At 37.6% G+C, this 62,218-nt stretch overlaps 4 protein-coding genes across 6 annotated transcripts; 1 reads left to right on the top strand and 3 right to left on the bottom strand.

Moving 5' to 3' along the window:
• The first annotated feature begins 4,494 nt into the window (after window positions 1-4,494).
• On the top strand, window positions 4,495-8,502 carry LOC104249076 (GRAS family protein RAM1). The gene is made up of 2 exons (XM_009805452.2): window positions 4,495-5,478; window positions 7,270-8,502. Exons 1-2 carry the CDS (start codon window positions 4,495-4,497, stop codon window positions 8,392-8,394), a joined length of 2,109 nt encoding a protein of 702 aa, XP_009803754.2. The 3' UTR covers window positions 8,395-8,502.
• Window positions 8,503-9,023: 521 nt separating this feature from the next.
• On the bottom strand, window positions 9,024-16,046 carry LOC104249077 (membrane-anchored ubiquitin-fold protein 4). Of its 3 annotated transcripts, none has more exons than XR_716623.2 (5): window positions 15,829-16,044; window positions 15,482-15,694; window positions 12,484-12,654; window positions 9,480-9,612; window positions 9,024-9,373 (listed from the first exon to the last, which is right to left on the bottom strand). XR_716623.2 is itself a non-coding variant. In XM_009805455.2 (4 exons), exons 2-4 carry the CDS (start codon window positions 15,609-15,611, stop codon window positions 9,557-9,559), a joined length of 357 nt encoding a protein of 118 aa, XP_009803757.1. In that variant the 5' UTR covers window positions 15,612-15,694; window positions 15,829-16,046; the 3' UTR covers window positions 9,375-9,556. The 3 variants fall into 3 exon arrangements, 1 of the variants encoding a protein (XP_009803757.1); XR_716624.2 differs by having other exon boundaries at window positions 9,131-9,345; XM_009805455.2 differs by lacking the exon at window positions 9,024-9,373 and having other exon boundaries at window positions 9,375-9,612; window positions 15,829-16,046.
• A 2,307-nt stretch (window positions 16,047-18,353) lies between these two features.
• Window positions 18,354-18,674, bottom strand: LOC104249078 (glutaredoxin-C5-like). The gene has a single exon (XM_009805456.2). The coding sequence runs from the start codon at window positions 18,672-18,674 to the stop codon at window positions 18,354-18,356; it is 321 nt and encodes a 106-aa protein (XP_009803758.2).
• Window positions 18,675-20,417: 1,743 nt separating this feature from the next.
• LOC104249079 (uncharacterized) lies at window positions 20,418-46,169 on the bottom strand. The gene is made up of 8 exons (XM_070167594.1): window positions 45,933-46,169; window positions 44,150-44,288; window positions 37,552-37,799; window positions 32,715-32,822; window positions 32,447-32,636; window positions 22,044-22,183; window positions 21,909-21,944; window positions 20,418-21,462 (listed from the first exon to the last, which is right to left on the bottom strand). Exons 2-8 carry the CDS (start codon window positions 44,223-44,225, stop codon window positions 20,674-20,676), a joined length of 1,587 nt encoding a protein of 528 aa, XP_070023695.1. The 5' UTR covers window positions 44,226-44,288; window positions 45,933-46,169; the 3' UTR covers window positions 20,418-20,673.
• Between the last annotated feature and the right edge of the window lie 16,049 nt (window positions 46,170-62,218).

Genomic DNA, 62,218 nt, shown 5'->3' with positions numbered 1-62,218 from the left:
CTATTGAATTCACACGTCCCTCAAACAAATATTAAATACCTATATTCATCGCTTTCCATTAAAATATGAACGGGATCGTAGTAAATATATAAAGACGAGGTCCAAACCTTGTTTTTGGGGGTGAGACCAAAGACCTTTTTTGTGGTTATATAAAGAATTATTACACGGGAGCCTAACCTTCTTTCCACTCTATATATTTGTAAACTAGTGTTTCTGGGATGGGAAAAGTTAATAAGTTAGTTGTAAAGATAATTATAAATAAGAAACTATCAAAATTCATTAATATGCGACAAATAAACTATGCCACCCTATATATTCGTCACTAGATTATCTAGGAAAAGTTAATAAGTTGGTAATATATATATATATATAGTAGTAATATATCTGGGAATGTTAATAATTTTTTTTTCAAAATTCAATAGTGGAAAAATAAGCTGAGGGACGTGATAAACATTATTATCCAGTTAGAAAGAAGGTGGGTTTAACTTTGTGGAGGTGGCAATAAATGAAGAGAAAAAATGCCGACTTTTCTGAGAGGAGAAAGACAAAGGGCAACCATCCTTAGGTAAATCCAAGGCATATATAAGGGCGCCATCGACGACACATGAGACATATTAATGTTGTCAATTTCTACTTTTTGTCACCACTCGCTACCCTTCTATAGTACTCTCTCCGGTTCACGATAAGTGACCAATTTTTATTTTTTTATTTTGGTTCAAAATAAGTGTTCAGTTATGTAATTAAGAAAGAATTCAATTTGTTTTTACAAAATAACCCCTATATACATATCCCTAAAAAAATTTCTTACTCCTCACATTAAATATTTAATTTGGGGTAGTTTAGTCATAGTAGGTATTTTTGTATAGAATTTAGTATTTTCTTAATGGGCGTACTAAAAGCAAATTGGACACTTATTGTGAACCGGAGGGAGTATTAACTGATCGGATTAATTCAGATTCGCATTATAAAAATACTAAATCATAATGAATTTTAGCTTTTTTTATACTCCCTCCAGTCCAAAATAGTGATTTTTGATTGTTTTCACACATATTAACAAATTTATCTTTTAACATTAATTAACAATGAAATTGACCATATTAACTTTTACTATTTCTTCACATAAACACTCCTAACACATACTCCAACATTAATTACTCCAAGGGTAATATAAGAAAAAAATAATTAATTCATTCTTAAAATCTGAAAAAAAAATCACTTATTTTGGACCACAAGAAAAAAGCCAAAAAATTACTTATTTTGGACCGAAGGGAGTATATATCAAAAATAATTTTATTCTCACGATTTGAATCTCATACTTTTGATTAAGGGAAAGAAACTTTTATCATTGTGATTTCTTTCATTACCTCTCTACTTCCTCTTTCGCACTTAGTTTCCCTCTTAAATATTTTTCTTGGATAATGACCTACCGCCCTTCTTTTGGCTAATCATTTGTTGTTTTTGAGATTAAGACGTCTAAACCTGAATATACATCTGAATATCAAGATGTGTATTAAGATTAAGACATTTGAATCTGGATATACATCTGAATATATTAAGATGTGTATTAAGTTCTGAATAGAAATAATTAAGACTATTTGATTTTTAACATCTAAATGTATAAAATTTATCTTTATTTGAAAATTAATAAACATAAAATTCAAATGAAATACTAACTAATCTAATATTCTATTAATAAAATATATAGTTTTTTAAAATACGATAGTTGTTGATGGTGATGGCTAACGGGTGAATGCCGACTAGAGACGGTAGTTGATGGTAGTTTTGGTTGATGATGGTGGTTCATGCTAGCTAGTAGTGATTGGTAGTGATGGCGATTATGATTGAGGTTGGTGGTGGTGGGTGGTGATAGTTAATAATGGCGGGTGGTGGTAGTAGTTGTGACTGAGGAAGGTGGTGAGTGGGTGGTGGTAGGTTATAATGATAGGCAGTGCCGGTTGTGGTTGTTGATGGTGATGTGGTGGTCAGTTGTGGTAGTTGAGGTGGATGACTGTTGATTGTGGGTCAGAATGATATATGGTGGTCGAAGTGGCGGGGATAGTGGGTGGTGATGGATGATAATGGTGGCGGCTATGATTGAGAATGATGGTGGCGTGGTGGTGATGGAGGTGGTGGTGGTTGAGTATGGTGGTGATGGTGACATGGTGGTAGTTGATAATGGTAGGCAATGACGGCAGTTAATAATGAATATGTGATAGCATCTTAAGTCTTTGTTATAAATATTAATCATACGGACTTATTCAGACCTAATAAGTGGTTGTGAAGTAAAAAAAACAAACACACTTAATGATTAAGATCTGAATAATTAAGATTCAAACTTTAAAAATAAACACACTTAATGTCTGAGATCTGAATGATGAAGATTCAGACCTCCGTTGAGTGCAAACAAATGAGCCATGTATTCTTCACTTTCTTCTTATTTTCTACCTACATTCGGCTACGGTAGTTTTGGCTTAACACCCGAAACTCTTCTCTTTCAATATTTTTTTTAAAGTTTACCCCTTCGTTTCCGAAGCAGCTTTATGCCACATGTTCTTTTACACAGGAGTAAAACCTAGGAGTTTGCCGATACAAGAGTGGCCTGTTTGCACAGTTTTCTGTATTTATTTACTATTTATTTTGAAAGTATGGTTATGCGCTATTTTGAGTCCATTAATAAGAAGAACAAATTTAAGTCATGTCCAGAAGATGATTGTCACTCACTGGATTTTAATTGAAGATCATGTATATACTCCCTCCGGTCCACAATAAGTGGTTTTTTGGCCCTTATTTTGTGGTCCAAAATATTTGATTTTTTTTAGATTTCAAGAATGAATTAATTATTGTTTTCCTATATTACCCTGTAGTAAATAGTGTTTGAGTGTTTATGTGAAGAGATAACCGCTATAATGTTTTATTCTCGCTAGACATAAGACACTAACGGTTCAATGACGCAAAATTAAAGAAACATGCAAAAAGAGAAAAAGGAAAATATTGGGAGTTACAACTTGAAAAATAGATACCGAATAATCTTCCATGTATGTGTCGTACAATAAGAGGAAACACAAAGCTAGGCAGTTAGCTGAAACACTATCTTGTAGGCAGTGTGTTAAGTTATTCCGTCAAACTAGGTATTTTATGTACATAAGTGCACAGACGAATTTGTACATAGGCATTGTCAAATAAATACAATGAATACAGCCTTAAGTGCAGAGGCGGATTTGTAGGCAGATTTGTAGGCATTTACATGGGGCACGTGAACTCATGGTTTTTCCGTCAAACTAGATATTTTATGTACATATTTTTTAGAATTGGTCTAGTATTATCTGCTAGCTCTCATGCTCCAAAGAGGCTAAATAGTGCACTTGATTAAATTATGAGTTATTTACCTAGAGGATTAGGGATCAAATCCCACTTAATACTTCTTCTTTTTTTCTTTTATTATAGTGGTGCACTCATGTCATTAAAATCCTAGATCCGCCTCTGCTTAAGTACACGCACGAATACAGAAAATACAAGCTACTAAGCGAAACCAGGGTGTTTAATATATGTTAAACAAAATCGCATTTATCTAATAATATCCCTTTCATTCCGCTTCGACCAATCCCTGCTTGCGGATTTCACTATACTCCCATTATTTTATGGAAACCAAAGGAATCATTCTTTATATTCAAAATTCCCAACTATGCTTGCCTTCTTTTGCTATCTTCAGCTGGGCCGGCCCACGGTGGGGCCCATACCACGAACTTCGTACAACTGGACCTCAAGGCCCCACTGTTTCTTGCTTTTTTGGGCACCAGAAGTATAAACACTGTAGTTTAAGAAGTATATTCTCACTTAGTGAGTTTGGGGAGGGTAGTGTGTACGCAGGCCTTACCCCTACCCTGGGTAGAAAGGCTATTTCCAAATAGACCCCGGGCATACTTCCCTCCAAGAACTTCCCACCTTGCTCTTGGGAGACTCGAACTCACAAACTCTTGGTTGGAAGTGAAGGAGCAACACCTCTTGTCGTTTAAGAAGAGAACAAGAGATGAAATAAAATAATGTAGAATCGACCAACCAGCTAACGGAAAATTCTACCGTTAATTGTTTAAGAGGTATAATTCCAAATCCTATTCGATTGATAGAAAGAAGTCGATAAAATTCACTAAGTTCCAAACACGCGAAATGAAGAAGTCACAGATTTTTCCAAGATTTTCTTCCCTCAGAACCTACAGTCTGGACAAGCTGACGAATGCCCTTAATTTTCCAATAAAAAAACGATTGAAAGATCACAAACTTTCACCATTTAAAAACTCTTTCCTTTTCCTTTTCGCCTGATTTTCAACATCAAACTTCCTCTTTCTGCACCTTCATATCATAATCATTTCTAATAATTTCCCTGTTAATTATATAGGACATCAAATCATAATAATAAAGGTTGATTCATCAGCATAGATAGATTGCAAAAAACAAGGGCAGTGAATGAGTGTTATGAACAATTCTTTGTCTGTGAGCATGGGAAGTTTAAAGAATGACATAAAGAGCGAAGTTGGCAGCTTAAAGAGTGAAATAGGAAGTTTCAAGAGTGAGAATTCATACAGTAAGCTGCCGCTAGATGAGTCTTCTCTTGCTTCTTCTGAATCAAAGAAAGTGACTCCTGTCACCTCCGATTTTGAACTCAATTGTGGCAGCTTAGCACCTACTAGTCTCAGTTTCCCTGCCCTGAAATTCGAAGTGGACGATGATGTTGAAATTCAATCACCTGATAATTCCATTTGGGAATCATTCTTTGCTGATCAGCTGGAGGGAGATTTCATGATCTCTTCCCCCGTCAGGAACCATCCCTCGCCTCAGCCTGCTTCCAGTTTCAGTACTACTACTCATAGTAACAACAACAACAATAATAATAACTATAATATATACGCGCATCATCAGGGGATTCATGGGCAGAGCATGATGATGTGCTCACCTCCTCGCTCTCCTTTGGGACCTAATTACCACTCGAGTAATAAAGGCAAGGGACTGAGCCCACTCCAAAAGGTATTCAACTCTCCCAATAACCAGTTCATGCAAATTGAGAGCTTTAAACTGCCAGCTCTTGAGAGTTTCTTGGATGATGATTATGACAAGGAGGAGGATTTGGCATCCTCGTATTTGGCCCTTAAAGTTTCAGGTAGTGGTGTGGCTGGATCTTCGTCCGAGTCGTTTGATGCACTGTCGGTAGTGCCCGATCTGTTGGAGTGCCTGGCTTTGCCAAATTCATCATCTAATGGACCAGGTAGCTTTATGGGATCCTTACTTGGCGACACAAGTGCCGTCCCAGACGATGAAATTTTCCAGACGGGGTCTATCGCTCCTTTGTCCCAACAGCTACAACAAGAACGGCAGCATGAAAAGCAACAAAAACAAAGACCAATAACACATGCACAACCACCAATGACACAACAACAACATACGCAAATTATCAATCACAACTTGGTTGTTGCTGCACCTGATCAGGTACTACTTTATCTGTATTAATTTTCTTTGTAAATTTACTTCGACATTTATAATTGAGGGTTCTTTACAAGGTTAGGGAAAGGAAACCATATCTAGCTAGTACTACTCATCTTGCACGTCTTGATTTCACCTCATGCAAATATGCCAAAATTTAGACTGTCTTTCCCTCAGCGTATTCGGAATTTTAAGAGTACGGGTGCACCACTATTTTTAAATAGATGTATGCTTTAACAATAGAGTATTTTTTTTTATGATGACACAACTTGACGAGCAAACTCTATAATATTATTAGTATTATTTATGTCCTCGACAAATTTTCATACTTTGAAAGCTATCAATAATAGAATCATTACTTGCAATAAATATCTTATGTTATATATATCAAGCTAATATAAAAAAAAATTCATGCCTCTTATACATAGATCTTTTTATGTACTTCTATTTCCCTATAGATACGTAATTTGCATTATTAGTTTATGATTATAGCGGGAGTTTAGATTAATTTTATTATCTTTTTTGGTACTGTTTCATGACAAAATGTAAGCCTTTTTTGAGAGATTAACCTTTTAATTTTAAAGTTTTTTTTTTCAACGAATACTTACAACCTACTATTATCAGTGATAATCTTCAAGAGAAAAAGATGGGATCAGAACATCACATTTCATGAAACATTTTAGTGAAAGCCTTCTTTTTAAAGAACAACTTAAGGCGGTGCACTCATCGACCACCGAGCCGAACACTTGAGTGCATGGGTGCTTATTTAAAAATAAAATCAAAAAAATACAAGTGCTATACATAGTCTAGGAAGGGGAGCATGAGTTCACGTGAACTCACCTCCTCCCTCCCGTATAAATCCGCCCCGGCAGTTTCCAATGCTATTTATTCAAATTAACTCTCTAATATACCTTGTTTACAACATTATTTTTCTTTTTCAATAGTAACGTACAGTGGCGGATGCACGTAGGGAGTTGCGGGGTGCTTAAGCACCCATTAACTTTGACCATATTAATAAATTTATATAGACACCTTACAAATATTTAGATAAATATTGAGCGAGCATCCATAAGTAAATTTATTTTTTCTTTTCTTTTGAAATTTTTATCTGCGAGCACCCATAACTTTAAAATCCTGGATCCGCAACCGGTAACGTAGGAATTAAACCAAGTCAGCTAAAAACGGCAACATATCTACAGCGAATTCTAACGACTTGCTTATTATGACCATGCAAACGTGTTTGTCCCTCTTTGTATATGGACAGAAGCTTATTAAGAAAAGAGCCTAATCCTTAGTCATCCCACAAAATTGGACTCTTTCAATCAGCTTCACTAGACAAATATAATCTATTGCTAATTTGAAGACGTTTCACTAGACAGCAATGTTCTAATTTATAGCCTGTTTGGCCAAGCTTTTTCAATCCTAAAACTATTTTTTTTTTCAAAGTTAAGGTGTTTGGCCGGAAGAAAAAAAGGTGCTTTTGAGGAAAAGCAGAAGCAGAAAAAAATAGTTTCTCTCCAAAAACACTTTTGAGAAAAATACGCTTAGAAGCAATTTTTAAAAGCTTAGCCAAACACTAATTGCTGCTCAGAAGTACTTTTCAAATTAATTAGCCAAGTACAAACTGTTTTTCACCAAAAGTACTTATGAGAAAAAAAATACTTCTAAAAATTAGCTGATTTTTGCAGTTTCACCCAACGGGCTATTAATTTCCTAAATTATATAGGTGGCACTATGCTAATTAAAGATAAATAAGTGTAAATAATCTAATTTGAACGCATGCATGTATATATGCAGGAACAGGACAGTGGCTTACAACTGGTGCACCTTCTCCTTGCCTGTGCAGAAGCAGTCTCAAAAGAGGACTACATGTTGGCCAGAAGATACCTCCACCACCTGAATCGAGTTGTCACCCCTATCGGCGACTCCATGCAACGTGTCGCTTCCTGCTTCACCGAAGCTCTTACTGCTAGACTCGCCGCAACCCTAGCCACTAAACCCAGCACTTCTTCTGCTCCAAAACCATTCAACCCTTTCCCTCCTAATTCCCTAGAAATCCTCAAAATCTATCAAATTCTTTACCAAGCTTGCCCTTACGTTAAATTTGCTCATTTCACAGCTAATCAAGCCATATTTGAAGCATTTGAAGCCGAAGAGCGGGTCCACGTCATCGATTTAGACATCCTTCAAGGTTATCAGTGGCCCGCTTTTATGCAAGCGTTAGCAGCCCGACCCGGTGGAGCTCCGTTCCTTCGTATAACAGGAGTCGGGCCGTCTCCTGAAGCCGTCAGGGAAACGGGCCGATGTTTAACAGAACTGGCTCACTCCCTTCATGTTCCGTTTGAATTTCACCCTGTAGGCGAGCAACTTGAGGATTTGAAACCGCACATGTTTAACAGAAGGATTGGTGAGGCTCTGGCTGTTAATTCGGTGAACCGACTCCATAGGGTCCCAGTCAATTGTATTGGAAACTTGTTAGCCATGATTAGAGACCAGGCTCCGAATATAGTAACCATTGTGGAGCAAGAAGCGAGCCATAACGGGCCCTACTTTTTAGGCCGGTTCTTAGAAGCGTTGCACTACTATTCAGCGATATTTGATTCTCTGGACGCAACTTTTCCGGCGGATTCTTCGCAGAGGGCAAAACTGGAACAGTATATATTTGCGCCGGAGATAATGAACATAGTGTCGTGTGAGGGAGCAGAGAGAGTGGTGCGGCACGAGAGGTTGGAAAAATGGAGGAGATTAATGGAAGGGAAGGGGTTTAAAGGGGTGCCACTGAGTGCCAACGCAGTGACGCAGTCCAAAATATTACTGGGACTTTACTCGTGTGATGGTTATAAATTGACAGAGGATAATGGTTGTTTGCTCTTGGGATGGCAAGATAGAGCCATTTTAGCTGCGTCTGCATGGCGATGCTGATGCTGGTTTCTCTATTTGCTTCCCTTCTTCTTCCTTAATGTTTACTTGTATCAATGTATGTCTCCCCTTTTCCTTTCTTTCATTTTCTCTATTTAATTTCTTACTCAGATTGAGATTGCTTTTATCTAAGCCCAAACAAAACAAAACAAAAAGACGCATCAATGCCAAAGAGGAAAAAGAAAATGAAACAGAATTATCAAAGTTCTAGATGCATGGAGTATTATTTTTTCTGTGTAAGTAGAATGGGACCTCTTAAGATGGATTAGGTCAACATTAATTTATGATTAAAAAAAAAAATTGTAAGCTTAACATGACAAATTGTTAACGAGTCCCCAAATCTGATTAGTGTTAGATTTCTCTAATGTATAAATAGGACGGTCCATTCTCAACTTGAATTGGAGAATGTGAGTCGCATCCCCTACCATGAAAGTTTTGCTGTTTAGTGATGTATAAAATCACCACTGGAAGTGGTTTTGTTTAAAGAAGAAAAAAAGAAAGAAGAAAAGTAGAGGAAACGAATTATGAGACCATAAAAGGATTTCAAGCTTCAGGAAAAAAAAAAGTTTTTTTTTTTTAGATCATATCTTTTTCGTTTTCTTATATATTTATGGTTATTCTAAAAGACAATAAAAGCTAAAGTCGCATGCTGCGTTACCTTGATATTGTAAGAATTACTCGGTTGTGTTATATACAAAAGTTGCTGAGACTTTTTTGGTAAGAATAAAGTTTACCCTGCATCACTCAATAAGGACAATTCCTCCTAAGACGACCACAAGTATTAAAAAAATAACCAGCATCCTACGTAAAGGTAGGTAGCTAGTACACTAATGTGTCAATTATTGACTAAAACGTGGAATCCATAAGTGAATTTAATTATGCGTCGGTTTGACAAGAAAATCCGAGTCCATTGACCATGATGAGAAATCACCTTCTGCGTGTCCCCATCCTTCCCTGTATTTTCCAAATGAGAAATCTGCGACTACAAATGTAAAGATGCCAACTTTATAGAACAAACGTGATAATAGGAACATGCAATAGTTACATAGAAATGCCTTTTAACAAACATGTAATAATGAGGTACATACAGATTATTAACTCAGTGACTAAAAGAGCAGGTAACCCCATGAATACCACAAGGTCAAACTGAATCACACTTGCAATCTCACAATATGGAGCACGAACAGATGCTTTTCTTTGGGGTCTCGTCAATCTTCTTTTCTGTTGCAGAAAGACAAGTCTCAGCAGCAATAAAGGTTAAGAATAAAACATCAATGGTTTAAGTTTAACAACATAACCCTGGACTGAGAATTGGCAACCGGGGGCTAGAGTAGGGGACAGCGTGTAGCAGGACCACCTCAGATCTTCAAATACAGAGCTCTCTCTCAAGGTTCAAGATACGCACATAGACGGTGAACAATTATACATGCGTCTACAAAAATACGACAGTTTGCAACTTAACAAGAAGTGGCAACGGAACTCCTTAGAACTTGGTAAGTCCACATTCATTAGATGCTCTACAAGTTGAGAGTCAGCAGTTCAGGTCACACTATAAAGAACAATTATATATGCGTCTACAAAAATACGACAGTTTGCAACTTAACAAGAAGTGACAACGGAACTCCTTAGAACTTAGTAAGTCCACGTTCATTAGATGCTTTACAAGTTGAGAGTCAGCAGTTCAGGTCACACTATAAAGAGGAAGATTATTCGGATTGTAGCAATCATCAAAAATTATGCACATCAATTGTAGACTAGCAAAATCCCTCAAAGTTGGATCTTCAGATAATTCAACAAAAACTAGCAGTGCTTGACGGTGAAGAAGTTAAGAGAATAACAATGCAAATAAACCAAAATAGACGAGGTGAAAAAGACCAAAAAAATAGCAAACAACAGCTATGCCTCAATCTCAAGCTAGCTAGAGTTGGTTATATAGATCCTCGTTGACCACATCATTCCACTTAGACTCGCATCAATCCAATATTTGAAGATTTTGATCCACACAAGTTTTTTTCTATTTCATTTTTGGTGTAAGGAAGAACTGGTAGAAGATGTGGACACACTGATAGATGCACTGAATCCTTGTAAGAAGAACAAGGATATAAATCTTGCTCTCCTTTATAATTCTTGTAGAGGCCCGACACTCACTCTCACATAACGTTATTGGTCTTATAACCGTTTTATAGAACTTGCCTACCAAACTGCATCCTCTCTATCATATAATACTCTGGTAGTATTTCTTCATTTCTTTTCTGATCAGTAAATATAAACTTAATAGCAAAAGATAGCAGCAAGCAGGTGCCTAAGTAGTTCAAAACATGAGGTAGTTTCTCCCTTTTAGACTTGGAGGAAGTCTATGAGTTCTACTATCAAGCTAGGATCCTCTAGAGAATTTACATTGCTCCACCAATACATGTTCTATAGGCATCTAAACTTCACGAACAGTAAGGATAGATTTTTATCCACAAAATATTTATGGTTTCTCGCAATCCAAACTGCCCAAGATACACAAAGAAATAGCTCTCCATATCTTCTTTTTGCTCTTGGTAATTCTTTGGCCCTGCCAGTTGTTAAGCGTATCTTATGTTTCCGGCATCACCAACAAAATCCCAAATAGATTTGGGAACATACACCAAATCTTCCATATGTACTAACAGTGCAATAATAGCACTTCTCCATTTTATCAACCATCCTATTTTAATTCTGTGTGTGATATCTTCATCAATTGTTCCATTCTCCTAGAGCCGAGATCTAAATTAGTGCATTTACGCACCATAATCCTGTCTAATCTCGCCTCACCTTACCTCTTCTTTATGCTGGCTAAACTTGCCGTGCGTAGATTCAGCTCCAAGCAACATAGATTGATAGGATACAATAAAGAGTAGAGGGAAAAAAAGGAAAAATCATAAAGACAATTCTACACCATGAAACAAGTGTTGAGTTATCATGGAATATATTCAAAGTGACATAATGAATACATGTAAAAAGCTGGTGTAATTATAAGCTTGTGTATTAAGCAACGTGTTGAGTTGCTCATCCCACCTAGAGCACATTCAAGCTGATTTTTAATAAAGCTAATTTCACTCACATAATACCCCAGCAAATATTGATCCATGATAAAGCTAATTCACTCACATAAAAACGCTGGATATGTTAACATCCCAAGTTACTGTTGTCAACACAAGATGGTGGTAAAATACTAAAGTGTAACATTAAGAATTATGCATTGATTCATTCTTCAATGCCCCATAGCAAGTTTTCATTTATGCTGATATAGAAAGTAAGAACAAGGTAAGAAATATATTGGCTTTCGATGTACATTCGCTTACAATTTTACCCTAAACATGGTAATTTTACCATTTAATTGGTTAAACAATGCTCAATTTTCGTAACTTCCTCAATTTATGTTATTGGGAGATACTTCAAGTGACATTTCCCTATCTCTATGTCATTCATTTCAACCTCAACTCCCAAAATATTTTCCACACTTGGCTATATTTTCTCTTACAAAAGTTTATTAACGAGTCCAATAAGTAGAAGAGGAATAAAAGTTATTCTAGTTCTCCATCTTATTGCCAGCCAACAAATTGCAAACATCCACCGTGTTATAGAAGGATGGTTGCAAATTTCAGCGGACATAGAGTAAATTGAATCGAATTGACAAGCATTTTTCTGTTCAAAATAGAAGAAATATTAAGATGGGATCAGAGAAATGTCAAATCTTCGCAACCTCCTCCTTTCTTCTCATAAAATAGCAATTTCTCCACACCACATGTGAAAGACTCCAACTGAACTATATCTGAATATCTTACACTCTTGCCTTAGAGAAATGTCAATCTTCTGAAAATCTTGGCAAAGCCACTAGACATCTCCAGCATAACTATGTTAGACAGATGCATTCTATGTTAGAAATAAGACTCCCACATTCAACACTGTTGCTTAAGGTTCAACACATTCAAAGGAAGAGATAAAAGCTTCTAGTTCCCTTTCTGTTTTAAGAACATAAAGATTTCATCAGGTTAAAATGTCCTAATATAAAACAGGAAGACATAGCATAGAATGCCAGCATATTCAGTAGTAAGGGGAACCAACCTGATTTTGCTTTAGCTATAGATGGTTGTACAACAGCATGCATGGTAATTATACCATTTGGTAGCTCGCCAAAAGGCGTCTTGCATTGACCAACACTCCTGCTGTTTTCCAAGATTTTGCCAGCACATATCAATTTTACATCATTTGCCGCCTTGGGTGCAATTTTTTTATCTGCAGTGAAAACAACTGAATCTTATTAAAACAAAGCCCATAGACAAAAAGGTACAAAGAAGCATATGAACGAATCCCTTTTCAAAGACCCCTGCAAATAAATGGACCATCAGAAAAGTAATAAAGCATGATATAAGAGGAAGGTGTCAAATCTTAAAGTTCAGATGTCTACTCACTTTCTTGCACGATATAGAGCAAACATAAAGGTGGTTTTTCCAGGCTCAAAACTCTATCACCTTTACCAACATAGGTTTATAGTTGTGAAAATTTGGTCTTGGGTTTACCCCCTTTGTTTGATAGGGGTGAAAATAGGGCATATTGAAGGTTCAGTCTTAAAAGTGTAGAAACTTAAAATTCTCTTCTAATTCTGAAGGAGTAGCGGTTTGTGTGTCTTGCTTTGGCTCTGGACGAACTTTACCTGTAGCTAACCCAAAAGGCTTCAACTTTTGGCTGATCTTTTTATTTATTTTTCTTTTTTCTTTTTTAGTGTGAAGGTGGGAAAGTACTTTTTCTTCTGTTCTCTTCAAAACCAGAAAGCTCCTGGTTGGAAAATTTACTTAGCTCGTCCTGCAGTACGGTATTTGAACACTGAATGACAGAATTTTACTTTGCTTTTTTTTTTTTTACTTTATTGTTAATATTTATAGTTATTTTCCTTGCATTAGATATATATTCTTTCATTTTTTTCCCTTGATCAGCACCTTGTTTCACTATGCATATGTATCAATTTTTGTTGTGCATTTAAAATCTCAATAGACCTTGGTGCTTTCCTGCGCTTTTGGCCTTTGAGAGCACCACATTTAACCCTATCAAGAATCCTAAGGTCCATGGGTTCTATTTCAAGCTTTCCTAGGCAAATGAGTAGGACCAAAACGCTTAGTTGTCAATCTTTGATGGAGTCAATATGATTTGGTGTCATTAGCTCGATGATCTAGCTATCAAGTCCCCGCTCTTAGAATTCAGCATATATCTGACAATTTGGATACATATTCTACTTTCATGTACAACACTATGAATCATGCAATTTTGGATCTAGGTAACACTGTCTGGATGTAGGCTGATTCACTCTGGTGATGGTGGTGATTTTGATCTTAAAGATGGATAATAAATATATACCCTAAATTTTTTGACACTATGAACCGTAGGTTGGATATATTTACTTTTTGTTTTTAAAGAATATATGACTGCAGTGAAGGGGAGCCTTGGTGTAACTGGTAAAGTTGTTGTCATGTGACGAGGAGGTCACAAGGTTCAAGGTGTGGAAACAGCCTCTTGCAGAAATGCAGGGTAAAACTGCGTACAATAGACCCTTGTGGTCTAGCCCTTCCCCGAACCCCACGCATAGCGAGAGCTTAGTGCACCGTGATGCCCCTTTTTTAATATATGACTTTAGTAGTATGAATACATTCCCTTAAAGTGATTTTGTCATATCATATGTGCAAGCAAGCAATCATAAGTGCAGGAATATCGAGAGGATGCATACAGGAATTTCTCATAATCATGGGTTTACACCAGGCGGCTGGCTTATATTGAGCTAACTAATAGTATACACTATACAAGATGAGATTCTATGGTGAATGATGTGGGCTTACAACAAACATCTTCCTTGAATGGCTTCTTGTTTACCATAGTTATGGACAAAGTAACTAATATACATAGGATGATATTCTAAGGCCTTTGATATTGCATATGATGTTGTGCTAAATGACGAAACTAGCAAGGGAGTTGACACAAAGCTGGAAATATGGAGAAACCCTCAAGATAGTGAAGATTTTTGGAGAACTAAAAATAAGACCAAATATATGCAGCCTAAGACTCCTGAACCCAATGATAAAAAGAGCACTAAAACAAATACAACACACAATTCTTTCATGTGAAACATCAAGGCACATGATGAAAGTTCACACCAGCTAATAAAACTTCTGAATAAGCAGCACGAAAGCTTGAACAGACTACACTAGAAACTCGGGACTCATACGAACTTATTGAAGATGAGTCATTTTAAACGGAATTGACGTTCAGAAAAAGAAATACCTCACTACAGTTCTTGACTCAAAAAATTCTGCAAAGATACTTTCTATCATTAATTCAATATTAGTACATTTGCGACTTATCTCCACAAGGTAGAGGTAAGGTCTGCATACACACTACCTTCCTCAGACTATGGGATTATACTGGGTATGTTGTTATTGTTGCGACTAACACTAGCACTCTTGGACTTTTCCAGAGGAGTTGCCACTTGACACAAGCTTTCTAACTAATAAGCCTGACCATGAACGGTATAACAAATTCAAAAGCTGCCTATAAGTGACTTAATCTAACAAAATTCAACTTTCAAATTATGCAGGTGTCCTTTAGACTATTATTTTTTAATTATCATAGTGTTCAGGCCAGCTTATGCGCACCTCAACTAACTCAACAGAGTACCTGCTACCTCCCACCAACATGTACCTGGTAAGTAACTCTATCCACCAATGCTTAGATATATGAGAAAGAAATCACCTAGTATTTTTGCCAGGATGTGAACCTTTGACCTCGTGGTTCTCAATACACTTCATCGACCACTAGGCCACACCCTTTAGTCCCCCTTTTAGAGCTAATTTTCAATGCAAAGGATCACACTGATTGTAAAACTAAATAAGCTAAAACGAGAGTTGAAAGTCCTTAACTTTTTAATCAGGGAGGCATCATATGTGGGCAAATTACAACAACTGAAAACATGGCAAGACTGGTTATACATAGCCCTGAAAAGAATTACACGATGCTTGACTTCTAACTAGGAAAAAAATATTAAAATTAGCAAAGTAGGGAGGTAGAAAAAAAAAACCTTTGGGCCACTCGGCGACAATTCTCTCTTTAAGCATAGCTATGGTGGAAGCAGGTGAGTAGCGAAAAGGACCAATATCTGATCCATCGTACAACCGAAATTTGAGCTCTATCAAGTCCTCCTCCGGCATTTGCCCACCGTCTTCACTTGTTTTCCGATCAACACCAACCAAACCTCCAACCTTCACTGGACTTCCCAAATTACCCTCAGCTCCTGAAGCCAAACACAGAAATTGAGTACACGCCGTTGAACCACTCAAACCCCATAGTTTAAAAAAGGGAAATAAATTAACTTCTAAGCTACAAGTATAACACGAATATAAAAATAAATAAAATATTAACATGTACCAGTGATTAACGAGTAGTGAAAGAGCAGATTTGAAGTATTATTGAGTTTGGTTGCATTGAATTTAGTAAAAGGGAGGGAGAAGAAACCAGGAACCCTAGACCCCAAATCGATGACGTTGAACGGGAAAGTAAGACGGAAAAGGAAAGAAATGTAAAACAGTGAAGAGCTTACAAAATATATACAGTGGTTAAAACCCTTTCCTTTTTGGTTTTGTGTATGATTGGAGTATGATTTTGACGTTAGGTTGGTCTAATGGTAAACAATTTCCGCTTCCAACCAAGAGGTCGTGAGTTCGAGTTTCCCAAGAGTAAGGTGGTGATAAGTGATGTGAGGGTCTATTTGGAAACAGCTTCTCTACCCTATATTAGGGGTAAGGTTTGCGTACAAACTAACTCCCAAACCCCACTAAGTGGAATTACGCTGGATTTAGAGTGTACGCCACGTGGCTCACGGCTGGCTCGAGCTGTTGTATCACTTTTTTCTGTTCGTTTTTTCACTTTGCATTTTAATGGAGGTTTTCTTTAATTTACATTTTTATCTTTTTACAACTATTATTATTTAATAAAATCATAAGGTATATCTTTTCGATAAATCGTAAGGTGTTTGAGTCATTTTTGCATCCTATGTTTTTTGCTCTTTGCTTTTATGATAAATGATTTATGGATGAGATTAATTACTTTGTACCTTTCATGATTGTGAGAGGCGAACCATCTTTAGAAACATTGAAAAAGTGATAATTTGCACACAAAACAACTTGAGCTTTTCTTTGTTTTTTTGAGAGTTTTCCAATAATTAAGTGATTTTATTGTGATAAAAAATAGGAAAGTGACTTTACTAATTAACTCCAAACAATTACACTATTTTTTACGCTAAAATGAAATATTTATTTTATATTCTTCTCTCTCTTCTATATTCCCTCCGGTTCACAATAAGTGTCCAATTTGCTTTTAGCACGCCCATTAAGAAAATACTAAATTCTATACAAAAATATCTACTATGACTTAACTACCCCTAATTAAACATTTAATGTGAGGAGTAAGAAAACTTTTTAGGGATATGTACGTAGAGGTTATTTTGTAAAAACAAATTGAATTCTTTCTTGATTACATAATACATAACTGGACACTTATTTTGAACCAAAATGAAAAAGCAAATTGGACACTTATTATGAACCGGAGGGAGTATTATATTAATTTTTTATTTAAATTTATTTTTTATTTCATAAAACAAATCGTTTCTTTTTTCTTTTTTTACATGTTAATCCCAAATAATTCATGCCTTTCTTATTTAACCATTTAATATAAAATTATTTTATATCATAAATTTTTAAATAATATAAATTGTAAGCAAATATTATACATATTAATGGATAATTTAAATAAAAATAAAATCATTGATAAGATATAATTAAATAAATATTATTTTATGGTAAAATTTAATGAAATTTTTACATAAATATTCAACTTTCAGGATTAGTATGCCGCTCCCATAAATGCTCTATTAATGCATTACAGAGTGCAAAATGAGCATCTTTGTCTATAAAAATAATATATACGAAAATTAATTTATAAAAATTATACACCAAAATCAAAATATAAAATTAATATTATAAAGATATTACATAAAAAGTATAAATAATTATAAAATTTATAATATATTAATTTAAAAGTCAGTATATAATAAAAGATAATAATAAAACATTAATGAATAGTAACGGTGTTGATGGTGTAACATTATTCACACACCAAAATGGGGTAAGAAATGGCGTTAGGTTGGAGCACGAAAACACTAAATCTTACATCAAAATAGCGTTTGGCGTCAAAAATGGTGTTGGGTTGGAGATGGTCTAAGTAATTTAGTCACCTTGAATGATCATTTGAGGAATTTACTTCAAATTCAATTTAACTAAAAGAAGTTTTCTTTTAAGTTATAGGAGCATTATCTTGAAGCACATTAAAAATGAGTGATATTCTCTTAAATTCAGTATTAAGTGGTAGTAGTACAATATACCTTCTCTTCTATTTGTAATGAAACCTTCCTTCTTAGTACAGTTAAAAAAGAGCCATAACAACACTAGGATAAGTAAAAGAAAAATTGAAACTGAGTTTGTACAGGCGAGGTAGAACATTGCACTATAGCAGACAAAGTAAAAGTAAATTAGGAAGTGATCATATGTAAAGAAATGTGGAAATACATTTTTCTTATTCACTTCAATTCTCTTTAGAAGCAGCACGTTACAATTTTTTTCCCAGACCATTAAGACTTTTAACTACAAAAAACAAGTAAAACAAAAAATCTTCTCTGGTCATGAAGTAGAAAAAAAGAAAAGATTGGTAAATCTAAGCAACTCCACTTCCGCTGTAGTAAAGTAAAAAAAAACAAGAGGAAGAGAGAAGAGAAGATCAAAGCTTTGCTCAGACTCTCCGAAAACGTCGTCGGGTGCGTATCGGATCCTCAAAAGTATTGTATTTTTGGAAGATCCGATACGGGTGCGGCAGCATTTTGGAGAATCCGCGCAACAGGATTAAAGCCAGAGAGCACCAGCCTCTTTCAAAAGTGGAACTAATGTGCCATTAATGTGAGCTGCCATGACACTGTCCATAGCTCCAACCAACTTCCCACCTATGAAAACAACAGGCAAAGAAGAGGAGCTGCCCAAAAGACTCATTAAAGCCTGCTCCCAACTGGAGTTCTCATCTAATTCATAAACTGTTGGGTTGACACCCATTCCACAGAAAAGCTTCTTGATTGCGTGACACATGCAACAAGTATTATTGCTGAATATCACCACTGCATTCCTTGATGCCATTCCCTGTACTTCTTCCAATGGGTCACCACCACCCATCTTAAAATTCTCAGGTAGGTAAGAATTCCAAGACTCTGTTTGATAGTGCATTCTATTTATTTCAATTATGAGAATGTCTATAGGGATGAACGAAGTTAACTTTATCCAAGTATGGGAGGTGCAAGACAAGTGAGTCGGTTAGCTCAATTATCCTTGTGGTGAGTGAGGATGATTCAGGTATTTACAACTAGAGGTATTTATAGAGAATGGCAGGTGGATAGAGGTATTGGGTAGTGAAGTGTGGTGGGACTGGTTAACTGTCCTTGTTGTATTTTAGCATAAATACAATTTCAGCATTTGGCTTTGTTCTAGCTTATGTTGATCCAACACATTTACCCAAAGAATAAAATTGCAGGCTTTTGTCTGAAAAGGGAGTCGAGTTCTGAGACTAGTTATTGTTGTTGTTACATAGAGGGCTGAAATATTTATAAGTCAGGAACGTGGCTTTCATAAACTTAACAATGAGCCGTCCTTGTTCAGTATGGTTCCCTTTTTAAAGGAGACATTTGTCTCTGCTTTTCGGCTGATTCTAAAATATTGAGACAGTTTTACCTTCTGACCTCACTCCTTATTCATATCAAACTTTAATTTGGACGGCTGCTTTTGGACAAATTCCCGACATTTTGTCTCTTTTGCTATTGTGTAAAGACTCGCGTGTTTTTTGAAACAAAATAGGGAGTACCAGGTAGTAGTTGAAGTAGTAGTTCCCTGATATAAGAGCAGTTGCATATAGTAGGACTAAGAGTAGCTTTGGGGAGACAAAGTTGCTGCACTTTTTGCAATATCAACTTCCTTTTCTTTTTTTTTTTTTTTTTTTTACAGAATGATCCATTGTGATGAAAATGCATGCAGTAATGCAGAAAAAATTTACTCCCTCCGTTCCAATTTATGTGAACCTGTTTGACTGGGCACAGAGTTTAAGAAAAAAAAAGAATTTATGTGAACCTGTTTGACTGGGCACGGAGTTTAAGAAAAAAATGAAGACTTTTGAAATTTGTGGTCCTAAACAAGTTAAAATGGGGTCCAAAGTATTCGTGTAGTTATAAAAGCTTCTCATTAAGGGTAGAATTGGAAGTTTAAGCTAAATTGTTTCCAAATTTAAAAATTCTTTTTGGAACGGACCAAAAAGAAAATAGGTTCACATAAACTGGAACGGAGGGAGTATTTTGTTATTTTGTACCTCACGCAAGTAGTGCATGCAGAAAAATTATTTTGTGCCTTGAGAAAGGAAGGGAAAAATGAGTCAGTTGTCCACTTCTTGTTGGTACAGAAACTGACAGCAGGACGGCGGCGTTAATCAGTTTTTGTTCCCCCATAAGTTAATGAGTTTGTCGTCGACGTGTTGGGTCAATTCTTACTCCTTTTTTTATTTACTTACTCCCGAGATAGTTAACATATGGGTTTCTCTAAAAGCTGTGTCACTGTGTCAGTTTGGTCGAGTTTCATACTTCACCTTCGACCCTTTTGGGGCAGGCTCAACCAATATCCATTGTATCTTTCTTGACTCAAAATTGGGTCGTGCTGTCCACACCATTTCTATAATCAATTTGGGTAGATGAGGGTGGTGGTCTGTTTATTTTTTTTTGGGAACATCACGTGCGGTCATCATTCTTACCTTTTCCTCGCTTGTTTAACCAAGGGGACACGAATGATTGTCTCATAGCCTGTTTGCTTCCTCTGAATATAAAATTGCTAGGAAGTCACAAGTGAACAAACGTGGTTGACATTGTGAAGATAGTGAAGTACTCGAACAAACGACTTTTTTATAGTGCAATACTAGGTCAGTATTATATAAACACCAACAACCTCCAATCTAGAAATAAAATCACAACATAAGTTACATAGTTACAATGTGAATAGCCTAATTGTATACATCAGACTAGCTAATTATGTAAAAGCTGTCAAGAACCCTAAAATTAAGTGAGAGAAGCTAAGTATGATTGTATTTGCTCTAAATTACCAAACAAACCATTCTAGGCACCACGGGGAACTGTCAATCCTATTGACGGGTAACGGGTGCCATCGGCAAGGATGAAGACTGGCTATATAAACTACTATCAGTTGAATACCCTTGGTAGGCATTTGTTGTGGGAGATGTAAAAGGAGAAACCCCATTGACAGGAGGCACAACTTGGAGAAAACCAGGCAATGCTGAAGGTTGCTGGCTTGTCGCGAAAACAAATGCTGAATTAGGCAACTGCACAGATGTCTGCATGCACTGAGGCACTGGATATGGCTGCATAGGAGGCAGGGGTGGCAACGGTGGAGGCGATGATGGTAGAGGAGGCGGTTCAATTGGAGCAGATTCCTGAGCTGTGCTCGGGAGATTGTGTTGCATTGAGAAGGATTGAGAGAAAAATGAGAGGGGTTCTTGAGGGTTCTGTGAAGGGACATAAGCTGAGTGGTCATTTTCAAGCTTCACCCTTTTCTCCGATTGATTATCGTGGGAAGATTCTTTACTTGAGTTGCCTATGACACCCTCGGACGCCAAGGATGAGAGAACATAAGTCAGCATCTGGGCTGAAGATGTTGATGCAGTGAGCTTTGCTGCCACTGCAGCAGCTGCAGATTTCATATCTTCATCAAGGTTGCCAGATTTTTCATAAGATACCTGTCGAGTGTACATCACTGGAGCAGATTGCTCTCGATTTCCTGCTACGTATGCCTGTGGAGCTTGGGAGGTACTCGCTTCCTTTCGATTCTGCTCAGGCAAGATTTGCCCATTGGCATCACAATTCAGCAACTGTTTACAAATATTGCCTGCCTGATCTGCGTGGGACTGAGCAGCCTAAAAGTAAAGTGATGGAACATCATAACACTGTTTAACTAGGCACAAATGTAGACCAGAAAATGTAGGAAGATAGCAGTATTAATACTTCATGTCAGTAGAACACTTTACTGCAAAATAAAAGCACTTTTTTTCCTTCTATACATATTTTACTTTTGAGGAATAGGATATGCTGGTACTTCCAATAAGCTTTTCCTTCTCTACATGTTTTTTCCTTTTCACAAAGAAAAACACAAAGAAAAACGATAACTTCTCCAAGCAAGCATGAGGTTTATCTCTTTCCTCGACTACTCAACTATATTCGACCCCCTCTATGAAACCAGTATCATGTCATTATAACCAAGTATAATCAAGCATTTCATTGTTTGAATGAGACCATCTGATTTCATGATTCACCTAAAAGATCAATAACGCATTTAACGGAAATTAATAAGCATGTTACTTACCTGAAGTTGATTGCGGACTTGATCCAGCTTATATTCCTGAGGAGAAACCCGTGGCGCTACTCAATCAAGAGCGAAAGAACAAAAGCAAACAGGGAGATGGAAAGATGTTGAATTCACCAAAACTGGATGACTAACCTGCTCTTGGAGGACCTCTCTAAGATGAGAGATGAGGTTTGCCCTGGATGATTCAACAGTTGTGAGCTGCTCAATACAGTCCTTCAATATAGTGTGTTGCCCCTTGAGCTCATCCACTATACCAGATCCATTAAGATGGCCTGAAGAGCAAGGGAGGAGGTCGATAAGACCACAGCATGACATAGCAAGTATCAAAAGAAAAAATAAATAAAATACAAATCAAGAGAGGAAAATAAGGTATTAAACAATCAATTAGATGATCAACAAATAAAGACCACAATGCCCTACGGTTTAAAAGTGTTCCTTAAACCATGCCCATGAAAGCTGGCTTCTCTGACTAGAAAATTTCACAATACACACCTAAGAAACATGACTTGATTAAAATATTTTGTAACTATTCCATTTTTCTCTTAAATAAGACTGGCACAATCATGTGCTCCTCTACAATAATAAAGCACATAAAATTTCCTTAATTCTCCAAAATTGAAGAGAAAGTGAATTGGTTAACATAACAGCAAAAGGTAGGCAACACATTTTTTAAAATCAACAAGATTATAGTGTAGGACTCTAAGCAAGTGCTAAACAAACACAGCCCCATAAAATTACTTCAAAGATGATATAGATGTTAATAACTTTAGCTAAAGGAAATTACTGACATTGGCGTGCGGGGCAACTTGCACCCATCTCTGATAGTTCCATCGGTTACCTGCTACCTCCCACTAGCAAAGGTACCGAGTAACTTTTAGCTAAAATGATAACTCATGTTTCTGTTTTGCTTGATATTTTTTTTTATTTTTTGATGAAATAAATTGTTGTATTAAAAGGCATCAAGAAGATGCAAGAGTACAAGAAGCTACTTACAAGAAGTAGATATACAAAAAACAAAAGTGACTTGCTCGCCCCTATACAATGTCTCAATCTAGGACAAGAGAGCTAATAAACCAGCAAAAAAGATTGGTTAAACATTTGGCTTTAATAGAGTGGTTTGGAGTTGAGATGCCATCAAAACATCTTTTGTTTCTCTCATTCCATAAACACCAAAAAACAACTGCAGGTATCATAATCCAGATCTTTTTGATGGACTTATCAACTAGCCAAAGACTCCAACTCAAGTACGCGTCTCTCAGATTTTGTGGCATGACCAACTTATCCCAAAAATACTATAGAGCATGTTCCATATATCAATGGCTACTGGACAGTGCAGGAAGAGGTGACTGATAGATTCCTGGTTCCTCCTGCATAGATAACATCTATTAACCAGTTGAAACCCTCTTCTGTTGAGATTATCTTGAGTTAGGCAAGCTTCATGTAGGGCTGTCCAGTTGAAACCAATGACCTTCACTGGTAATTTGGTCCTCCATATCAGCTTCCAAGGCCATGCATCAAGAACTTGATTCTGAGAATTGAGTTGCCTATGACATTCTTTGACAGTGAAACTACCCTTACTGTCCCATCTCATCATATCCAAAGCATTCCCATCAATATTGTAAGCCTCCACTTTGGCTATCATTTCCATCAAGCTTTCAATCTCCCAGTTTTGAGCTGCTCTTCTAAAGTGCACATCCCAAGTATTGGTAGTTCTATTTTGAGCAATTGAGGAGTTCTTGTCCAGGGCAAAGTGGAAAAGATTAGGATAGTCCTCCATAAGGGTAGAATTGTTGAGCCACTTATCTTTCCAAAATTTGATGTGTGCTCCATTGCCCGGCTTGAAATGGACATTCTGGAAAACTTTATTCCATTATTCCCTAACTTGCTAATATACTTCCAAGGTCCTACTCCGTAGGGGGCATTGACAATTTTAGTGCCCCAATTATCATTTTCCCCATGTTTAGCATTGATCACCTTCTTCCAAAGACTTGCATCATTTGTACCATACCTCCATAACCACTTCATTAGAAGACACTTATTTTGCATGGCAAGATCTCTGACCCCCAACCCACCATTGCACTTGAGCTGCACGACTTTGTCCCACTTTACCAGATGAAATTTGTGAGAACTACTATTCCCCTCCCATAAAAAGTCTCTCCTTAATCTGTCCAGCTTTTTTAGCACCTTTATAGGGATGGGAAACAAGGACATGAAGTAAGTAGGAATACTGTCAAGTACACTGCTAATAAGAGTTATTCTCCCCCCACCCACCCACCCCCACCCCATAGATAGGTATTGCAACTTCCAGGAAGCCAACCTCTTCTCAAAATTTTCCACAACTCCATTCCAAATCTCACAGCTTTTGAATTTAGCTCCCAGTGGTAGGCCCAAGTAGGTACTAGGTAGTGTTCCAATACTACACCCCATGATTTCTGTCAGGTCCTCAATGTTAAGTACATTATTGACAAGGTAGATGATACTTTTCAGTTTGTTGACATGTAGACCTGATAAGGCTTTGAAGAGCAGTGTAAGATTCAAGTACATGATTTGAGTTCTATTTGCCTCACAGAAGATCAGAGTATCATCTGCATACAATAAGCGTGATATAGTAATAGTGTTCCCAATGTTTGTACCTACATTGAATCCCTGAGTCCACTGCATTTGCCTGGCCTTTTCAATCATTTTACTTAAACCCTCCATGGCTAGTATGAACAAGAAAGGAGAGAGTGGATCCCCTTGCCTTATTCCTTTTTTAGGAGAGAAGAAGCCCACAGGACCTCTGTTCACTAAGACCGAGTACTTGACGGTAGAGATGCAATACTTGATCCACTTTAACCATTTGTCCCCAAACCCCATTTTCCTCGAAATAGAAAGCAAGTAGGACTAATTAAGTTGATCAAATGCTTCTCTATGTCCAATTTACACATCACACCAGGTTCCCCATTTTTAATCCTCCAATCCAAGACCTCATTAGTAATTAGAGCTGGATCAGTTATCTGTCTTTGCTTGATCAATGCATTCTGGTGAGCAAACACCAGCTTTCCTACAACTTTCTTCAATCTTTCTGCCAGCAGCTTGGCCACAATCTTGTATACACTACCAATAAGGCTAATTGATCTATAGTCCCTAAGTTCAATAGCATCATTCTTTTTTGGAATCAGTGCAATAAATGAAGCATTGCATGATTTCACCATGTAACATTGCTGATAGAATTGATTAAGTGCAGCCATGATCTCTGGTTTGATGAAATCCCATGACTTCTGGAAAAAAGCCATAGTGAAGCCATCTGGTCCTGGGGCTTTATCAAGGGAACATGACTGAATGATGGCATGTACTTCTTCTTCCTCAAAGCATTGCTCTAGCGTCTTTCTTTCTTCTTCTGATAGGCTGGCAACATCATCAAAGCTGGAAGTTGGTCTCCACTCTTCATTTTCTTTGTAGAGATTCCGGTAGTAGTTCAAGATCTCCTTCTTGATCAATTCTTTATCATCTGTAATCCCATCACCTATCTTGAGCTTGTCAATAGAATTATACCTCATGTGTGACTTGGCCATTGTATGGAAATATCTAGTATTCCTATCCTCTTCTTTTAACCACAAACATCTAGATTTCTGCCTCCATGAGGTTTCTTCTGCTTTAGCAATCTTTTCCAACTCCATTTTCAGAGCTAAGAACCTTTGCTTTTCAAGCTGGTTAGGAGCTCTGCTTTCAGTTGCCTGCTCTAAAACTGACAACTCATCTAGCGCTCTGCTTCTCCTCGTGTCTAGCTTACCAAAGACTTCCCTGTTCCAGTTGGTAATATCTTTTTTCAAGCACCTCAGCTTCTAGATGAGTACAAAATCTGGACTGCCACCTATTGTATAGTTCTGCCAACACCCCTTTCACCATATCAATGAATCCTTCTTGTTGCAACCACATATTTTCGAACTTGAAATAAGATGGTGTTGTGTCCCATTCTCCACTTTCTAACAACAAAGGTATGTGGTCTGAAATAACTCTTGGAAGAGCCAATTGTTTGACAGCATTGAAGCTTTCATTCCATTCTAGAGAGACTAGGAATCTATCGATCCGTGAGGCTTGGAAAATGTCCTCCCCTCTTGACCAGGAATATTGAGCCCCTTGTAGAGGCAAATCCATTAGTTGCAGATCCACAATTGTTATGAGAAGCTCTTCATAGCTTTGATTCTTCTAGTACAATTCAACCTATCAGATTCGAACCTACAAACGTTGAAATTCCCTCCTACGACCCACTGATCACCCCAAATTCCTCTTATTGCACCTAGTTCCTGCCAAAAGACCTCCCTCTCTATATTGTTGTGAGGTCCATATACACCTGTAAAACCCCATCTAAAATCTTCATGTAAGCTCTCAAGGAAGCAAGTCATTGTGAAGCAACCTTGAAGAGAATCAATACACCTCCACATTCTCTTATCTCACAAGATAAGAATACCACCCCTAGTGCCACTAGCCTTCAATGCTGCCCAATCTACCCACATATTCCCCTAAATTTGGTAAATCATAGAAGTTGGAATGCTCTCCATTTTGGTTTCTTGGAGACACAAGATGTCAGCTTTCTATTTTCTAACTAGAGATACTAGAGTACTCCTTTTATTTTCCTTGTTCAGACTGCAAATGTTCCAGCTGAGAATTTTTACTTTCATGTGGACATATTCTTGCCATACCTACCCCTATCCCTTTTGTTTCTTCCCTCATAGTTGATATTGCAAATTAAATTTTAAACCTCTGTACCACCTTTTTTCCTCCCTTTCCCCTTTCTACTAGCTGAAGATGGTGAACCCCTGTTTTGCAATTGAACCTGTCTTTTTTTATCCATTCTCGTAATTAAATCAAAAATTTCATGCTCAAACCCCACTGTATTGACCCCAAATGCCTTGCAAATTTTTCCCATAACCAATTTGGTCCACTTGGAGGTTTCTATTGTTGTAGGTTGCTGAATACTCTGTTGGATTCCATGAACTTCCAATTGCTCTCCTTCATGCCATGGTAAAGGAAGTGCCTCAGTGTAGGAATCAGATTCTGAGCACATTAAGGCAGTAGAAGCAACTTCTGACCAACCCAGTTGTTGAGGAAGACCCCTGAGGTTGGCCAAAAGAGATTCTGCTTCATCAGCGGCTTCCAGATATGTTTCAACAGTTGCATGCGGCAGGGATTCATCAATTGACTTCGTGGCTTGAGACTGGTGAGAGAAAATAGAAGAAGAAGGTGTAGCAACGATGACTTTAGGACGAGGGTCCATCAATAAACCTTTAGCTCGCCACTCCTAAATAAAATTGGGTTTGATTGGCTTGGCCTTCTGATGGGCTTTCTTTTTTGGGCCTTTGTAGTAACTAAAATTTTGGCCCACCACAGGTTCTTTAATAACTCCTGAACTGCTAGCAATATTGGGCCTGATCTGGCTTGTGGCCCGTGAATTGAGAAGGCTGGGAAATGGGCCCAAGAGATTTGAATTAAAGTTGCCCTTGGACAGCTGTCCCTCCACGTGCCCCGAATTCACGTAACCCTCATCAGCTTTCCCCAAACTCTATGCCTGTGATGACCCAATCCCTGATGCAGCTCCTGCTACTCTAACTGGCTTTGGTGGCGCAACAACGTCCTTCAGAATTGAGATTTCGTAACTCCAGTTCTCAAGGTCAAGTGTTATCTTCTCTGGGCATTTTTTGCTACTGTTGCTAACACAGATTCTTGCCCAAATAAAATGGTTCCGGTACTCCGTATCCAAATCAATGCCAATGAAGCCGACGCAAATGTCACCAATGGTTCTGAATGTCTCAAGTTTCGAAGCATTAATAGGGATACCAAAAGCCTTGATCCATTTTTGTTCAGATCTCTGGGAGGCAAAATCAGTGCCGGTCACCGGAGACCACCACTTCAATGAAAGATGACGGCCATTCCAGAACCAATCTCCAGCATGAACTCTTACCGCTTCCTGCCTCGATGGGAATTCAAAAAGAAATTGGTTGTGGGACATAGGGGTGACTTTCAAACCAGCACTAACTTTCCACCTATTCAAAAACCATTTTTGGATCACCTCATGGTTAGGGATGTAGTTGAAAGGGTCGTTAGAAGTGCCAACCAAGCATCTTGAGAGGAAATGAAAGCTTTCGCCGGCTGCACCTTGCTTAACTGAGGACACCTCATCAACCCCCTTTGCTGGAATCTTTGACATCTCCGGCCATTGGGAAATCTTTGCAGTGTCAACATAAGACTTTGTACTATGTGTATAAGCATGCCTGGATCTGGTTGAAGATTGTTTTCCCAAAAAGTTTAAAATTTTATCAGCTATATCGACCCAACCCAAGTTGTAATCAATTTTCGGAATAATTACTGCTTTCTTCCTGTCCCCCAGCCATGTTTCAATACGAATGAATCGACCATAGCAGTTGAAGTTGACAAAAGTTCTGTAATAGTAAGCTTGTGATTTCCACCCCCAACGTCTATAGTAATTCCCTTCCCTTTTAGATGCTTGCCTCAGTGCGTCGCAAACTCGTCAGAGATTTTCCTCATCTATATTTATTCTGCACGAGAGTCTTTTACCCCTTTCAATCAGAACAAACCACCCCTCGCCGGAATCAATGAGCTCAAAAGATTTTTCACCTGAAATAAAGATCTTGTCTTCCATGATTAATTAAACAGATTAAAAGAAGTTAACAGAAGAAAGAGTCGCCGGAAAGACATGTTTCGGAGATAGAGAAAGAGAAGAAGTGACTGGGCACATTTCCCAAGTCAGAGCCCTTTATGTCAACCTTGTCAGCATGCATAGTTTGGGTAGTTTGAACTGAAAGAAATTGATATTTTATATAACGAGCAACACATATACGATATTACATGCTGAACAATTTTGACATAAGAACCCAAAAAGGGTGATTTCCAATATTTAGAGAGTCAGGTTCTGACTCGACTTTGATCACATAGCGGGAAGCATAAAGTTCCAATACAACTTATGAGTTATAGTATTACAATAAAAATCAAGAGAGAGTGAAAGACATTGAATTTAGGAACAGGAGTATATATTCTAAACCAAACTGGAATTACATTGCTAATTCAGTAATTTGAAGCACTAAAACTTGGTCCCCAGTTATCGTTTTACACAACTAAAAGAAGCTAAACAGGAAGGTACAAATGGAAAAATAAAATGGAATAGAAAGGACGGTATAAGTTTAGCACGCAAAAATCGGGCGGAGGGAGCATTATCAACTAAGCAAGGACAATGGTTGATAAAATAACCAGCAGGTTCCATGGTAGCAAAAGTATTCAGATTTAAAAAAACAATAGAAGAACACCTATTTGTTTAGCAAGGAACAATTTCACAGAAAAAAGAACCGGCAACATTTGGATTGATTCTAATATTGGGTTTGGGGTGGATATACCCGCAGAACGATCCTCTTTTATTCTACCACGATAAGTGTCCTCTTTCCAATGAGTTATTATATAGATCCTCATGAATATCTTGCCCTTAACCCAATAGATAAAGTTGCTTAATGAAATTCTGTATGACTAATTGTCAATTTTGAGCGATGCAAAATCGGTTCTTTTCTTTCTATTTTGCAGTGTTATCAAAGGCGCGCTCTTAAGCCCTGAAGTGAGGCTCAAAACATGTTGAGCGCTTCGCCTCGCTTAATGAGCACTTCAGTGTTGTCATCCAGACTCTAAGGCATATTTTTCCTTGCTAACAAGCGTAATTCGGAAGAGGCAACACTAAACAATTGATATTTCACTTAATTATAAACTTTCTTCAATTTTTTTGTCCATATATTTGATATTCAAGCTTATAGATATTAGTCTTGGACTACACATACATATTTGTAGTTTTTCTCCATTTGCGCCTTTATTCATTAAAGCCCATGTTTTATTTGCGCTTAAAGCCCCAACACACCTTAGAGCCTTTTTGCGCTTTTCGCCTTTGATAACACTGCTATTTTGTCATAAAATCTATTTTTTGTTATAGATTTCTGAAACAAAATAAATAGGAAATAGCTGATTAAACAATAAAAACAAAAACAATTGCACTATGTTCCTTAATTGTGTTCTTTTAATCCATAGCTTAAAAGAACGCAGCAGTGAGGGACAACCCGGCACCCGCCCTTACAGCCAACCAGGAGGATGGCACTACTGGCAAAGACCCTGTGGAGAAAATGCTCAAGCACGAAATGTGGTAGGTCTCATTTCAGCAGTCCACTCTACAATCTCTGGTCCGCCATAGTGCTCGAGTGTCAACCTGTGTTTGTCAAATTAGATATTCAAGCACATTTTACCTTTTTTATTTATTTAAGATTATTTTACTTTTCTGATGAGAGATCCTTTTTTCCATAAGTTCTTCTCCATAAGGAGACTTAAGTCCTTATAAAGAAATCGAATCATTGCTTTGTCTACTCGTTCCTTTTCTGATAGGTTATGTCAATGTTTTTATCTCTGCGGAGTTTTTTCCTAAGCTTCCCTATTAAACCATATATAGAAGCAAAACGAATGAATTGGCTTTTGATTTAGTTGAAGTATCAAACTAGATATGCAAACAAAACAATTGAATGGAGCTTTGTCTCCCTCACTCTCGCTCTCTCTCCTTCTCTCTTTGAAGAAGGAAGCCCCTTCTTTCTACTTTGGGTAAGTTAGGCAAAGGGAATTTCAGGCGAAGGATGCCAAAAGCAAAAGCCATCCAATTTGAAAATTTAAGCAAAAAACTGTCAGATATTATTTTAACTACAACGGAGCTCTATTTATTTTTGCTGAATTAAAAAGAGGTCCAAGTAATTGACCCCAGAAAATTAACGAATAAACAAACCAGAATTGTATTGTTCAGTTGGAACAAAATTGACCGGCAAGTGTTCCCAGTTAAAGAAGTGGATGATATCCAGGCCCTAGCAGCTATACTGGGTGGGATGTGAGGTGGGTTCTCTACCAACTATATATTTGGGTTTATCTCTAGGCTCCAAGAACAAAGCTCAGGAAATATGGAAGGGGGTTCTTGAAAGATGTGAAAAGAGGCTGTCAATCTGGAAGAGCCCGTATTTATCCTTGGGTGGAAGGGTGGTATTGGTTAATAGTGTCTTGGATGCACTTCCTACATATATAATGTCTTTGTTTCCCTTACCAAGCAAGGTGAGGAAAAGAATTGATGCACTAAGAAGGAAATTTATATGGCAAGGAAACAGAGAGAAGGAAGCTATTCATTTGGTTAACTGGAATTCCCTTATCACAAGCAAAGACAAAGGGGGCTTGGGCATTAGGAACCTTAAAGCCCACAATCAGAGTCTACTCTTGAAGTGGCTTTGGAGGTACAATCTGGAGGTTAATGCTTTGTGAAGAAAGGTCATCTGTGACAAGTATGGACAAAATCACTATGGTGCTCTAACATTGTTAACAGCCCACATGGGGTTGGGGTATGGAGGTCAATCAGACTTCACTGGAATACTCTTGGCTGATAATACAACCATAAAGGTTGGTAATGGAAGGAAAACACTTTTCTGGAGTGATAATTGGTTAGGACATGGTCCTCTCAAAGAATTTTTTCCTGATTTTTTCAGCATTGCAACATCGCGTACATTCACTTTGGACACTGCCTAGGCCCTGGGGTCAGCAAGGATGGAATGTTACTTTTAGAAGGGCCTTGAATGATTGGGAATTAGAGAGGGTTGTGGATTTCTTTAATATCTTGGAACAATTCCAAGGTCTTGGAGAAACTGAAGATAAACTCTGTTGGAACCTTTGCAGGAGTGGGAATTTTACGGTCAAATCCGCATGTACTTTAATTGTTGCTTCAAACCAACAGTTAGAACAATGGCCCTGGAGGTATATTTGGAAAGTAAAGGCACCTTTCAAGGTGGTATGCTTTTCATGGTTAGTTGCAAGAAAGGCTTGTCTAACTCAAGAGAACTTGAGAAGAAAAGGTTTTCAGCTATGCTCTAGATGCCTATTATGTGGTACAGCTATAGAAACTAATAGCCATTTGTTTCTTCATTGTCCTTTTACTGACCAACTGTAGCAGCTCTTTCTTAATATTGTGGGCCTTAAATGGAGCATGCCAGCTAACACTTGTGATCTGTTGAAGTGTTGGAATTACAATGGGGGTATAGTGAGACAGAAGAAATGGTGGCGATTGGTTCCTGCTTGCATATGGTGGACAGTCTGGAAGGAGAGAAATTTAAGAACTTTTGAAGACAGAAGCAATTCTTTACAGAACATCAAGATGAAGTGTTTACTTTTGTTTCATTTCTGGTGTAAAGACAGTTGTGTAGAGGAGGCAGAATCTTTAGTAGGCCAGATAGTTGCACTGAAATCTTAGGTTGACATAGCTGGTTTTTGTTTTCCTTGTAAATATGGCTTGGCACTGCCCTAGTGCTGTTTTATTTATTGATATACATGTTACCATTATCAAAAAAAAAAAAAAAAAAAAAAAATTGACGGGCAACTAGACAAACCCTGGTGAAAGGATTAAAATGTTTCTTCTACGCCATTATAACATGAAAGTGGACAAGCCAAGCATTGTTAGGCACACATCACAAGTGGTAAAGAAAACGCACCTGGATTTAGATCACCTCCAATCTCCTTATCTAATTTATCAACAGAGCTAATGGCACTTTTACATCTGCTCAATATAGCATTTTCATCAATTTGACCACCATACAGCATCTGATAACTTGAAACTATTTTGTCAAGGGCATCCCCAGTTGAGTTTCTCCGCAAAGAGTGTGATGAGAAGGTTCTATCCAGCTTCAAATATATATAAAAAAGAATAAACAACTAAAACAGGTTCAACAACAAAAGACCAGGATAAAAAGGGAGACTTACCACTTTGACTCCACTATGCTTTCCATTCCCAACATGCTTCCCAGCAAACTCTTCCTTCAGAAGCTGCCCTCGAGAACCAAATACTTTTCTCTCCTCCCAGATAGTGATCTAATGTTTCAGAATTAAATAGAGCATAAAATAGGCACCACGGCAGTTCCACAATGCAAGTCACATTGTACAAAGATCTATAAACTCTACCCAGGATAAAAGATATGATATTGTAGGCAATTTTTCATCCAATGTTCATCATACTATTCAGGTTAATATTCAAAGTGTGGCTAAACAAAGTTAAAACTCATGGCTACGTGAATTACGATCACTATAACCTTAGTTAAAGCTTGCAATGCATATCTAAAATATAAGGAGAACAGCTTGCCAATCCTGCATATAATTGTACCCTCGTGAAAATGAAAATGAGATAGGGGAATCATCCTGAAGATGTCGCATAACTAAGTGCTAGAACCAACATCCATGGTCTAGAACAAGGTCAACTGCAGAACAATTCAAGAAGTGGTAACCAGGTGGGCATTCAATGTTATCAATGCAATTCCCTTTCTGGTTCTCTTGAAGAAACTTTCTCTCAGAGCGCAAGTACTTCAAGAGTAAGAGAGGTGAACGTAGGGAAAAATTACTTTTTTCTTCTCGAATCACCAGAACAGATAAATCCAGTAGTAAGATAGGTGAATGTAGGGAAAATCACTGGCTTTTCATTTTAAAAAATTGTGTCATTTTCATATCTGACCAACAATCATATACTCCCTCCACCCCAATTTATCAGACACTTTTCGCTTATCGAAATTCAATTTAGGTGAACTTTGACCAACATTTTAAAATGTAGTTCTCATCATATTGACATGAAAAGAAATTGTAACTTATAGTACTTTTCATATAGTTTTGGAAATCCAAAATTTTAATTTTACAATATTGAGTTGATCTAATCCAATTTAACTTCGAAAATTAGTCAAATTGACACTCAAAAAGCGAAAAATGTCACATAAATTGGGACGGAGGGAATAGCATAAAAGAGTGTTTCTTTCAACTCCACACATTTGTTGGCGGCAATAACTGTTTTGAAAGGAGAATCTAAGCCACCATGTTCGACTCTTATAAAAAATAAATGTCACGCTTGCTTTCTAGAACTACTACTACTACTACAAATGTTACTTCAAAAAGCAACGGAACTAGTATAATTTATTGCAAAACCATGTAGGACTCTGAATGTGATAGGACAATGCCATATGAAACAGAAAAGGCATTGACCGTGCTCCTACTAATACAAGGCAAAATACTTAAAAAGAATCTAAAACTTGAGCAGCAGCTTAAAAATAAAAAGTTGATAAATAAACCTAAAATCACATGGAAGTTGTCTAAAACCCCTATGATCATCAAAATCCATGTAGACTTAGCAAAAAATAAACATAATGGAAGCAAAAAAACATATTAGCGGTACCAACTAGTTGTGATTAAAGCTAGTCAAGATGGTAAGCTCAAATTAAGTTCCGTAAGTGCTAAGAGTTGGTTGGAGATTTATTTGTCAATAAAATGTAGAGAACCTACAATTAAATTACCACCAATTACTAATTATTGGAATGAAAAATGTCCAAATTGAGCCAAATGGATAGTGAGGAACCATATAACAGGCCCCTAGTAGCTTGGAATTGTGTTATAGTAGTTGTTATTGTTTTTCCAAAAAAAATCTAGGTCCAAAAACAAAAAGAACTGAATCACACAATAAGTTGGATAACTTGGTTAATGTTTTTGCAGAAGTGTTTGAATTTCATACTTAGCAAACTGGATAATAAGAAACTTCAATAATGGGCTTGCATATGAGGCTTCAAGGCTCTAAGCTCTTAGATGCAGCACCTCTCGTTAATTGAGCGCTATCGTACTATCATCACTTCTATCTCAAATAAATCTGCAATCGGGTATAGCAAAACTAAATAGGTTCCACCTAATAAACACGTGAGACCTCCTTCTTTGACAACAAAAGCTCACTGATTCAATGTTAACTATTACTTGACCAAAACACCATTTATAGGAAACCTTAGGGCCTCTTAAACCCAAAAAAAGATTTTTCAGGAAATTTGGAATTAAATGCATAACCTCGGTCTTCCTCTGGAAATGAAGTACAAATTAATAGAGATATGGAAAGAGATACTGGATAAGTGTGAGCAAATGTCGTCTGACACTCTTGACTATAAAAGCTTTCAATGGGTGACACACTAGTTCTAATTAACAGCATATTGAACTCACACTCTCCACGTACACTATGTCTTTTTCCTATTCCTAGAAGTGTGGAAGAGGCAGGAGAGGATAAGAATAGATTTCCTATAAGAGGAATAAAGAGAAGAAAACTTTTTCATGTTAATTGAACTGTTTTACAACCCAAAAAAAAAAACAAGGACGGGGAATTGGGGGATAGAAATTTGTGGGTAACTTCTTATCAAAAAGAAATCTCTGAGTGCACAATAAAAGCCTTCTCTTCAAATGGGTAACTTCTATCTCAAATAAATCTGCAATCGAGTATAGCAAAACTAAATAGGTTCCGCCTAATAAACACGTGAGACCCCCTTCTTTGACAACAAAAGCTCACTGATTCAATGTTAACTATTGCTTGACCAAAACACCATTTATAGGAAACCTTAGGGCCTCTTAAACCCAAAAAAAGATTTTTCAGGAAAATTGGAATTAAATGCATAACCTCGGTCTTCCTCTGGAAATGAAGTACAAATTAACAGAGATATGGCAAGAGATACAGGATAAGTGTGAGCAAATGTCGTCTGACACTCTTGACTATAAAAGCTTTCAATGGGTGACACACTAGTTCTAATTAACAGCATATTGAACTCACACTCTCCACGTACACTATGTCTTTTTCCTATTCCTAGAAGTGTGGAAGAGGCAGGAGAGGATAAGAATAGATTGCCTATAAGAGGAATAAAGAGAAGAAAACTTTTTCATGTTAATTGAACTGTTTTACAACCAAAAAAAAAAAAAACAAGGACGGGGAATTGGGGCATAGAAATTTGTGGGTAACTTCTTATCAAAACGAAATCTCTGAGTGCACAATAAAAGCCTTCTCTTCAAATGGTTATAGAAATATTGTAAGAATGATAAAGCTTTATTGAAACAAGTAACTAAGAAAAAATATGGAGGGGAACATTATGCAGTCCCTCTCTCATGAAGTTGGTTTATGGAACCATATCAGGGCCCTCTGGGTACAGTTTGTTGGAAACTTATATTAAAGAGGACAAAGACGCAACTGCGACTCAAAAAAAATGCAGCCCGGTGCATAAAGCATCCCGCATTCACGTAGGGTCAAATGAAGGACTGCACCCCAAGGGTGTGATGTAGACAGACTACCCTAATGCAAGAACTAGTGAATGCTTCCACGGCTTGAACCCATAACCTATAGGATGAGATTATACTTTAGGAGAAATTGCAATAACGGGGAATTGAAAGAATCACTCGGTCACTGTTACAACTGGGAAATTTTAAGGTTTATAAGATACTGCAAAGGTTGTGTAATGATGCTCACGATCTTGTTCTTTAATTCCTTAATTTGAAAATCGATCAACTTTTGGAAATGATCAACGGTTTGCCACAATGTCAACTCAGGCAAACTGTAAAACATTCTTATGGGATGCAGAAGTGATGGTATGGGCCAATAGGAAAGGAGGGCTAAGGATACTGAGGTTGGGTGGAGAGGAAGGGGGCTGGGGAAGGAAATCTTATTGGTCGAGTCCAACAAATTGTTGAAGATAGTCTTTCCTTTTTTTTTTTCCTTTTTGGTCATTATATTATATTCTAGTAAATACAATTAATTTTGGATGGGAAAGATAACAAATAAAATATTTTGGACCTCCTTGCCACTTAATAATTGTAGAGATCAAGGTTGAGTAGATCCACTATTATCATACTTCTTCTGAATGTTTACCTTCTTTTTTTGTGTGTGTTCATCTGAAAGTACCATTTGCTTCTAGAAAGGATATTTTCAAGTGTTTATATCCATAAAAAGTTATATGGACCTAAATTAACTCTTAAAAAAGAACTTTTTCCTATTTTATTTTACTCTTTATATTGAAGACATAAGTAAGTAGATAAAAGTGTGTAAAAACAACTTCCACATGCTCAGCCCATAAAAAGAATCATGTTCACACGTGAAGGGACGTTTTGAAGACATAATGAAGTAAATAAAATTATGCTCAGTCTAACAACTTAACCTTTTAGATGAGATGGTCGCACACATCAACAGTTTAAAACCAAAAGCGCACAATGTCCTCTCTAAGCGTGTTTCCTCAATGAAGACTAAACAGTTAGTTTTTCTATTATTGTATGACCGATGGGCAAAGTCAAGCAAAGACATTCAAGTTGGGATACACCAATCCGGAAAAAAAGGCATTCAAGTTGAGATAAAACAGAAAACCTAATTAAAGAGGTCTTAACTACTTCTCCGCCTACAGAAGGGATCTAAATATTCTCCAAAAATGTCACATAGTATATTCTCTTGCAAACTTCATACTCCTTCCAAAATGTTCCACCTCATACTTGTACCAAGAAGTGCCTGTTGTACATCCCAATTACTATACTCTTTCAAAATAGCTTATACTCGTATTACCTTGTTTCTCAAGTTCAAGTTCTAACTTTTCAAGTTAAATTTATTGGACAAAGGATATTACAAATAAAGGCAACCGATTACAGTTGAAACTTTCTGTTTCGAACAATCATTCACAAATCTGTATAATTTTACCCATAGTTAGGTGAGCTTAAACTCATCAAACACATCAACCAACTATGGCTACAGTATGGAGCTAAATAAGGAACTAGAGAAACATACCAGCCGTAATGCAGCATTTCTTCCAAACTCATTTCCATTTTCAATTACATCACGAAGAGCATCTGGAAGGACCTTCCAGAACTCACCAACAAATTCTGAACCCTTTCTCCTACTATTCTGAAGAATATCATTTGCAAGGTAAAGAAACGCCAATCTCTGTTCACGTGGTGAGCAATGGAATTGCTGGGCCCAAGTTTCAACAACTTGTTTAGCTTTGTTCATGTGAAAAATACACCAATGTGATAAAGCTAGTTGGAGTTAAGTTACAATCCATGAAAAGAAAGCATTTGTCGAGCAATCAGGTTACAATTTGCTCTAGCAAGCCAAAGTAGCAGCACCATAGTATCTCCAGACAAAAATAGAAATCTCAAATAATATATCCATGAAAGATATAGAAACGTTATCCTAGGCCATGTTGAAGCATGTAAGTCTTCCATACTCAATATGATTAATGTGAATCACGACAAAGTATGCTGATTGCCGAAAGAGAGAATAGCAAAGCAAGTATTTACACCTATGTAAAATGTGCAAGAAAGCTTCTTCACATAGTCAAGGAAAAAGGGGCTACAGTGCACTCATATTCGGCTTACGATTGAAGTGATTAAAAAAAATACACTATCACACTAAACTGCACAACAAACTAAATACTTTACTCTACAGATATCCACATGGAAATGATCCTTTGTCAAATGGACCATATCGAGAATATAGTTACAGAAGTAGCGAGCTTGAATTAGTGTTAAATAAATGTATTCATACAAAGTCCACGGTGTGTTACACTCTAATATGTGCCATGGCATGATACTTGCTAATCTTACCCCCCCCCCACCATATTCCCCCCCTCAGCCCCTCTGACTACAACAATGCTCTCTTCCCCATGATTCATGCTCAAAATGGATTCTCCTAACAATTCAATGCGTAAAGAAAGTGGTTTATGTTGACGATATTGTTATTACCGGCAATGATCAAGATGATGTTACTAAGTTGAAGCAACATCTCTTTCAGCACTTTCAAACTAAGGATCTAAGCAAATTAAAGTATTTTTTGGGTATTGAGGTCGCTCAGTCTAGGTCAAGCATTGTGATCTCACAACGGAAGTATGCCTTAGACATTCTTGAAGAGACGGGAATGACGGGTTGTAGACCCGTTGACACTCCTATGGATCCGAATTCTAATTTCTTCCAGGAGAAAGGGAGTCGCTTAACTATCCTGCAAGATATAGGCGGCTGGTTGGTAAATCAAATTTTCTCATAGTGACTAGACCTAACATTTCATTTTCTGTGAGTGTTGTAAGTTAGTTTATGAATTCTTCATGTGATAGTCATTGGGATGCAGTTGTCCACATTCTTCGGTATATAAAATCAGCTCAGGCAAAGGATTATTGCTTGAGAATCGAGGCCATTATCAGATCTTTGGATACTCAGATGCAGATAGGGCAGAATAATCTTCTGATAGACTTTTCTACGTCTAGATATCATATTTTAGTAAGAGATAATTTGGTGTCCTGGAAGAGCAAGAAACAGAATGTAGTTGTTCGGTCTAGTGCAGAAGCAGTGTGAGCTAGTTTGGATCAAAAAATTTGCACGTGCATATGATTTTGTATGCACCGGCTTAAGGGGAATGTTATATAGTTATGTAAATAATCCTAGTCACGTATTAAATAGAAGTAGAATATGTATTGGGTATAGTTATTGTTGACATACAAGTTGTCTAGCACATGTATACACATGTATTACATCATAGCTAGCACATGTATATGAGTTGTATAGTAGGTGTAATACAAGTTGTGTAGCACATGTATACACATGTACTACATCATAGCTAGCACATGTATATGAGTTGTATAGTAGGTGTAATTAGGTGTATGGCAACTAATAGATTAGGTGAATTAGTATTATAAATAGGCCTTGTAATCTTCTCTTCTAGATATGAAATATAGAACTTCTTTGGTTTCTAACATGGTATCAGAGCATTAAAGTTTTTTCATTAGTTTGTTGTTGGAAATTTTTTTTTTCCCGTTCAAATTATTTTTGTTCAGAACAGTCTTTCGCTGCTTTGATTTTATTTCACTATTTCCAGCCATTTTCTGCCCCGGCCGCTTCTTTACAGATTTTTCTACTCACTATTCCGACCAAAGTGGTACTGTCAGAATTTTTTTTTTCTGACAACTTTCATTTTCCAAGATCACTGTTCCGGCACTGTTCACTGTACTGTTCACTGCACTGTTCACTGTTCAAATATCATTGTTCACTGTTCACTGCACTGTTCTTGACTATTTGATTCTGCTATTATTCGGGTGCAAGATGACTGAAACGAAACCTACCGTTGATGTCATTCCGGTTATGTCCAAAATTACGGAGAATAAGTTCATGGGTTCCAATTACATGGATTGGAGTAAGACGATCCGTCTCTATTTGCGGAGCATCGACAAAGAGAACCACTTGGTTGATGATCCACCCAAGGATGAGACTAAATCAGTCTGGTTAAAGGAGGATGCAAAATTGTTTCTCCAAATCAAGAATTCGATGCACAGTGAGGTAAATGATCTAGTTTCTCATTGTGATTATGTGAAGGATCTAATGGATTATTTAGATTTTTTGTACTCTGGCAAAGGAAACTTGTCTCGCATGTATGATGTGTGCCAGGCATTTTACCATCCATCCATGCAAGATCGCTCTCTCACCACTTACTTCTCAGAGTTTAAGAAGGTGTATGATGAGCTTAATGTTATATTGTCGTTTAGTCCAAATGTGAAGGTACAACAGGCTCAGCGTGAACAACTGGCGGTCATGAGTTTCCTTTCTGGTCTTTCTCCCGAATTTGAAGGGGCCAAATCGCAGATTTTATCTGGGACTGCTATCTCTTCCTTGAAAGAGGCCTTTACAAGAGTGTTGCGTACTGAAAAGTCTCATCCAGGTCCGACAGCCACGATCGATAGTGGTGCTCTGCTTAGCCGCGTCCAAAAGAATAGGAGTCATAGTAATCGTAATCGGAGTAGCGATAGTCGAGACCTAAAGCAAGGGGAAGTTGAATGTTTTTATTGTCATGAGCTCACGTTATTGTGTGAAGCTTCAGAATAAGAACAAAAGATCTCAGTATGCCAACATCGCCACTTCCGAGACTATTTCACCATCTCAGTCATCATCTCTTCCTATCAATACTATCCCCGAGTCAGGTAAAATCATTAAGTGTCTCCTCTCTTCGTCATCCAAATGGGTCATTGATTCTGGTGCCACAGATCATATGACAGGTAACTCTAAACTCTTTTCCACTTTTCAGTCACATACCCAATGTTCCACAGTTACTTTAGCCGATGGGTCTACCTCATATGTTTTAGGGTTCTGGCACTGTTAACCCAACATCTTCTCTTTCCCTTAGTTCCGTCTTAAATTTGCCTGATTTTTCTTTCAATCTAATATCTGTCAGTAAACTTACTCGTACTCTAAATTGTTGTGTCTCATTTTTTCCCAATTATTGTCTTTTTCAGGATCTTACGACGAAGCAGATTATTGGTAAAGGTTCTGAGCCTGGGGGTCTCTATGTTCTTGAATCACAGGTTATTGGTAAAGGTTCGGAACGAAAAAATGGACATCTTCTTGAAGTAGGCCGAGCACTCCTCTTTCAAATGAAAGTGCCAAAATGTTTTTGGGCTGATGCCGTCTCTACAGCTTGTTTTTTAATAAATCGTATGCCATCTTCTGTACTTCATGGTAATATTCCTTACAACATTCTTTTTTCCTCTAAGCCATTATTTCCTATTGAACCCAAAATATTTGGTTGTACTTGTTTTGTTCGTGATGTTCGTCCACAGGTAACTAAATTAGATCCAAAGGCCCTTAAGTGTGTGTTCTTAGGGTACTCACGTCTTCAGAAAGGTTATCGGTGTTATTCTCCAGATCTCAAAAGGTACTTAGTGTCTGCCGATGTCACATTCCATGAAAATTATCCGTTCTTTTCTTCATATGTTTATAACAGTCCTGAGGAAGAAGATGATACTTTGGTCTACACTGTCACACATCCAGTTAGTTCTCCAACACCTCTTCCTCAGTCACCCGTTTCCCTCGATCGACCATCCGAGCAGCCACCTGTTCTTCGTGTGTATACCAGGCGACAACAAACCTCAGAACCCGATCCTTTACCTACTTCTGCTTCGTCGGTAGATCCAACCTCCTGTGTTTCAGATCCTAGTTTGGATCTTCCTATTGCCATTCGCAAAGGTACACGACAATGTACTTATCCTATTTCTTCTTTTGTGTCTTATGACCATTTGTCTACTTCTTCTAGCTCGTTTATTGCATCATTAGATTCTGCTAGGATACCTAAAACTGTTCGTGAAGCATTGTCCCACCCAGGTTGGCATGATGCAATGATAGAAGAGATGATGGCTTTAGATGAGAATGGTACTTGGGAGTTGGCCGATCTGCCCACTAACAAAAAGGCTATTGGGTGCAAGTGGGTATTTGCTGTTAAGTTTAACTCCGATGGGACAGTAGCTCGCCTTAAGGCACGCCTTGTTGCAAAAGGGTATGCACAGACCTATGGAGTCGACTATTTGGATACTTTTTCCCCGGTCGCCAAGTTAGCTTCTGTTCGATTATTCATTTCTATGGCAGCTACTTATGATTGGCCTCTGCATCAGCTTGATATAAAGAATGTTTTTCTACATGGAGATCTTCAGGAAGAAGTATATATGAAGCAACCACCTGGGTTTGTTGCTCAGGGGGAGTGTGGAAAGGTATGTCGTCTTCGAAAATCTCTTTATGGGCTGAAACAGAGTCCCCGTGCTTGGTTTGGCAGATTTAGTGAGGCTGTTCTAGAATATGGGATGAAGAAAAGCAATTGCGATCATACGGTGTTTTATAAAAAGTCTGATGATGGTATTCTTTTATTGGTAGTATATGTTGATGACATCGTTATTACTGGAAGTGATATTACAGGAATTTCAACTCTAAAGTCTTTCCTTCACACTCAATTTCAGACGAAAGATTTAGGGCAACTAAAGTATTTTTTGGGAGTTGAAGTTACACGGAGCAAGAAAGGCATCTTCTTGTCCCAAAGGAAATATACTCTTGACTTGTTAGCTGAAACTGGAAAGTTGGGATCTAAACCATGCAGCATGCCAATGGTTCCTAACACACAACTCGTGAAAGAAGACGGTGAGTTATTCGAAGATCCAGAGAAATATAGGAGATTGGTTGGGAAACTGAACTATCTTACAGTAACTCGTCCCGATATCGCATACTCTGTCAGCATTGTGAGTCAGTTTATGTCTTCCCCAACAGTCAGGCATTGGGCGGCTCTGGAGCAGATTCTTTGTTATCTAAAGGGATCTCCAGGACGGGGTCTAGTATATAAGAATAATGAACACACTAACATTGAGTGTTTCACAGATGCAGATTGGGCAGGGTCAAAAGCCGATAGGAGATCCACGACAGGATATTGCGTTTTTGTTGGTGGAAACTTGATTTCGTGGAAGAGTAAGAAACAAAATGTCGTATCTCGATCTAGTGCGGAAGCAGAATACAGAGCTATGGCACAATCTGTGTGTGAGGTTGTATGGGTACATCAACTATTAAGTGAAGTTGGCTTCCAAACTACATTGCCAGCAAAGTTGTGGTGTGATAATCAAGCTGCTCTTCATATCTCCTCTAATCCTGTATTTCACGAAAGGACTAAGCACATTGAAATAGATTGTCACTTTGTTCGTGAAAAGATTCAACAAAAGCTCATCTCTACAGGTCATGTTAGAACTGGAGATCAATTGGGAGACATTTTCACAAAAGCTTTGAATGGAGCTCGAGTTGAATATGTCTGTAACAAGTTGGGCATGATGAATATATATGCTCCAACTTGAGGGGGAGTGTTGACATACAAGTTGTCTAGCACATGTATACACATGTACTACATCATAGCTAACACATGTATATGAGTTGTATAGTAGGTGTAATACAAGTTGTGTAGCACATGTATACACATGTACTACATCATAGCTAGCACATGTATATGAGTTGTATAGTAGGTGTAATAAGGTGTATGGCAACTAATAGATTAGGTGAATTAGTATTATAAATAGGCCTTGTAATCTTCTCTTCTAGATATGAAATATAGAACTTCTTTGGTTTCTAAGAGTTATAAATAGGGTTCATTGTATTATAATGAACATCAATGATATTCTTTTCCCGTGCTAATTCTCACAATTTCATTATCCAAAAATACAGTACACAAGTCAATAAACTTTATGCTTGTGTAGAAACTAGAGAAAAAAGCAGAATAAAAGAAAATGCTTCAAAAAAAATTCCCTCTCCTGTTGGGTTTGAGTAGAAACTGAGGGAAGAACAGTAATTTTTCCTCTTTAGCCACAAATTCAAATTCAAGATAATGGAAAGTCCTATATTTTTCCTCTTTTTTTCTTTATCCACCAAACTAAACAAAGGGGCAAAAATAACTTTATTTTTGCTCATTCTAATTTCTTTTTGTTTCTCTCTCTTCCCAAAGTTTACAAACATGAAATTAATTCCCATGCCCAACCAATGCATTTCCTGAAAAATAGAATAAGATCAAACAATCATCAATTTAGCAGCTAAATGTTGACGGATACTTTCAATGCTTTGCTGCGTACTATTGAGCTTTGCCAGCTTGTCCACCAAAATTTGCGTATTAAATGTGGTTCCCATGGTTTTGGACACAAACTTCACCAACTAGTAAACCCCTTGGCAGACCCTTAAGAGAAAAGCACCCTGAGCAAGAGAAACAAAACCAAATAAGTACGAGATCACATATGTGGGACTGGCAGCAGATAAAGTGAAATAGAGTTAATAATTTAGCAGGCAAATCCTATGATATCAGAAGTATAGACATGAGAAAGATGCCAAACATGAAAAGAGCAAACACTTCTATGGGTCATAAGATCCCTGTTGAAGAGGACAAGAATGTCTTGACACAAATTAAATAAGTAGTCGAGTATATTTACACTCCTTAATTGACATCTTAGATTAGTTGAAAATCATTTAGGCATGCCCAGCATGTGCCAATTGTGTACACTCAGATACATTTACCAAATATATATATCTTCAGATATAATAATGGATGGCATAGATGTAATAGAAGGTGGAGAAAGAGGAAAAGATATAAGTAAGATATTTCCATCTTTGTCACTGCACAAAGATGACCCAAGTAAGATAACTCTTACTTGACACTACCAAGTAAATAAAGTGTGCATTTATATGCTACTAATTCAGATCATATTGGTACTCTACACAATTTTCATAAAGCACACTTGCGCTACATATCCACCATATAATGTTTGACACTTAATATTATCCCATGTTTGCCGTTGCAACTAATTCAATGATTCCATCCTCACATTGTATGCTAATAACTGTAAATAAAAGCAAACATCTGCAATTTTATGTGTCTTTGCCCAAGGGTGTGGCCTAGTAGTTCATAAAATCGAAGGAGAATAATGAGGTATTAGATTCAAATTTCAGCGGAGGCAAAAAACACTAGGTAATTTCTTTTCATCTGCCTAAGCATATGGTGGGCAAAATCACCCGGCACCTACATTGGTGGAAGGTAGTGGGTATCTGGTGGAAAAGTCGAGGTGCGTGCATGCTGGCTGGACACCACCCTCACAAAAGGGAAGAAAAAAAACAAATTTTCTTATATTTGAAAAGTAGAACTAATTAAACACTCAATCCCTCAAATAACTTTTGCCCATCTTTTTATGTAGGCTCAACAACTGAAATACCATTTAGCTTCCAAAATTGTACCCTATGTAAAAAAATGTGCTTTGCATAAATATCTCAATGTCCAGATAAAAGGAACAAGGGGAAAACATGAGGAGAAATCTAAACTCGAGATATACAAAATAAAACAATTAAAACACCACTATGTTACCTTCTCAAAAAAAAAAAAAAAAAAAAAGCACCACCCAGCCCAGTCCTACCATTAGAATATATGGCTGGTGGCAGTATTTATTTGATACCATCCGAATGGTGTCAATATATTGGCCTAGCAGTTAAAGAACATTGAATCTTTAGCCGTATAAAACCGCACACATTGCATTTCTTTTATTTAATCAAAGGCATACAAACATAAGTTCTCTCTAAACAAGGCGAAACTAAAAAGAGGGAAAATTAATACGGCAGCAAGAACAAACAAAGCAGAATTGGCGTGTCAGTTCAGTTCCTAGGTTTCCAGGGTTCAACAAGTTCCCAAACAATAAAAGAAAGAAATAACTCAAAAAAAAAAAGACATATCAAACAAATAGGAAAAAGAATTAACCCTAGAATAAGAATAACGAATGCCTGCGCACGAAAATTAAAATAATTTCTTCTAGTAGTTCAAAAAAAAAAAAAAAGGAAGGGAAGAAAAAGACAAACCAGTTCAAGGAGAATGCAGCAGAACAGGATAGCGGTGAATGAAGGAATTATAAGATTATCCCCTGGAATTGGAGCGAACAAATTTTGGACTAATATACTCCCTAATTCGAAAATCAGTATACAAAAGCCAGAGAAAAGTTTTGATTATTGTCTGCGGTCGAATTCTAAGTTGCAACCGGAACCAAGTACAGAACTAAAAGCCCATCTCCTTAGTTGGGTTTAGGCTCGCTGCAGGTCCGCTCGTGAAGGTGTGTCCTTGACTATTACGAATTTCCGCGATTGTCCTCCCTTTTCAGTTTAATTACCTTTCTATTGCTTTCCTTTTCTTTTCCTTTTTCTTTTGAATTATGTTTTTTTTTTTTTTTTTTTACAACTTTGGACTTTGGAGATTGATTCTAATAACTTAGACTAAACAAAAATTAAAATCTCCATTTGATTGCTGATGTTTGTATTAATCCCGTTCATGGATAGTGTTTTTTTATTCCTTTCGAGTAGGGGTGGCATGGGATATGGGCGGGTCAAAACAGATAATTTATCCGACATGATCCATATGTAATACCGATAAAAAATGGGTTAATCAGTGAATAATATGGATATCCATGACTTCTTCAATATGATCATTTTTGGGAGAATTCCTAGTCTCCCAAACTTGAGTAACTCCTGATTCAAGGTTTTATAAATGTAAAAATTAAACTCATTAGTTATCCATTGGTTATCCATTTTCTAAGTGGATAATATAATTTGTATCCATATTTGACCCATTTTTAAAAAGTTGATTATCCAGTCTATTTTTTAATAAATAATATGAGTGGATAACTATTTCATTTTAACCATTTTGCCACCACTACTTTCGAGTACTATCTTTCTTTCCGCCTTTTTTTCTTGGCACTTTGGTTTAATGGAGGAAGAAAATCTTCATTTTTCCTCCTACTTTTTACTTTCAGAACAAAAGAAAGTTTCCTCAACTAATATTATTCAATGAAATAAAAGTGGACCTTGCGGCTAAGTGAAACAACTATTATATCATTTAATTTATGTAATCGACTTGATGAATAATTGTTCAACATGTAATGGTCAAATATTACCTTTAAAGCATTTTTTAAGTTCACACAATGAGAGTGGAAAAAAAGTTGTTCAAAGAATGCAACACAAATTACATAAACATAGTATATACTCACACGCGCAGTATAAATGTATATGATAGTACAAATAAATAAGATATATGTGAGAGTGTTCATGTCGTGTGTACATATGTTAGGTTCTTTTTTCTTGTAGTTCAATATAGGTGTTTCTTTGTACAAACACAACAATCAAAATGTATTTTTGTTTAGATGAAATAAGAGAGACAAATTGAACCCTTTTTCATTTTTAGAACTTGAAGGTATAGGTTTTTCTTGTCATAATCTCAGAGTATCTAGTGTGTTGAGAATCATGATAAAATTGATTTTAATTCTCATAATGGATTACGTAAAAATCAAGCTATGGAGTCACATAGTAGAGGATTGAAGATGAAGAAGAAAGAGGGGTCGTGTGAGGCTTCGTGTGTATCGACTACAAAGGGTAAAGTGAAGCCACCTAACTTTAAAATATGTTCTGGTCAAAGTTGGTCTTCTTAGACAAACAAAGGAACACATGGACAGATCCTCACCTTCAAACAAATTATTGATGGATTAAATCATGACCCTCTAAATATTTCCTTAGCCAGCAATTAGAAAAGAATATTTCTAGAAGATGCTTACACGTGATCAATTATTTGGCATGTGGGAGAGAATATAGTTTGTTATTTTAGTTAGATTTCATTGAATAAGAATATGACAAGTGTAAATAGAATTTTCTTTTTTATTTATTTATTTTACATTACAAACTTATATAAAAGGGATGTATAGTGCATTATAAATACAATGAGAAAGAAGTTTTCTAGAAATTTAGTCTCTAAATCTATTATGGTATCAGAACCTTGAAGGCTTCTTGTTTGAATCTCCTTTCTTTTTCTTCTTCCTTCCTTCCTTCGATACTTATAACAAAACCATGCCAGATAATACTGAAGTTGCAGCACCAGCAGCTGGAGTTGGAGCTCAGTATGACTCTAACCATGCTTATTTTCTGCATTCATCTGATGCACCAGGTATGAACCTGGTGAAACCCATTTTGATGGCAAAGGATATCAGGCTTGGCGTAGATCTATTCTCATAGCCTTGTCAGCCAAAAACAAATTGGGCTTTATCAATGGGACTTGCTTAGCATCAGCAGCCACCTCTAAGGATTTCCAGTAGTGGAATCGATGCAATGACATGGTGACATCTTGGTTGTAGAACTCCCTGGGAAAAGAGATAGCTGAATTTGTTTTCTATTCCAAAATAGCCTTGGATTCATGGACTGATCTTGAAGAAAGATTGGACACTCAAATGGTGCTAAGTTGTTCCATCTGCAAAAGGAATTAAGTGATTTAGTGCAAGGAACTAATGATATTGCAGGCTATTACACAAAAATTAAGAAGTTATGGGATGAACTTGATTCTCTTAATACTCATACAAACTGCAACTGTGCATGTGTGTGTGGAGGAAAGAAGAAATTGGTCAAATCTTTGGAGGATGAGAGGCTCATTCAATTTCTTATGGGGTTGAATGAGACCTATGCTTAAGCGAGGAGTAACATCTTGATGATTAAGCCACTTCCCACTGTTAATCATGCTTACTCTCTATTATTGCAGGATGAGAATCAAAAGGAAACCCTTGTTTACAATCAATTTTCCTCAGGAGGTTCATCTTTTATGGCAGGAAGTCAAGGATACTCTATGCCAAATGGAAACCAAGTGCAGTCAGCATATAAGTTTACAGGAAATTCAGAGAACTACCCACAGAGTGTAGGGAACTCTAACTACAAAGGAAAGAAACCAAAGCAATTTTGCACTTATTACAAAATGACAAATCATGTGATAGGAGATTGATACAAACTTGTGGGATATCCTTCTGATTACAAGTTCAACAAGGGCAAGAAGTTTCAAGGACCAATAAGGAAAAATGCAGCAACATCAGGGGAAGAGCAACAACCAATGGAGATTGATGGAGTTAATTTAATACAGAACTTGTCCAAGGATCAGTTCTCTCAGCTTGTGAATTTGCTCAAGCAGGTCAAGGTTCATTAGGACACCTTAGCAGGCACTAGAGCATATATTAGTGCAAATGCTGCAACTGGTATTGCCTTCAATAACTTAGTTTCTGTTTGCCCTTTTATAACACTAATATCTGGATCATAGATTCAGGTGCTTCAGAACATATGTGTTATGATCCTAACGATTTTAAGTCCTTAACTCCACTCCCTATGCCTCTTATTGTTAATCTGTCTAACTTTCATCAGGTCAAAGTTACTCATTCAGGTAGTGTACCTATTTTTTTCAGATCTTGTCCTAGAAAATGTGCTACATGTTCCTTGTTTCAAGTTTAACATATTGTATGTTCACAAACTCACATACCAGTTTAAATGTTCAGTACTTCTTACTCATACTGAATGTCTCTTGTAGGGCTCTTTAATGAAGAGATCTCAAGCTTTTGGTGAAGTCAAAGAAGGACTATATTTGCTTAGGCCATGTAGTACCCAGTCTAGGAATTTCTTTCAATCAAATGAACTGTCTAAAGAGAACAATTCAGTTTCAGTTTCAGTTTCTTCTACTATCTTTCAATCAAATGTTTCTCTACTGTCCAAAGAGAACAATTCAGTTTCAGTTTCAGTTTCTTCTGCTAAATTAGTATCTGATGTAATGTTATGGCACAATAGGTTGGGGTATTTGCCTTTACATGCAATGAAAAATATCAGTACTATTTCTTTTCTTCCTAATTCAGACTATTTTTGTGATGTATGTTCTTTGGCAAGACAAACTAGAAAACCTTTTCCAATAAGTCATACTTCAACAAAACGAATATCTGAACTAATCCACATAGATACTTGGGGGACTTAAAGCTTCTACTTATAATGGATACAAATATTTTTTAATTATAGTTGATCTTTTTAGTAGGGCAACATGGACATACTTGTTGACTGCAAAAAGTAATGCATTCAGTGTCCTACAACATTTATTGAAGATGGTTGAAAGACATTTTGATGTAAAGGTGAAGGTGATTAGGTCAGATAATGCAATGAAATTAGGGAAAGGTTCTGTACATTCTAAATACCTGATCTCCCAAGGCATACTGCACCAAACATCCTGTGTTGCCACCCCTCAATAAAATGGGGTGGTTGAAAGAAAACACAGGCATTTGCTAGAAATAACAAGGGCCTTAATGTTTCAGTCGAAGGTGCATACAACCTGCTAGGGAGAATGTGTGCTAACAGCAACACATCTGATTAATAGGATTCCTTCTAGAGTGATTAAAGGAAAGACACCATATGAGGTGATTTTTGGAGAACTCCTTGATTACGCAGTTTTAAGGACTTTTGGTTGCCTATGTTATGTATCTACTTTAGCACAAAACAGAGGGAAGTTTGAACCAAGAGCTAAGGCATGTGTGTTTTTAGGGTACCCTCCCGAACAAAAAGGGTACAAGCTTTTGGAACTAGACAGCAAGAATATTGTGGTGTCTAGAGATGTACAGTTCCATGAAACTAATTTTCCGTTTCACAATCAAGCACCCAAACCTCAGCCCATCTTTCCTACTCCACCTGACACAATTATTCCTAATGCAAGACTCTTCCCTTACCAACATTACTTGTTCATGAACCCCAAAACATTGACTGATGGGTTTTCAATGTCTTAGCCTTATGCTTCTTATGTTTTGATGATCTAACAAACTTGTCGTGAAGAACCAGAAAGAGAACATGTCCCACAGGATATATTTCATGGGAACTTGTCACCAAATGGATGAACGACTACAGGGAGGAACACACAGGGACCTGGTGACCCGGTCCCTTAGGGTTCTCCGACACAAACAAGTCAGTGACTGTACGCAATCAATATAAAGAGGAACACAACAGGGACCTGCTCCCTTAGAGTTCTCTGACAAAAGTACAAAGTCTACTATCCAGATGGAACGCAACTGCCCAGAAGTGGCTATGCAGACAGTACAACAGTCACTTCTTATTGAGAAGAAGCGTACACCAAGAGTTGATATCACTACCCATTAGGCTATCTTTTGTGATAAAATAACCTGGTGCAAGACATACCATTCTTTGTGCATTTACTGATATTCTCTCAAGAAGCAAAATCATTCATCCGGCATTGAAGTCACCGGTGTGTCAAGAACAAGAAGACAACTCCACTAAGGATCAATTTCTAAACAAGTTTTATGTACATCCATAGTTGAGTTGTAATCTTGTTATTTGTTCGTCATTGTAATTCCTAGTTTGCTTTCTTAGAAGTATTGTCTTAGGAACAAACCAAATTCGTAAACTTCAGAGTTTATGTTGTGACTAGGGATAGTCATAAGTTAAATCCTTTGTAACTAAGAGAGTTATATAGTGGCTAGTGGTGGTTGCATCACAAGTTAGTTTGAAGTCTATGCAATAGGGTGTTTGCAAAGTGGCTTATAATAGGTAGATTACGTTAGTAGAGTTAAAAGCCTACAAGAGTAGGTCGTGGTTTTTTGATCCCCTTGTGTGGGATTTTTCCACGTAGAAAATCTCTTGCCTTCTTTACATTCAGTCTTTACTGCATTTTATGCATCAGTCTCATAGAGAACCAGGTATTTTATAGTTTGGTGGACTCATATAATCTAACAATTGCTATCAGAGTAGGTTTCTCCTATCAGGCTAACAACTAGGAAGGATCCTCAATGACTGCTCCACCAAACTTTGAAGTAGGATAATCAACCTATAGACCTCCTAGATTCAATGGTAAATACTATGGCTGGTGGAAGACCCGGATGCATGATTTCATGATGGCAGAAGATTTAGAGCCGTGGGACATCATTTGTGATGGTCCACATCTTCCCATGAAGAAACTTGAAGAAACAGGACCATTGGTGCCCAAAGGGAGAAGAGAGTACAACGACATTGACAGAAAAGCTGTAGAAAAGAACTATCGTGCCAAGAAAATTTTAATGTATGGCATAGGACCTGATGATTACTACAGGGTATCAACTTGTGATACTGCCAAAGAAATATGTGAAGCTTTACAAACCGCACACAAAGGAACTACTCAGGTCAAACAATCCAAGATCGACATGCTAACCAATGAATATGAGCTCTTTAGGATGAAGGATGAGGAGTCCATACAATATATGCACACCAGATTCACCTTCATCATAAATGAGCTTCACTCACTTGAAGATGTCATTCCCAGAAACAAGCTTGTAAGGAAAATTCTCAGTGTTCTACCTGGGTCTTGGGAAAGTAAGGTAAATGCCATTACTGAAGCTAAAGACCTACAGACTCTGACCGTGGATGAATTGATTGGTAATCTGAAAACATACGAGATGAAAAGAAAGAAAGACAGTAAAAGAAGAGAGCCTAAGAAGGAAAAAAACTGGTGCTTAAGGCTGAAAGCAATGATTCAAGTGATGAAGATAGTGACATGGCCTATCTTACTAAGAGATTTCAAAAGATGGTTCGAAGAAATGGTGGCATACCAAAGTGGGGAAGTTCAAGTAAAACTAGGAACAACGATCTCTGTCACAGGTGTGAAAAGTCAAGGCATTTCATCAAGGACTGCCCACTCGCGAAACAGGAGCAATACAAGCAAAATCCTGACAAAGCAGGAAAAAGGAACCTGGTTCCAGAGAAAAGATTCAATCAAAAAAGTGTTGCATACAATATCGTTAAGCAAGATCTTGCTGCTTGGGGCGACTCCTCAAGTGAATCCAAAAGGGAATCAGATGTAAAAATAGTTCCATGACGGTAGAGGAAACTGAAGCAACAAAGTATGATTCACTGTTCGCGTTGATGGCACAGTCAGATGATGATGAAGAAGAAGAAGATGAAGACGGCGAGGTAAACTTCAGGGATGTTCAAAGAAATCGAAATCCTATTCTTCTAATAAGCTAAGGTCTTTATCCAATGTCCTAATTAATGTCTATTATAGCCTTGTAAATGATAAGGAGATTCTGACCGTAGAACTAGGGGAGGCCGAACAATCTAGAGATGATCTAGTGGTCTATGTAGTGGACTTAAATGAGACCATAGCTAATCTTGAACAAGAGAAGGAGGCCTTGAATGAAAGAATAACTAGTGATGACCTACTAGTGATATGCACTGATCTAGAGGAAACCATTGAGGGACTCAATAAAGAACATATGAATGTAAGTCTTGGGAAAGGGAAGGAAGTAGCTAGTGAGTCGCACATCATGCTTGAAAATGAGTTAACATTGTAAAACTAGTCTCTGCAGTGAACTCGAGAGGAATCAACAACTCCAAACTGAGTTGGAGAAAGTAAGAAATGATCTTGAGAAATCCCTGAAGTGGACCTGGTCCTCAGATGCTGTCACTGCCATGTATCTCAACAATAGTGGGAACAAGCAAGGCATCGGGTTCCAAAGGGAGAAAACTCCCTACAACTCGCACAACAAGTATGTCATTGTGCCTGATAATTGGTTATGTACCAACTATGGGAACAATGGGCATTTTAAAGAAAATTTTCGGGCCAGGGTTCAGTCTGCTCAGAAGAACAAGATGTTTACTGATAGAGTGACTATTAACAAAGGACCAGGTACTACTCGCAAAAAGCGGATGTTGCCTGCATGGTCTAGGAAATCCATCATTCATCCTTTTTATAATAACACGGGACCCAAACTAGTTTGGGTTCCTAAATCTAATCCTTGATGTGCATATACAGGGAACAATGAGAGGAAGCTGACTGTGATGGACTATGGATAGTGGGTGCTTAAAGCACGAAGCTAAAAACATCATGAATTTCTTCTCACTGAAAGCCCTGCAAGAAGGGAATGTATCCTTGAGAAGAAAGTAAAGGGTACATTCTCAGTGAATGAAAAGGTAGAAAGGTTCTGTCGGCACTCAAGTGGGAATGAGCACTATGTGAATGGCCTAAAAAGTGCGGCCACCAATCTGATAACTCGCCAAGTGGTCTCAATGGACAAAGGAAGCAAGAACATTCACTCCTACTAATCATGAATCTCCACAAGTTGGCCGTATGAGATTAGTGAAGTCGTAACCATGGCATGAAGGATTGGTATATGCAAACTTCTCACCTCCGAATAAATTAACTCAGCCGGACCCGGTCCGTGGTCTGCCAAATCAAGTGTCACCTGGACATGAGTTCACAAAATGATGGAGGAGGGGGAGAAGGGATCACGCACAATTTCTCAACACCAAGGACTCCACAGCAAAATGGTGTAGCTGAAAGAAAGAACGGAACTGGAAAACGCTGCATGGACAGTGCTCATCGCCTATGGAATCGCCAAGAAATTCTGGGCAAAAGGAGTGAATACTACTCTCTACTTTAAGAACACATGTCGAACCAGGTCCTCTCTAAATCAAAACCCACCAGGAGCTGCCTAATAGAAGAAAATGCCTTGTTCTTGACAACAAGAAGGATCAGCTTGGGAAGCTCAATGCAAAAAGATGAGCAAAGGAATTCTTCTTGGGGACAATCCACAAAATAAGGCCACAAAGTCTCCAACAAAGGGCACACCAAATGGTAGGAGATGCTCATGGGGTATTCAACAAGACTCTCTCCCTTGCCAAGAAAGAAACGGTGAGGATCAATGTGATGAACCAACCCTGTCTCTGAGAAATATCTGAGGCTTCAAAAGAAAGGATGATGAAGTGAGAAAGATGAAGGAGACTGGCGAAAGACAATGCAATATCATCCTCCACGTCTCACCAAGAACCTGGTACGTCACCTACTACCACTGAAGCTGGAGGAAGAGTAAAGATGAAGCTCATGGCACTGCACAAGCAGCAGAACACAAAGTGTGGGGAAATTAAACTAAACTCCACATCTCTCTCTTCAATCAACTTCTGTATCAAATTGGAAAACCCAAGGTTCCCATCTGCGTAACAAGTCAATCACTCCCTTTCACTCTAGAGCTAGAGAAGAATGTTGTCCTATGGAAAAGAAAAGTGCTTTTTGGAACGGTTCACCTGTCATATTTCATGTCTCATCTTCTGGAAGACAAGGAAGCAAAACGGAATAGCCTCATCAACAATTGGAGAGAAATTTCAAACAAGAGGATCAAACACATTGAACGATGAGATTTTCTTTTGAGGGTCAATATGAAAAAAGGGATTTATCGGTGGAAAGCAATGCAAAACAGAAGACCAAACTCCAGACATCTGCATCAAAGCTTCAAGTAGAGAGCATCCTAGATAAATCAAGGTAAAGATAGGGGTCACAAAGAAACTAATAAAGAACCTGATCCTTCATCCGTTGGCTGTGTAAGACACCGTCAGGTAAAGGCAGCTAAAGTGTTTTCTGACCAAGCCTAACTCACATCAATACCGTTGTAGGTAAACACACATGACGATCATAGAAGTTAAAGGTACAGTTATGAACTGCGTGAGGGGAGTTACTAAAACCTTGGTCAAAAGATTGCTCTGGCATCAGGTTCCTATATCGCAGGTTAGTAGTAATGTGCTTAATTCTGCATGCCCTTTCCAAAATAAAAAAAGACATAAATATTTTGTAATTCAGCTTCCACATCATCCAACTTTTTAATGTTTGTGTGTCATATCTTGTCTTTCAAATCCTTTTATCCCCTCTACACGGTAACACTTCCCCACAAACCTACAGCCATTTTCAGGACTATTCAGAACCTGTTTTGCTCTCCACTCATCATTATCCCTTCTTCCAATAAAACTTTCTTTCTCTCTCACGGTAAGTCATGAACCTTAATTTCCTTTGTATAGCTAGGATCTTCTCCCCATCTCTCTCTTTCTCTCTCTACTCGTCTACCAAGTACTCATCTAATGGCGATCGAACAATCGTTTCATTCTCCCGCCATTAACACTGCTCCCACTTCGTCATTATCCTTGAAATCATTCCCAGAGCATCATTATTTCACGCCTTCTACCACCTTACCCACTTCTGGTTCCTCCTCCACTCCTACAGTTTTTTTCATTTCTGATAAACCCTATTTATCACTATTTTGAGAATCATATGTCTAGTCAATCCTACGATCTTATCAAAGACCACATAGGAGGTTTTACTCCTCGAGTATCAGAAGCCCCTGAGGATGATCCTGACAAGTATCTGAATTCCTCCATGTTGGACTCAGTGACTTTCAAGGAGTCACCAGAAAAAGAAGCAGCTCATAACATCATGGCTATATCTGTTGAGAGTTTGATGAATGAAGGAGCATATCTCTTTTTTGAGTACCAGGGGGAAGAAATTCCATTCCTAGGAGATGTAAGAACCACAACACTCCTTGAGTCCTTGGCTCATGAGATTTTCTCGGAAAAGCCTTCTGATGAACCTGATTCACTTCCGTGAAAACTCACTCCTGCACCTCCTATTCACTCCAAGCTCTTAGAGTCTTCCTCCAAATCACCCACCACCAGGTCACCATAGCAAGAGAGTTTTGAATCCTCATTGCAGAAAAGTAAGAAGAGTGTCAAGACAAGAAAAAAGAGAAAAATGAATCCAAAGGATTTCATCAAGAGTGTATCAGTAAACCGGACAGACAAAGATGCGTCTAGGGAACCTGGTTCCTTAGTAAAACAATCTATGACAATTAAGGAAACTGTTGAGGAACATAAATGTTCATCCGTGAAGTACAACATCAAGTCTAAACGGAGTCAAACTGAGCTAGCCGTGTCTGAGGACAATACTAGGGGGTTCGTCGGTCGGTACGGTATGGTATTTAGACATTTCGGTTCGGTATTCGGTTTCTTAAAATCCTATACCAATACCGTACCTAATTAAATTTGGTATGGTTCGGTTTTTCTCCTTTCAGTTTCGGTTATTCGGTTTATTCGGTTTAAATACTAACTAGTGCATAGAGCCATACACTCTAATATTCTTAATTACAGTACTCAAAAATACAAAACTGAAAAATATTTGTTGACAAAATTTTTGTCCAAAACTAGCAAATATCGACCCAAATAGAAAAAATTGTACATTAAAGAATATTTGATCATTAGAAATGTCTTGTTACTTTTTTTTTTGGCAATACGCTAGGCAATCGCCTAGGGCTAGTTTTTTATTAACAAGAGAAAAGAAAAATACAACAATTAGGAAGAGTACAAATAAGGGGGACAATAGCACCGGTATTGTTACCCATATGCCTTGGCTATATAATCACTCCTTTGCGTCTCACATTGCCTTATGATGGCAGCCTCATGTAGAGGATTCATGGGGTAGCTGCCGGCAAAGTCTCACGAGGGCATATAATCTCATAGCCTTGAGGATATTTTCCAAAGGCATAGGACCAAGGCAATACTAACCGGGCTAAACCTTACCTTACTATTCCTATTGAGGCTTTAAGTAGCCTCACCTACTAGCATGCATGTAAAAAATAAGAGCTGGAAATTACCAAATATTCAATGATCATCACAGAGTTTATAACATACTCTGTGATGATATTACAAATGAGAATACTAATATAATGGTAGAATAAAATGATGAAGGAATTAAAATGTTGTCCCTTCTTGTCCGAACTTGTAATTTCTTCAATTTGTAACTCTTTTTCATCACAATCCCAATTCTTCAAGATGTATTCAAAATTCATGATTTCTTTTTTGAACGATTGAACTTTGTAGATGTAGTTGGGGCGGCCTTCTTTTGTTTGGCAACTCTCATTGGGAGTCGCCTAACATTTAAAAAATCACTAACCTTGTCGTCCCAACTATTTTTCCTTGTATGAGATTTCCTATTTTTTCCGCTATGCATAGGTGACAAATCACCTTTTCTTGCTGCCTCTGCCCTGCATTGATTTAGAATATCATCTTCTTCACCTTCTTCATATGTATCTCTGCCCACAAGCACCTGATTTTGCAAGTCTTGAACATGTTCTTGAATTACCACACTGTTTCCATCCTGTTTATTAACCAACGCTGCCTTGTTTTTGTGTTGTAATATGCTTTGCATTTTGTTCCTGCTATTATTCACTCGACCAGTGCTTAAAGCAGTAAGATTTAATCAGCTAGCAGGCCTTGAGCTTACCATTGCATCCAATAGCTTTTTTTCCGCTGGTGTAATAGTAGGAGTGGTTGTCACAATTTGTTGTTGCCCAGAAATTGCTGTTACCGTTGATGTGCGATCAGCAGTAGGTTTAATAACTGGATCATTTTGATTAAGTTGTTGCTCCATTGCATCAAAGATTGGATTATCTGTTACAATATGTTGCTGCCCAGATTTTATTGTTACTTGTTTAGAGTTAATTGATGAACTTTAAGAATAAAAGAACGTAAAATTTTAAATTTTTTTATATTTATGTTATAATTGATAATATGTGTTTTGTGTAATATAATATATATTTCGGTATGGTATCGGTATTTCGGTATTTTATTTTAAAATACCAAATACCATACCTAATACCATTTTTTAAAAAAACTTAAACCAAATACCATACTAAATACCAAAATACCGTATACCAAATACCAAAATTGTTGGTTTCGGTATGGTAATTCAGTATTTACCAAATTATGCCTAGCCCTAGACAATATTGTGGGGATACCAAGCTGGAAAGGAAAGTCTGCCGAAAGGTCTAGCAAACAAAAAGGGGAAACAACTAAGGAACCTGGTTCAACAAGGTCCATGACTTGTGATGGTGTTCTGTGGCAGCAGAGATTAAGAACTCAAAAAGTGTTGTGGGGCCGAACATTTGATCCAGCAATTTCGGAGATGGCAGGCATGAGACAAAATTTGGAGATTGTGGAATTTCAACAATGGGAACATCTGTTTGAGGGGAGCATGCCTCTGGTGTACAAAGATGCAGTACAAACCTTCTACACATCTCTTTTCACTGTTGAGGGGGATCACATCTGTACGCTTGTAAATGGAGTGGACATTGTACTCGACGCTTCAATATTGGGAAAGGTTCTTAGAATTCTGTGTGAAGGTGTGTCCTCAGTTAAGGATGTATGTGGAATAAACTTTCGGAAAGCTACCATGAAAGAGCAAGCTATTCAACATGGGGAACAGGTCCATAGGAAGGTATTGCTTCGTGAGTACCAGCTTCTCTTTGTACTGGTTAATAAAGTACTCTTACCCCGCTCTGAGAGGCGTTCCATTGCTACAAAATCGGATTTGGTCCTGATGGAAGCGCTTGATGAGTTTGTACCAATCAATCTGCCAGCAATCATGATAGATCATATGCAGAAGCTGGCAAATTTTAAGGGTGGAAATCATGGGTTATCTTATGGCTTTCTCCTCACTCGGGTGTTCAGATTCTATAAGGCCCCCTTGGGAAATCCCATAGTGGGCACACGCAAGCAGACTTTCTCTAAAACCACTCTAGAAGAATGTGAACGTATAGAAAAATTTGGTGGAAACATCTTGACCATCTCTCAGTTGATCAACGCTCAAAATGTAGCCTCTCAGGAAATAAGAAGGCCGAGGGCTCGAAATGCCATACTGGAAACTCAGCTTAGTTAAGCAGCTAAAGGACCTGATTCTGTACATGAGGAGGCTGCCCGACTGACAAATGAAAATGAAATACTTCAGGCTCAATTACTTGAAGAACAACTATCTGCAAATGCTAGGCTGGACCTGGCTCTCAAAACCATTGTTGTCTCTTCCTCCAAGCCTCCTTCCTTTAGTGTTCCCTAGGATCTTCTTTTCTGTCAAGCTCTTTTTGCTCCAATATTATGTGGCTGTTGTTTTACTTTTTTTTGATTGTTTTTGTGATGGCATGTTAAACTTAACCATTACTGCTCCTGAATTGCTCAGTCCAATGTAAACATTAATAAAATAACTCCCCTTTCGTTGCTTGTACAAAACTGTGTTCCTCTGGCTTCTCTTTTCTGTCATGTTATGTGCACATATGTGGCATGACCTAGCTGTGTTAGACTTCTTTATGCTTATTACATGCTTGTGCTCTTCGTCATACTTGTTCTTTTTAATGATTCCAAGAGGGGGAAAAGAAGCGGGAGGTTGAGGGGGTAATATGAAGGTAAATATGCCTGTGATCCGGGAAAAATCAAGTCTGAGATTGAGGGGGAACTAAAAATCACAAGGAGGGAGATCTAATATTAATAAGGAACTGGCATCTTATCTGGTTAATTCTGCTCTAAACAAATACTTTCCATGCCTAAGTTTGTCATCATCAAAAAGGGGGAAATTGATGGGTTTTCAATGTCTTAGCCTTATGATTCTTATGTTTTGATGATCTAACAAACTTGTCGTGAAGAACCAGATAGAGAACATGTCCCACAAGATACATTTCATATGAACTTGTCAGCAAATGGATGAACGACCACATGGAGGAACACAACAGGTACCGGGGGGTTCTCCGACACAAACAAGTCAGTAACTGTACCAATCAATATAAAGAGAAACACAACAGGGACCTGCTCTCTTATAGTTCTCTGACAGAAGTACAAAGTCCACTATCCAGCTGGAACTCAACTGCCTAGAAGTGGTTGTGCAGACAGTACATCAGTCACTTCTCATTGGGAAGAAGCGTACACCAAGAGTTGACATCACTACCTATTGTGCTATCTTTTGTGATAAAACAACATGGTGCAAGACACACCATTCTTTGTGCATTCAGTGATATTCTCTCAAGAAGCAAAAGCATTCATCCGGCATTGAAGTCACTGGTGTGTCAAGAACAAGAAGACAACTCCACTAAAGATCATTTTCTAAACGAGTTTTATGTACATCCATAGTTGAGTTGTAATCTTCTTATTTGTTCGTCATTGTAATTCCTAGTTTGCTTTCTTAGAAGCATTGTCTTAGGAACAAACCAAATTCGTAAACTTTAGAGTTTATGTTGTGACTAGGGATAGTCATAAGTTAAATCCTTTGTAACTAGGAGAGTTATAGAGTGGCTTGTGGTAGTTGCATCACAAGTTAGTTTGAATTCTTTGCAATAGGGTATTTGCAAAGTGGTTTGCAATAGGTAGATTACAAGTTAGTAGAGTTAAAGGCCTACAAGAGTAGGTCGTGGTTTTTTGATCCCCTTGTGTGGGATTTTTCCACGTAGAAAATCTCTTGCCTTCTTTACATTCAGTCTTTACTGCATTTTACGCATCAGTCTCATAGAGGACCAGGTATTCTATAGTTTGGTGGACTCATATAATCTAACATTAACCAATCTTCTCCTAGTTCACTGCCTCCCTCTTCCCCTGCTGAACTCAGCCCAACACTTTCTCCTAGCTCACCTTCTCAACTTCCTCTTAGCAGTCTAGTTCCTTGTCTTGTTTTACCAGTTAGAAAATCAGAAAGGGTGACTAAATTCCCTGAACATCTGAAAGACTATGTTTCCAACAACATTTACCTCATATATGTGTCCTCTGCCTGTTTCACACAACCCTCACAAACCTTCCAGGTTTTCTTTTACTGCCTTATCATTTCAGAATCAACAATTGTTGAAGTCTATTGCTACTGTGACTGAGCTCACTAGTTTTACTCAAGCATCACATCATCATGGATGGAAGAAAGCTATGGATTTAGAAATTGAGGATCTACAAACAAATCAAACCTGGGAGGTAGTGCCTTTACCAAAGGGGAGGAAGGCTTTGCCTTGTAAACGGGTATACAAGGTAAAACATAATGCAGATGGGTCAATTGAGTGTTTAAAGGCCAGGGTGGTGATTAGAGGGGATATTCAAAGAGAAGGAATTTATTACAATGAGACCTTCTCACCAGTGGTCAAAATGACCACAATCAGGTGTTTGTTGGCTATTGCAGTCAAAAGAGACTAGAGCATTGCACAATTAGATATTAGCAATGCCTTTTTACATGGTGATCTACATGAAGAAGTTTATATGAAGTTCCCTGTAGGTCTCACACCTTCTAGTCCCAATCTTGTGTGCAAATTACGAAAATCTCTATACGGATTAAAACAGACATCTAGGCGGTGGTATGCCAAACTTGCTGGAGCTTTGAGTTTTAAAGGTTATTCTTCTTAACTCAATGATTATTCATTATTTTTTAAGAAGACCGGGGATCTTGTCTCTATTGTGGTAGTGTATGTGGATGACATCCTACTCACAGGCAACAATCCTACAGAACTATCAGAATTAAAAGCTTTCTTGCATGCTGAATTTCAAATCAAGGACCTTGGGGAATTACATTACTTTCTGGGGATGGAGATTTTATGCGAAAACAATGGCATTATAGTAAGTCAGAGGAAATTTACCTTAGACTTGCTGACAGAATTTGATTGCAATCAGCTGCCTTCAGCTTCTTCCCCTCTTGATCCTTGTTCCAAGTTATCTGTTGATTCAGGCCC

The sequence above is a fragment of the Nicotiana sylvestris genome, chromosome 2, assembly GCF_000393655.2.
Source record: "Nicotiana sylvestris chromosome 2, ASM39365v2, whole genome shotgun sequence".
Lineage (NCBI taxonomy): Eukaryota > Viridiplantae > Streptophyta > Magnoliopsida > Solanales > Solanaceae > Nicotiana > Nicotiana sylvestris.
Note: the sequence above shows the minus strand (reverse complement) of the source record. Positions and strands in the feature narration are given on the sequence as shown.

What these genes read in the sequence shown, in the direction of transcription:
- LOC104249076 (XM_009805452.2), top strand. Translation starts at nt 4,495, where the DNA reads ATGGGAAGTTTAAAGAATGACATAAAGAGCGAAGTTGGCAGCTTAAAG. An exon ending in TTGTTGCTGCACCTGATCAG is followed by an intron (nt 5,479 to 7,269) that starts GTACTACTTTAT and finishes GTATATATGCAG; the next exon opens with GAACAGGACAGTGGCTTACA.
- LOC104249077 (XM_009805455.2), bottom strand. Translation starts at nt 15,611, where the DNA reads ATGCCGGAGGAGGACTTGATAGAGCTCAAATTTCGGTTGTACGATGGA. An exon ending in TGTCGCCGAGTGGCCCAAAG is followed by an intron (nt 12,655 to 15,481) that starts GTTTTTTTTTTC and finishes TTTTCACTGCAG; the next exon opens with ATAAAAAAATTGCACCCAAG. An exon ending in TATAGCTAAAGCAAAATCAG is followed by an intron (nt 9,613 to 12,483) that starts GTTGGTTCCCCT and finishes TTTCTGCAACAG; the next exon opens with AAAAGAAGATTGACGAGACC.
- LOC104249078 (XM_009805456.2), bottom strand. Translation starts at nt 18,674, where the DNA reads ATGGGTGGTGGTGACCCATTGGAAGAAGTACAGGGAATGGCATCAAGG.
- LOC104249079 (XM_070167594.1), bottom strand. Translation starts at nt 44,225, where the DNA reads ATGGGAACCACATTTAATACGCAAATTTTGGTGGACAAGCTGGCAAAG. An exon ending in GAGAGGTCCTCCAAGAGCAG is followed by an intron (nt 21,945 to 22,043) that starts GTTAGTCATCCA and finishes GTTTCTCCTCAG; the next exon opens with GAATATAAGCTGGATCAAGT. An exon ending in AAGTCCGCAATCAACTTCAG is followed by an intron (nt 21,463 to 21,908) that starts GTAAGTAACATG and finishes CTTTACTTTTAG; the next exon opens with GCTGCTCAGTCCCACGCAGA.